At 41.8% G+C, this 72,089-nt stretch overlaps 2 protein-coding genes across 5 annotated transcripts; one reads left to right on the plus strand and one right to left on the minus strand.

Annotated features, from left to right (window-relative positions):
* The first annotated feature begins 12,625 nt into the window (after positions 1–12,625).
* Positions 12,626–19,486, plus strand: LOC147971440 (uncharacterized). Its single transcript, XM_087523972.1, has 8 exons — positions 12,626–12,762; positions 12,862–13,176; positions 13,253–13,390; positions 13,522–13,565; positions 18,820–18,877; positions 19,001–19,029; positions 19,149–19,190; positions 19,407–19,486. Exons 1-8 carry the CDS (start codon positions 12,626–12,628, stop codon positions 19,484–19,486), a joined length of 843 nt encoding a protein of 280 aa, XP_087380098.1.
* A 20,215-nt stretch (positions 19,487–39,701) lies between these two features.
* On the minus strand, positions 39,702–48,848 carry LOC125509120 (histone-lysine N-methyltransferase ASHH3). Of its 4 annotated transcripts, none has more exons than XM_048674006.2 (12): positions 48,486–48,846; positions 47,408–47,531; positions 46,835–46,937; positions 46,571–46,670; positions 42,417–42,495; positions 42,109–42,280; positions 41,951–42,031; positions 41,608–41,817; positions 41,445–41,496; positions 41,308–41,373; positions 40,936–40,971; positions 39,702–39,996 (listed from the first exon to the last, which is right to left on the minus strand). In XM_048674006.2, the coding sequence occupies exons 1-11, from the start codon at positions 48,558–48,560 to the stop codon at positions 40,945–40,947; spliced, it is 1,089 nt and encodes a 362-aa protein (XP_048529963.1). In that variant the 5' UTR covers positions 48,561–48,846; the 3' UTR covers positions 39,702–39,996; positions 40,936–40,944. The 4 variants fall into 4 exon arrangements, with proteins under 4 accessions (XP_048529963.1, XP_048529964.1, XP_087382219.1 ...); XM_048674007.2 differs by having other exon boundaries at positions 40,897–40,971; XM_087526093.1 differs by having other exon boundaries at positions 41,445–41,817; positions 48,486–48,848.
* Positions 48,849–72,089: the final 23,241 nt, after the last annotated feature.

Genomic DNA, 72,089 nt, shown 5'->3' on the forward strand with positions numbered 1-72,089 from the left:
ACCTTAGAAGACCAAACCCCTGTTATATACCTACGTTAGATGCGACGTTTGTGAGCTGTCATTTGTTTGATGTTTTTCCCGACGGCCACAAATAAAATCTGTCTTTTCAAAACTTTTGTTTGTATTGTGTGTATCCCTCTCTCTTGATCTCTCTTATCTCACCCCAAACCCATGGACCCAATAGATGATGAATGGAGATGAGCTTGTATTTTCTGGACCGACGAGTCAATTGGAGACAGACCGATGGATTCAGAACATGGAGGATCATATGGAGAACAACCCTATAGTCGGAAAGGATATGGCCCAACATGCTCTTCAATGCTTTGAAAGAGGTGCTGCTACTTGGTGGAGGATGTATCAAACCATCAATGGATGGCAAGGAGTAACCATTTGGAAAGAATTTAAGTTGACCTTGCTAAAGTCTCAGTTTGTGTCCCAGAAATTGAAGCCTTATGGAAAGGACATGAAGAAACCTTGTGCATGCAAGATTTGTGGAGAAATTGGACACAACCATAAAGAACACAAGGATGAATGCCCTAATTGTGAAGGAAGTCACCCAGCTGAAGAATGCCCAACTAGGCAGATCACTTGTTTCTTGTGTGAAGGGACTACCCACTACCCTGCACAGTGTCACATTTACACCATGGTACAAGGAACCATCCAGCAGAAGAAAGAAGTAATGAAAGGAGCCCTCATAAATTTTTTAGAAGAACCTGCGATGAAGGACGAGGTGGAGGACACACCCAAAGAGGAACCAATTAAAACCTACACCAAGTCTTGCTATTCATGTGGAGAAGAAGGACACATCTCCCAAAATTGTATGAATGGGGATCTAGTAGAATTCCCGACCGAGGAAGTAGAGTATGACCCACAGGAAATAGAAGCCCTGATTGGAATAGAAAAGTCCAGAAAGAGAAGTAGATTGGATTCCAGGAAGGATCTGAGTCATGTCACCTGTTATGGGTGCAAGGAGTCAGGGCACTACCTCAACAAATGCCCAAAAAGGAAATCTCGATACTTGTCAGAAGTAATATGTTTTAGTTGTAATGAAGCAGGGCACTTTGCCAGAGATTGTCCGAAGGAGAAGGAGACTTGTGATAAATAGTTGAGTTTGCAACAAAAGAAATGGAGTAGTAGAAGTGAGAACATTTTCTTTTATATTGAGGTGTTGAGTTGAGACATGTAATGGAGAAGCGAGAGATTGAAATCATTTGAGAATGAATAAAGTAGCATCGTTGGTACTGATATGGATTTTATGAGTTGTTACTCTATGAAGAAGGATTTTGACCATTTTTGAGGATAAGAGAAATATGGTCTATAGAAGATTTGTGCATTTTAAGGGTGGTAGTACCCTGTAATGGATTTCGGACAAAATGAATACGAGTTTTGTCTCGATATGTGTGATGCCCCAAGAGTATGTGGGATGAAGTTGGAGACCAACAGTTGTTTGTACCAAAGGAGTCAGAAGAGAATGTTAAGTTTATTCGAGATAGACTGAAGGTAGCTCAGTCCAGGCAGAAGAGTTATGTAGACTTAAAAACTCAAGGAGGTAGTCTATGAAATTGGAGACAGAGCATGTCTTCGTGTGACCCCTCTGCGAGGAGTTAAACGAATTGGAGTTAAGGTAAAGTTAGCCCCGAGGTTTATAGGACCATACCGAGTTTTGGAGCGTATGAGAGAAGTGGCCTACAAGTTGGAATTACCCGAAGGACTGTCAGGAGTTCAAGATGTGTTTCACAGTTCCCAGCTGAAGAAGTGCCATGCAGAGATGGCCAATATTCCCGTGTAAGGACGCTTGACCGCGGAAAGGATAATGATGTTCCACGAAGTGGAATATGAACTTCATAAGTATAAGTTTTTTATCTCGGTATGTGGAATAACCCACGAGGATGGGGAGATAAATTACTATTGGATATAAAGGAGGTATGATGTCGGAAATATGGATCAATGGAAACTCCATAATGAGTCTGAGTAATCATGTCCTAGATTGGTGCCAATATAAGGAAGGAAGACAATACAATTGGATGGATTTAAGTATACTGGGAAAGCTGGAAGTTGGATGTTGGATTAGAGATGCCTGCCCCGATGAAGAGTTCAAGGTTTGCAAGTGATGAGATGTGCCATAACCCACAGGCCCCAAGACCTTCCAAGAAGCAAGCACATTCTTGCTGAAGGAAAAACCCTGGAAGTGGGTATGCCCTTATCGATAGGCGATCTTATAGGAGTAACGCAAAACCTGAGAGTTGTGAAGGAACGATAGATGTTGTCTGGCTTGCAGAATCAATGGATTTTTCCGAACTTGGTTCGTCGACGAGAGAAATTCTGCAATGCTTGTAAGGATGATCGAGTGTTAGAATGCGAGATTCGCTAAACCATATACAAGGTAATGATTTGGGTGCGGGATGGATTGATCACCATACCGACTTACTCTTATTATTCGCCTTGCTATATGGGATGGTAAATCTGAGTGACTTACCTATAGTAGAGAGACGGCGATATTAAACCCTGTTTAAACTTAGAATGGTATAGGTATTTTTACCTTGTACAAGGCAGCTTTGCCAACCGTAGGTATTACGGTGAGGATCAACCAAGACCCATTTCCTGCAGGAGAAACCATAAATTGTTGACCACCATGAGATATCGATAGTTGTTTAGTTTTGACGCCAGACCCGTCAGCTAAGAAGACCCAATCTCGAAATAACCTTACCAAGAGGAAAGGACAGAAGAATTGAGGAAAAGGTTATGCCACTACCGGAAGAGCCAGAGAAGGAATTTTCCGAGGATTTGAGAAGACCGACACTGTTAACAATATGGATGAAGTATATGAGTTTCGATGGAGCTGTAACCATGCTTCTAAGGGTGGTAGCACCCCAGACCCCGGAGACGATTGATGGATTTTTTGAGGAGACCCCCAAACCCTAACCTTGTCTTGCTAGCCTCTCCGAATCTCGAGGACGAGATTCATTTAAGGGTGGTAGGTTTGTAACATCCCAAAATTCTAAATTTTGGAATGTTATAACAAATAGATAGATTTGATTGATTGTTTGATTGATTGACTGAAAGTGAGTGAATTCGAAACTTTTGAAAGTTAAATGAGAGGGAATAAAAGGACTTTCCCAAACTTTCATATTTGTTTTCCAATCTCCATGAATTCAAATTCTTTTCAAACACTAAACCCCGGAGAGAAGATGACATGACTTCTTCCATTTATTTAAATGACAAGAGGTGTTGAAAATATTTGAATTTCATTTGGAAATATTCTAATTCTAAAACTTTATGCGACTCAATGATTTTCACGAGAGAAGATAAAATGACTTCTTCAAATTATATGAAATATGAGTTGGGAGTTTCAAAGAATTAAATTCAAAATTCTTTTGAATTTATTTTCAATTTGGAATATTAGTTCATCATGCATATCATATTTTCTTGCATTTTGGTCGATCCTAGAAATTTCACGCAACTCAAGGACCTTCGGAGAGAGTTGGAGATTTCGTTATTTTCATATTTGAGAGTTTTCTCGAATTTTAAAAAGAGGATCATTTGATTTTTTGTTTTATCTTCAATTATTTTCCTATAAAAAATATGAGAGAGGGAATAATATGACTTCCCCAAAATATAGGAAAAATGAAGATTTCATAAATAGATCAAAATTTTGTTTTCCGGTGTTTGTTTGCGTTTTATTTGGATAGGGAAAAATGCGCGTTTTTGAAAATTTTATTTTAGGTCCGGAGAAAAGTTCATTTTGTTCGACTTATTTTTAGGAGTCGGGAAAAATTTACTTTTAGAATTTTAGAGTCCTTTTAGTTTAGTTTTTTTTCTACGCGCGAAATCTGTTAAAAAAAACTGGAGCAAGCCGGCCAGGCCAAGGCCCAGCCGGGCCAAAGGCCACCGCCCCAGCCGCCGTGCGCCAGGCGCAAGGCAGGCGCCAACGCCGCCGCCTCTTGCCTCGCCTCTTAGTCTGGTTTGGACTAAGGGTTAGCCCTTCCCCTTTTCTTATTTCGTTTTCTTTAGTCTTACTTCATTTATTTTTTCCTATTCCTATTTTATTTCTTTTTCCCTACCTCAAGTCTCCTCACCCCTCCCCAATATAAATACCCCCACACCCCTCCTCTCCCCACACAAAATCCCAAGCCCCTCTCTCCTCTCCAAGCCGCGCCCCACCCCGCGCCTCTCACCCGCGCCGCGCCTTACCCGCCGCCGCCCTAAGCCGCCGCCCTAAGCCCTGCGTCACCGCCGCCGCCGCACCTTGCCGCGCCGCCGCCGCCGCCTTGTGCACCGCCGCCGCCGCCCAACGCCACCGTCGCCGCCGTTCGCCGGAGGTACCGCGCCGCGTCTCTTCTTTTCCTCGGTTCGGTTTTTCTTATAAACCGTTCCGATTCTTTTCTTCTCTACCGATTCGTTTTCTCTCCGATTCTTTGCCAAACCGTTCCGGTTTTCTAGATCGGTTTTCGTTCTTCTTTCGGACCGTTCGTTTCAACGAACGTGATCACCAATTCTTCTAGGTTAACGAACGTCCGTTCGTTTAACCATTTTTCGTTTTCTTTCTCGTTGGATTTATTTCGCGATCGCGATCTCAGATTCGATCTTCGTTCTAGTTTATCTTCTCGCCCGTTTATCGGAATCAGGTGATTCAAGCGCCTGGAGTTTCGTCTCGAAACCGCCATTCCGTCTAATCAACTTGAACAAGCTTTTGCTACAGTAAAATTTGACCTAGTTTCAACTTGCTAGAACTGAGTTGTTTTCTGCCGCCGTTTGTTTTCCGTTTCTTTGTTCGGTTCGTTCTTTCTTTGTAACCGGAGTTCTTAAGTTGAACTTTCTGGTTCGTTCTCTCGTTCGAGTTTTACCTGTGTATTAGATGAGTACTTATTGTGTGGTTACAGTTGCTTGATTACGATAGATTGACCGGAGTGTGACGAGTTGATTTATCAAGAGTTTTGAGTGCGCAATCATCTTCATCTACATTGCAGGCAAGTTCACACTTCGATCATACCTTTTCTACAACCCATGTTTTATTGCATTAGATCAATCCTCACACATTGCATGATTAGGATCTAATTAAACTGTGGGATGGGAAGTAGATGAGGTAGTACCTATTACCTGTATTATTATCAAACCCTTGGGAGTTACTTCTACGTTTGCTTATTATGCCATGCTATGCTAGTAGACGTGGATTGGGTGAGTGATATCCATGACAGATGTGAGTTGATAATTTTAATGGTTTATCTAAGGTGGCAACCTAACACACATCTGGGTGGATTGAGGCACCTGATGTCTATCAGGACTTGCCTGTTTTTTTTCGGACCGCCACCCAGGCTCAAAGGGATCATAAGATCTTTCATGCTAGAAACTTCCGTGTGCAGCCACAAGCCATTATGGGCTCTGGCATAGTTGACTAAGTCGTGCGAACTCTTATAGGGGTAGACTAGCAGATGTAGGGGTTGTAGGTGGTACGGTCTACTCCATCGTAAGGTGCTAGCGCTTCTGAAAGGCTATGTCTCGGTCATCCGTCTTCTCAAACAACATGCAGTGCGAGAAACCAAACGGAGGCGATCGAGCCTTGTGGGGAAAAGTGCGCAAACCTCTGCAGAGTGTATAAACTAATCATGATTAGCCGTGTCCCCGGTTATGGACACCTTGAGTCTCTAGTACTTGAATATCATGTGAATCTCAACATGTTACTTCTAATTAATGTTGATGGGTTTTAATTATTTTTAATTGGGATTGAGAATGCTGTCAACCATTCTCAATGTTTCACAACCACCATGATAGTTAAATAAACTTATTCCTTTGCAGTAGGGAAAAATTGGCTTTTCGCAAAAACCCTATAACCATAGAGCTTTTCCACCAGCCAAATATGCATATAGTGATAGCCATTGTTCATCTTTCTCTATGGTGTGAATTTGCCAGTACATTCAATGTACTGACCCGTTTCGGGCTGCAATGTCTTATGTTGCAGGTTTCTTACGACGAGTAAGTGATACGTTAGGGTTACGATTTCTACACTCAACTTTGCCGTTGGTGTTGATGGGAAACCACAACCTTGTTGCTTCCGTTATATGGATTGAGGTAATAGTATTTACGTTGCTTTATACATGTGATTTATCTCTGTTATAAATCCTTCGAATACTGTGTGTGTCAGCATACAAATCCAGAGATGACACGTAAGCACAGAGACTTGACCCATTCGGATCGGGTCGCTACAGTGAATGAGTGAAAAAATGGTTCACCATACATTATGAAAAGTTCACTATGCATTACGAAAATGTTTATTGTGTATTACAAATATGTTCATCGTACATTTAACAAAATATTCACCACATATTAAGAAAATGTTCATTGTATACTTAAAAATGTTCAGCGTATATAACACAAATGTGCAATGCCTAATTAGAAAATTTTCAGTATATATCACAAAAATGCACAACATGTATTTAAAAATTGTCCATCGTATATTAAAAAATGTTCAATGGTTGAAATTTTTTTATCTGTCGCTGCGCTTAGTTCTTAAACATTCTCGCACCCTTTTAAATAGAAGTAAAGGTCAGCTCAACTGGTAAAGAAGACTTATAGATTATGGTTAGTCGCACGTTAGACTCCTCGACCGCGCATCCGTTTTTGCTAATTTAATGGGCCGGACCAATTCGATGCACGCCCTGCGCGAAAGCTCCTCCTGTTGACACACGCGCATGAGAGCAAGCAATGGAGCAGCATCTGGCACATTCAAGTACCTTCTAAGCTCAGGATGTTTGTGTGGAAGTTAGCTAGGCAGCCCAAGCCGACTGGCGAGCTGCTGATGCACCGTCATATGTCGACCGGAAACGCTAGTTTTCAGATATATTTCAGAACCGGAAACGCTTGAAGCCTTGGCAATTCGAGAAGCTCTTGCCTTATCAGATGACTTATATCTCCGGAGGATCCATGTGGCTTCCGACTGCAAAGTGATGGTTGAGGACATTCGGAAGGAAAATGCCTCTCGGTACGGAGCAATCATACATGAAATAATAGATCACTCGTTGTCTTTTGATTCTTGTAAGTTTAGCCATGAATTTAGGAGCTCAAATTTGAGGCTTACAATTTAGCGAAGCATGCTCTTTCTCTAGGGGTTGGCTGTTATGTTTGGTTAGGCCATCCCGGAAATCTTTCTTTCGTCCGTGTAAACATTGTGACGATTGAATAAAAGCTTTGTGAGATTGTCTCAAAAAAAAAAAACTAGGAGCACTCCCTCAATTAACACACCTCTCAAATAAAAAAAACATGGCCTCGCCTCAAACGACGTGCTAGTAGGCCGGCCCAGTTGTCAAAAAAAAAGTAGGCCGGCCCAGTAGCGTGTTTCTTCTCTTGTTCTTTTCTTCATTCGTTTGATTTTTCTTTCATTTTCTATTAGTTTTTGAGGTTTTATTTCCCGTTTTTACTTTTATTTATATGTTGGAATATTATCCATACATACATCTGAAAAAAAAATCTGCCTAGATTTTTTAAAATTTCATCATGCATTTAAAATACTCTTAATGCACTGTAAAAACTTTGTTCGCGCAAATTTGAAAATATGTTTGTATCATTCAGAAAAGTGTTTTTGACATTTAAAATATGTTCACCATTTAAAAAATTGCTCATGATATTTTTAGCAGTTTCAAAAAATATAAAAGGTTCTTTGAATAATTTGTAATAATTTTTGTACCATTCAAACAAATATGACATGAAAAAATATTCCCACTTAAAAAAAATGTTCGGTGACATTTAAAAACTGGCGACAACCATGCCCGACCATGTAGCAACCCACCCCGCTTCATGTCGTCCATTCGATCGACGCGATCTAGCGGCATGTTGCGCGGGCGACAGAACCGTTCGATCAGTTGGTCGATATGAAGCCTATTCCCAATTTATTGTTTCGCAAACAAACATGGCACGATTTTCATCCAAAAGAGTAGCGATTATATATCTAAGTTGTCCGAGTGTTTCTTTAGTGTAAGTTGCTTTTTTCTTCACCGTGCACTACTAGTTTTTCTCTCTATATAAGCAAGAGACTTGCACACTTTTTTCTATGTCAAGTCTAACACGTATTTATCTTTTCCACAAGAGCTAATTAAGTAAGGATATGATGTTTAATATACATTAGTGTTAGTTACCCTACGTGCGCATGCACTTGGCTAAAAAACTGCATCCGTGAAAAAGCTAAGGCCTCCTTTGGTTTGTAGGAATTTTATAGAAATTCTATAGGATAGGATTTTCAAAGGAAAAATTTCTTTGAAGCCCTTTGGTTTCTAGGAATGGATTTCTATTCCTATATAGGATAGGATTCAATCCTTCACATTTTGGAGGAAAAAAACATTAGCTAAGTCTCAATGGAAAAATTCCTATCCTATGCACCAAATGACATCTCTTACTGTATAGGAATTGAGATGCATGTCATCTCACTTCCTATGATTTTCCTATTCTTATAAAATTTCTATCCTATGAATCAAAGGAGGCCTAACTTCAATTTTTAAGAACCGAGAGAAGGGTAAATCCAAACTATACATTGCATGATACTCCTAATATTATAAGTTGACCAGCTTACAAGTGTTACAATCATATTTTTTTTCCTTTTATTAGTACCATACACGGATACATAAACTAAAGAAAACAAAAAACATAAAGATAGGCGGAAAAAATTCTTCTAAGGTAAAGTGAATTAAGGCATTGGTATTACCCGAAGAAGAAAGAAAATGAAGGAAAACTTACACACATATTGTATAGAACTTTGCACTCTGCGACAACATGTAAGAACAATCGTTTCTGACAATAACATGATTTGCACATAGATTGCATGTGTACATACATATTATACCAAATATTCAAACAATAAAGCAGTAACCTTGTAGATTAATCATCTCTAAAAAAAAGAATATAAGTTACATCTCGTGTCGATTGTTTCGTTTTTCCATTTGTAACATGCACACGCATACACATATATACATGTGCGAAGTACTACCCCAATGGGAACCTGTTGGATACAGTTTTTACTGGAAATCCTTCAACTGTATGGAAGGGTATTGAACATGGTCTAGAGCTGGTTAAAAAAGGGATCATTTGATGGGTTGGAGATGGTTCTTTGATACGGACACGAAGGGACCCTTGGATTCCCCGTGGCCATAATTTCCGGCCTGTTACATCTAAAAGGAATTGTCGATTTAATCGGGTGTCTGATTTTGTTGATGAGAACGGTGCATGGATGGTGCAACGATTGAACGACCACTTCTGGCCGATGGACGTACGTGAAATCCTCAAAATTCATACCTCACCGAGACAATGTCAAGATTTCTTTGCCTGGCATCCGGAGAAGAATGGCCAGTTCTCAGTGAGAAGTGCTACCACTCGGCGACGACAGTGCATGATGACCAGTTCGCCGAAGGGGCGTCCAGCGCTAACCCTAACGGGAACCGACCCATCTGGAACCTGATATGGCAATCTTCGGTGCCTGTACCATGCTTTGATTGCGTGCAGCCATGCACGTGCAATCTAGGAGGCCATGAGGAAGGTCTGGTTGCTCCCCCAGGACCAGCTACTTATTAATAGTGGCAAAGGATGGTTACTGAACGTGCTGCGTAATTGTACCAATACACAGCGTGACTGTATAATTATGCTTATTTGGCGTATTTGACAATTATATAATGATCTTACTCATGATAAAGAGGTTCCTCAGGTGGCAACTACGGTTGATTTTTTGGACAGTTATATGAAGTCTATTCGAGATGCTAAAAGGTTCAGTACAAAGGAAATAATTAAAGGTAAAATGCCGGTTGCTGATTGGGCTTTGCCTGAAGTGAGACCTGCCCCTAGTCCTAAACCTTGGCCTCCTCCGTCTACTGAGTATGTTGCTCTATCAGTTGATGGTTCTTTCTCAGTGAAATCCGGCGCGGCGGCGGCAGGAATGATTCTTAGACGACATAACGGTTCACTTATTTTTACAGCATATCGGTTTATTTTTAATTGTAACAATTCTTTGGAAGCTGAGATTCATGTAGTCATGCAAGGGATGGCGCTAGCTATACAACATTCCACTCTTCTAGTCATCGTCCAATCTGACTCAAGTGAGGCGTTGTTATGCCTATCGGACTTCTTCGTTCTGCCTATGGTCATCTTGTGGCTGAAATTAAGGAGTTGATGAGACATAGGGAGTTTATTCCTCAGAAGTTGAATAGGGATCAAAACAGAGTTACTGATTGTTTGGTAAATTATAGTCATATAGAGAGTATCACGGCTGTGTGGATGCATATAGGACCATCATATATTGAGGATCTTTTACCTCTCGACTATAACTCTCTCAATATAGAATAAAAATCCCCCACGGAAAATACACATGCATGAACCCACACACACCTGCAACCACACACGCGTGTGCATACACGCACATATACACATGCATGGACCCACACACACCTGCGACCACAAGCGCGTGCACACGCACATATGAGTCCAATTCACATACATCAGCATACATAGACGCACAGGAAAAAAATGACCAGAGAAAAACAGACTAAAGGTAATTAAAAAACCATTTACATGAAAAGAACTTTCAGGCGATTTACAAATAGGCCAAACGAAAGAAAGAGTTGTAACTGCTGCTTGAGGCTTAAGGCAGAGCTTAGAGCATTTATAGTCGGATTTGACAAATTCGGCTTCTTATACGTCCGTGGACGCGTTCGAGCATGCCCGCGATTGCATCCGGATGGCCCTTCATATTTCGTACCCGCATCCACATATCTCAAATCCAGACTCCAAATCCATGCACGTTCATCATACAAGTCAATATCACACGTAAATAACAAATGTTGGTATCGAAAATGCATAGTTCTTACATAAAATTTATTTGAAGCGCACAACTCAAATATTAGCTCTTTGCTTTTTATTGTGGGTCCATATATGCTCGACAAGATTATTGAGTAGTTGCACATGCACCTGATCTCGAAGATTCTGATGCATCTGTAGAAAGTTCATAAGCTGAGTTGCATCTTGATCTTTTGGGATATGAACTTGTTCTCCATACTCTTCACAATCATTGGTTTGGGCAACATCATCACCCTCATCCTCGACAATCATATTGTGCAAAATAACGTAACATGTCATGAGCTGCCACAAAATTTCTGATTCCCACATCATTGCAGCAACACGAACAATTCCCCAATGAGTTTGAAGCACTCTGAATGCCCTCTCCACATCCTTCCTAGTTGCTTCTTGCATTGTTGCAAAGTGGCTTTGTTTGTTTCCCCGTGGTTCGAATATGGTCTTCACAAACGCTGCTCAGTGAGGATAGATGTCATCGGCAAGATAGTATCCCATATTGTAGTCACGGCCGTTGACGGTGTAGTTGCACGTCATCGATTCCCCGTTACAAAGCCTCCTAAACACCGGAGATCGTTGAAGCACGTTGATGTTGTTGTGAGAACACAACATTCCAAAGAAAGCATGTCAAATCCATAAGTCATGTGATGCCACTGCTTCTAGTATGATGGTGGCTTCTTTGGTGTAACCTTGATACATTTCTCGCAAATCTTTGGGACAGTTCTTCCATTGCCAATGCATGCAATCAACTGATCTGAGCATTCCTGGACACCCTATCCCAATTGATCACTTTTCTCCCTCTGATTGAGCCCTTGAAGTTGAGAATATGCTCCAACAGCCGGTCCATTTCCTTTTGCATGCTCATGAGCATGATCATGTCCACTTCTTCGTTCGAATCCGATGAATCGAAGAACTCATCTTGAATGATTTGATCAAGCTCCGTCGGTCCATACTCCTCGTCCGATGAAGTATCCTTAAAAAATTCACAAAAAACCAGGCCGGACAACGTGTCGAACACAAAGAGCGCAAGGGGCGGCCCGAGAGTTGCTGGCCGTGCCGCGGTGGTGTCCGGGCCGACGATGACGTCCCCACGGCGAGGACAGGAAAGAGAAGTGTTATGGCGGTGCTGGCCGCGTAGAGGCTCGGAATGGCTGGGGACCGCGCGCGGCAGCGTAGCTGCAAGATGGACGACGTGAAGGAGAAAGTAGAGAGGAGAGAGCAAATTGATCCGGTAGGCCGAGTGGGGTGGATTTGGTGTAATTTGAGGTGACGTAGGGCTATCGGGTCCGACATGACGGACGCGCCTAGATGCCCTATATCTGTTTTGTATTTGGGCTAGATATGAGGGATGCCGCTCAGGCCGGATGATTGAGGCTCCTTTGTGTGTCTGTGTTGTTTTTCTAATCGATTAGTTTTTGATGGATTGGTGACCGGGCCGTTCGTTCGAGGCGGGTTTGGTGCGTTTCGGTGTGCATAGAAAAATAAATTTTCTCAGGAAACGGAAGAAAAAGGAAACGCCGTGGCTTAATCCAGGTCAGGTGGTGACGTGACGTTAACGGAAGATCTGCACGCGGCGGTGTTTGGACGGAAGAAGAGCGAGAAAGAGAGGGAAACGAAGAAAAGAAGCAGGCGAAGCAAAGGAAACGAAACGAAGGAAATGAAAGAAAAGAAGCAAAGGAAAAGAAACGAAGGAAAAAGCTTGGGAGAAGATCCGGGTATATATACATACAGTAGCGTCGTCCTCCCTCCCCGAATCCAAAACAGACCAAATCCAACCACAGAGCGAGCGATTCTATCTGGCGCGATGAAGGCAACCATAGTGGAGTTCGGCGCCGGCAGCAAGGTCTCCGCCCCCGGCGAGTATCCCCGCGTTCGACGGGCCCGTCGCCGGCGGCTCCTCACCTACCTCTGGCTCCAGGGCCTCCAGCCCACCTTCCAGGCGTACGCTTCGTCAATGGCTCGTCCATCTGTCTACCTGCCTCCTGCTAGCGTGTTTGCTGCTTATTTATGGGATACGTACGGCTCAACGCATGCATGCAGGATGACCCAGGAGACGGACGCGCATCTCTGCGGGCTGCATCTGCGGCAGCTCGTCGCCCGGGGCCGGTGGAGCGACGCCCTCAGCTACCTCCGCCGCTTCTTCAACCCCGACGCGTGCACGGACGGCTACGCTCTGGACCTCGTCTGGTTCCTCAACGCGTGCCGGGTCTTGGACAGCATGGGCGGCGCCGCCGCCAAGCATGGCGCGGTGATGACCGCCGTCTACTACCACGACGTCAGCCTATCTACTTACCTCAACCGCAACGCCAAGCTCAGCTCCATCATCAACGCCATGGCCAACTCTCACCAATTCAGGTGCTCAATCAAATCCGTCCTGGTATCTATTAGTAATTGTTTTGATCGATCGTGCTAATTAATCGTGCGTACCTAGGCTCTCCCTGGACTGGGAGCTTGTGAGGAGAAAGGCGTCGTTGGTTGTCTACGAATTGCTTCTCACGTCTCCAGAGTTGAGACGCCTGCTGATACTGCCGCGGGAGACACTGAACCCGCAACAACTGCTTCCAATCGGGTGCGTCCCTGTATTCGTTAATTCCTCCAATCAATCTCGATTACTTTCTGATGAATTCCTGGTAGTCGATCGTTCAGTACATATGTTAATAATGCTGATTGATTGACCGTGCCGTGGTGGTATTTTACCAGCCCTCGTCGTCCAAGACGTCACGTGAGGAAACAAGCCCGGCGGCATGTTAGATAATAACGAGAATAAACGAGACAGAGAGACACGGTTTTTTACGTGAAAACCCTTTGCGGGAGAAAACCATGGACGCACGAAGGCGCAATCACTATGAGGAAAAATATTACAAGCACGAGACGACAGACCGTCTGAGGTACGACTACATGGAGTATATATGAGGGGCAACACATAGGAGTCCTTGTAGGACAAGTAAACGAGTTGTACTCGTACGCGTCGGTACCAACGCAAAAGGCCCACACCGTATGTATTACGTCTAGTCCAATACGGTACTAGAATTTGGATCACAATTTAACAATCTTCACCTTGAGCCAAATTCCCTCCAGTAGTCGAAGAGAGTGAATAACTCCATCCAAATCAGCTTAAACACCTTGTGCGTCAAAGTTCATAGGACTAGTGAGAAATACCAACTAAGCCTGAGCAAAGCTCAAACTTATTGGTCGGAACTGGCTTTGTCATCATATCAGCAGGATTATCATGAGTACTTATCTTGCATACCTTCAAATCACCTTCAGCAACAACATCTCGAATATAGTGATATCTGACATCAATGTGCTTTGTTCTCTCATGATACATTGGATTCTTTGTAAGATATATAGCACTTTGACTGTCACTAAATATAGTAGGGCAAGATGAGTCTCCACAAAGCTCAGTGTACAAACCTCTTAACCAGATAGCTTCTTTGCATGCTTCAGAAATAGCCATATACTCGGCATCAGTAGTGGAACAAGTCACAATAGACTGCAAAGTTGCTCTCCAACTCACAGCACAACCATCAATGGTGAAAACATAACCTATGAGTGATCTTCTCTTATCCAAATCACCAGCAAAATCAGAATCAACAAAACCAACAAGTCCATCTCTAGTTTTCCCAAACTGTAAATAAGCATTAGAAGTACCACGCAGGTATCTGAAAATCCACTGAACTGCTCTCCAATGCTCTTTTCCAGGATTAGCCATGTATCTACTGACAACACTCAATGCATATGATAAATCCGGACAAGAACAAACCATGGCATACATAAGTGAACCAACTGCACTCGAATAGGGAACTCTAGACATGTACTCAATATCTGCATCTGACTTAGGACATAAAGCTGATGATAATTTGAAGTGTGCAGCTAACGGAGTACTTACTGGCTTGGCATTATGCATATTAAAACGACGAAAACTTTATCAATATATACCTTCTGACTTAGATATACTTTTCCAGACGGTCTATCTCTGGATATTTCCATGCCAAGTATTTTCTTTGCTGCACCCAAATCTTTCATCTCAAATTCATTACTCAGTTGCTTCTTTAGTTCATTAATCTGTGACATACTCTTTGCAGCAATTAACATATCATCAACATAAAGAAGCAAATAAATAGTTGAACCTTCGACAGTTTTCAAATAAACACAACTATCATAATTAGACCTTTTGAAACCTTGAGAGAGCATAAAGGTGTCAAATCTCTTGTACCACTGTCTAGGGGATTGCTTCAATCCATAAAGAGATTTCTTTAACTTACAGACAAGCTTTTCTTTTCCAGGAATAACAAAACCTTCAGGTTGTTCCATATAAATATCCTCTTCTAATTCTTCATGTAAGAATGCAGTTTTAACATCCAATTGTTCAAGCTCAAGATCATGCATGGCAACAATACTGAGTAAAGTGCGAATATAGCTATGCTTCACAACAGGAGAAAAGACTTCGTTATAGTCAATACCTGGAATCTGACTGTAACCTTTAGCAACTAACCTTGTTTTATATCTTGTCTCATCATTAGGAGAAACACCTTCTTTCCTCTTGAAAACCCACTTGCAACGAATAGGTTTCTTCTCTCTAGGTAATCTTACTAAATCCCAAGTGCCATTCTTTTCAAGTGATTCCATCTCATCATGCATAGCGGTCATCCACTTATTACTATCACTAGAAATAATAGCCTCGGAATATGAAGAAGGCTCAGCATTACCTTCAATTTCTTCTGCAATAGATCAAACAAAAGAAACAATATTGCACTCTTCAATTAACCTGTCAGGTTTGTTAGTACCCCGCCTAACTCTGTCACGTGCAAGATTCCAACTGGGTGGAACAATAGGCTGATTTGGAGTGGGAGTGACATTATCATCATTAACGACGGGTTCATCATGTGCATCAACAATTTCATTACCAGATGTATCACCTGAATCAATAACATGCTCCACCTGAACAGTAGGCTCCTGAACAATAGGCTGCTGTTCACTCTCAACGGGAACATTAGTAGATGAAACATCATGTAACATAGCAGATTCATTAAAGATAACATTTCTGCTAATAACAACCTTCTGGGTTTCAGGATTCCATAATTTAAAACCTTTAACACCAGACTTATAACCAAGAAAGATGCACTTAACAGCCCTAGGCTCCAATTTTCCATTATCAACACGAGCATAAGCAGTGCAACCAAAAACTCTCAACTGTGAATAATCAGCAGGTGAACCAGACCATACCTCAATTGGAGTTTTCTTATTAAGAGCAATAGATGGTGAACGGTTAATGAGATAACAAGCAGTGGAAGCGGCCTCAGCCCAAAAACGCCTATGCAAACCTGCATTGGACAACATGCAACTGGCTCTGGAAATAATGGTCCTGTTCATACGCTCAGCAACACTGTTTTGTTGAGGAGTATAAGGAACGGTGTAATGTCTGACAATGCCTTCAGACTTGCAATAATTCTTAAATTGCTTAGAACAAAATTCCATACCATTATCAGTGCGAAGTATCTTTACCTTCTTTTCAGTTTGTCTTTCAATCATAATCTTCCACTCCTTAAAAACTGAGAATGCTTCATATTTATGCTTCAAGAAATAATGCCAAACTTTTCTCGAATAATCATTAATAATAGTCAGCATGTAACTAGCACCACCTAGTGACTTCTTGCGAGATGGTCCCCATAAATCATAATGCACATAATCAAGAATACCTTCGGTTGTATGAGTCGAAGTGTTAAACTTCACCCTCTTATGCTTGCCGAAGATACAATGCTCACAAAATTTTAATTTACCAGGTTCATATACATCAAGAAGACCTCTCTTATTTAACTCTGCTAAACCAAGTTCACTCATATGTCCAAGACACATATGCCAAAGGTTAGCAGCATCACAATCAGAATTCTTTGAAACAGTTGGAGTAGCGTTACCTGAAACGGTAGAACCTCGAAGGTAATAAAGACCATTGGTCGAACTTAAGTCACCTTTCATCACAACAAGGGAGCCTTTGGTGACCTTCAAAACACTATCTCCACCTGAATATTTGTACCCCTTTGCATCAAGGGCACTCATAGAAATAAGATTTTTCTTCATCTTCGGAATATACCGAACATCTGTCAAAGTTCTGATTATGCCATCAAACATCTTGATTCGAATAGAACCTATGCCTTCAATCTTGCATGGTGAATTATCAAAACCCAAAACGGAACCGGCAGAAGTAGTGGAATCAAAAGTATTAAACCAATCTCTATGTGGACACATATGAAAAGTGCATGCAGTGTCAAGTACCCACTCATCATTGGTCTTAGCACATCCAGCAATAACGACAAGAGCATCATCGGAACTATCATCACGAGCAACGTTAGTAGAATTTTCACCTTGTTTGTTACCTTTCCTATTTTCCTTATTCTGCAACTTGAAACACTCAGAGATGTCATGCCTGTCTCTTTTGCAATACCTGCAATACTTCTTGTCTCTGGATTGCGACCGGCCCCGGTAGCCGTTCTTACTTTTTCCTCTGTTTCCATTATTGGAGTTCTTCTCCTTTGTCCTGCCACGAACAGATAATCCCTCTGCTTGGGATGAACTTGAACCATCATGAGGCACCATTAATTTCATCTTCTCCTTAGAGTTCAAAGCTTCATAAACTTCATTAAGTGTGAGAGTATCACGACTGTATAATATGGTGTCTCTAAAATTGGTATAAGAACTTGACAGTGAACAAAGTAACATTAAAGCAGTATCTTCCTCTACATACTTAACCTCCATTGCAACTAGATCAGATATGATATCTTTAAATTCCGAAATATGATTCAAAACATTACCTCCCTCGGGTAACCTGTGCAGGAATAATTTTTGCTTCAGATGCATCTTGCTGGTGAGATCTTTAGTCATGCAAATCCCTTCCGGCTTTAACCATAGAGCGGCGGCAGTTTTCTCGCTCAAAACTTCCTGCAAAATATTATTATGCAAATGGAGTTGAATTTGTGACAAAGCCTTACAATCAATTCTTTTCTCCTCAGCAGTCCAGTCCTCAATTCGGTTCTTCCCAAAACTATCCAGTGCTACATCATAGTCGGCCTGTGCCAACAACGCCCGCATCTTGACTTGCCATAGGGTAAACCTTGTGTCACGGTCCAGCAGCGGAAGATCGTACTTCATGGATGCCATGAGTCGATAAACTATGCACAAAGTAGTACAAGCCGGTAGAAAAATTCTTGACAGAATTTAATATGCGGAGCAAACAAAAAAGTAAAACAGATAGCACCTGATACGCTGGGTGCACATAGCACACCGAAGACCAAAAAATCTTGAACTGTAGCTTGACGTGACGAATAGTACTAGTAGCTAGCTGATCTGACCTTGTACTATTTCTTGATCCTTCACGTGAAGGGGGAGGCAGCTAATCTGAAGTCTCGGGACTTGATCCTTGTACACCGCAGCGAAGGAACCCAACGCCTTTACAATTTGATGCGACAACGCGGCGGAAGTTTGTGTCAGCCTCGGACAACTGCTTGCGTATGAAATCCTGTCGGTCTCGGATTCTGCGTAGGGCGACGCAGGGGAAATCGATCCGGTGGATCGCCAGCTCGGGTGCAGCGGCGCACATGACGAAACCCTAACTCTCTCGTCTCAAATCTCGTATAGAAACCTCAGCTCTGTATACCACTTGTTAGATAATAACGAGAATAAACGAGACAGAGAGACACGGATTTTTACGTGGAAACCCTTGCGAGAGAAAACCACGGATGCACGAAGGCGCAATCACTATGAGAAGGAGTATTACAAGCACGAGACGACAGACCGTCTGAGGTGCGACTACATGGGGTATATATGAGGGGCAACACATAGGAGTCCTTGTAGGACAAGTAAACGAGTTATACTCGTACACGTTGGTACCAACGCAAAAGGCCCACACCGTATGTACTACGTCTAGTCCAATACGGTACTAGAATTTGTATCACAATTTAACACGGCCAACATCAAAGTGAAGTACCTACAAGTAGGAGGTACCTACAAGTAGGAGTGTATCACAATTTAACGCCAGGCTCTATCTCAACACAAAGAGGAGGTACCTACAAGTACAACACGATAATTATCATGGATCGAATCCTTAGATACTGCGGTCTCTGAAAGTGAAGTCTGAATTTTATACATGACATTCACAAATTTCCATTTTCCTGCCTTTTTGCAGCCTGTTCAGTTCAGAAAGCCCACATCCTGGTACAACATCCTTCTCTTTACAACATATCCTTCTTTTTTACAAACATCCTGGTGGTGGCATTGATTAAAGCAATGCGTCTCGACATGTATCCGATAGTTAACTGTCCTTATGATTTCAGCACTGTTAGCAGAGTCTTTGAAGAGGGTGGCAGATCTTATCGGTAACTAAAACTAGCCTTTCCTCACATTCCAATTTGTACATGAATATTTAACCTGTTCGTAGCATTTGGTGTTCCATGACACGTATAAACTGTCTGATATTTTTCATATCTTTGTTGGGGAAATAACTTGCACTATGCTATACATCCTAGCTATCTTTTTTCTCTCCGAGCAATATGAGTTCCTATCTACTGATAAACTCGTGATTTTTGTTACAGATCAATGTTTAAAAAGTGGTAAACGCCCGGAGCTCCATCAAGGGCAAATACTTCAGTCAATTTGTAAGGAAGGTAATTAAATCACACTCGTTTTATCCTTTATAGCCACTTGTCATTGTGAAAGATGCTAGGATTAGGAATGATTGCCCATGGTAATCACCCACCGGCCCATCTTCTATTTATATGCAGCTATGCTTGTACAACAAGTATTATAAGCAATCAGTATAAATCACATTAATTACTGATTGATATGCCAGCTCGTGTGATCTCCTATACACAACAACTACTAATCACGGATCGTGTGGGATATGCATAACATGGTAGTCTTAACACTCCCCCTCGATCTCATCCTGCAAGATTGAGATCGTTGCAGAGCCGCCTGAGTTGTTGTGCATTGATCGCTTTCGTCAGTCCATCTGCTAACTGATCATGAGTTGACACGAACCGGATCTGAAGGTCCTTCCGAGCCACTCGTTCTTGAACAAAGTGAAAATCAACTTCGATGTGTTTTGTTCGAGCGTGAAACACTGGGTTGGCTGACAAGTACATAGCACCCAGGTTATCACACCATAGGACTGGTGTTTGTCGCTGAGTAATGCCTAGCTCACGAAGCAACGATTGAAGCCAGATAATCTCTGCCGTGGCATTGGCTAGTGACTTGTACTCTGCTTCCGTGGAAGACCGGGAGACAATCGCTTGCTTTCTTGCACTCCAGGACACTAGATTTCCTCCATAGAACACCACAAAACCAGTGGTGCTACGCCAATCATCTACCGAGCCTGCCTAGTCGGCGTCCAAAAACGCACTCAACAAGGAAGAGGAGGACCTGCTGATCTTCAAGCCCAGTTGCATGGTTCCTCTGATATATCGAAGAATCCTTTTGGCTGCTCCCCAATGTTGTTCTGTAGGTGAGTGCATGTACTGACACACTTTGTTCACAGCGAAGCTGATGTCGGGTCTAGTTAATGTCAAATATTGAAGTGCCCCAACGACGCTTCTGTATCTGGTCGTCTCCTTTTCTGAAAGTTTTGCTCCCTCATCTCGGCTCAACATCTCCGAAGTGCACATTGGAGTTGGAACCGGCTTGCAGCTCATCATGCCCTCCTTCTTCAAGAGATCGCTAGCATACTTGGTCTGCTTAAGCACCATCATGTCTTGAGAGCGCACTACCTCGATCCCAAGAAAATAGTGGAGATCTCCGAGGTCCTTGACCGCAGAATCTCTTCGAAGCGCAGCAATAAGATCTTGAGCAGCACTCGCCGAAGAACTGGACATGATGATATCATCGACGTAGATGAGCATGTACATAGTTACTCCCGCTTGCTCATAGATGAAGAGAGAGGTATCTGCCCGAGACGAAGAAAACCAACGGCCAATAGTTTGGAGCTGAGACGAGAAAACCATGCTCGAGGGGATTGCTTGAGACCGTAGAGGGATTTATCCAACTTGCAGACATGGCGAGGGAGTGCTGGATCAACATAGCCCGGCGGTTGGCGCATATAGACGTCCTCTTCGAGGACACTGTGAAGAAAAGCATTTTGTACGTCAAGCTGCTGAAGACACCAGCCTTTGGTGATTGCCAGGGAAAGAACCAGGCGAATTGTCGCATGCTTGATGACAGGACTGAATGTCTCCGCATAATCAACATCAAATTGTTGTTTAAATCCTTTGGCAATGAGACGCGTCTTGTACCGTTCAACACTGCCATCAGCCCATTGTTTGAGCTTGAAGACCCACTTGCAGTCGATGAGATTGCAATTTCTTGGTGGTTGGACGAGGTGCCAAGTCTTGTTGGACATGAGGGCCTGGTATTCCTCGTCCATGGCGTCGCGCCAGCGTGGATCAGTGGCAGCTTCAACATGATTGCGAGGCTCGGCAACTGCCAATGACGCATGACGTTGTCGACGTGTGACGCCGTAAGGAACAGTTCCGTCCGTAACAACCTTGGCCCGCCATGTGTTGTCGTGGAGGCGGTGGTGTAGCGCGGCGGCGCCGCCGGCGGAGGCGAAGCCGCGTCCGGTGATGAAGCAACGGCATGAGACGTAGCCGCGTCGTTGTCTTGATGGCCAGGAGAAGTCGCCGCGTAGACGAAGCCGCGTCTGGCTGCCCCTGAAGCGCTACAGCAGAAGCCGGCCCATCAGGTGAGGTTGCAGCTCGAGTGGATGACGAAGCTTGCCCGCGCGGGGAGAGCGGCGTGCTCGGGGCCGCCACGTTGTCTGCATGGCCCATGCAGGAGGGGCGGCTGACGAGATCACAAGGGGCATCATAGCTTGGCTTGCTCGTAACCTGCACAGAAGGAACAAAAGTACCACACGTAACAAGATCAGATGAATTTTGATCTCTATCATTGTTTTCTCCATCATTAGCTGCACAATCAGGAGCATATGAGGAGTATGGATATGACGTTGGGGACATGAGGAGTTGATTATGTAGGGATGCTGGTGTAGAAGGTGGCATTATATCTGAATAGGGAAAGACTGCCTCATCAAACACGACGTCACATGAGATATAGATTCGTCTGGAAGAGATATGAAGGCACTTGTAACCTTTATGCAGTGCACTATACCCAAGGAAAACATATCTTTTAGATCGAAACTAAAGCTTTCGATTATTGTAAGGCCGAAGACAAGGCCAACATGCACTACCGAACACCCTTAGAAAAGCATAGTCAGGTTTTTCATTGAAAAGCCCCTCAAGAGGTGTGGCCATGTTGATGGTTTTGCTAGGCATGCGATTTATAAGGAAACACGCAGTTTTGAAAGCCTCGTCCCAAAATCTAATTGGCATGGAGGATTGGGCTAAAAGTGTGAGGCCGGTTTCGACTATGTGACGATGTTTTCGTTCTGCTGATCCGTTTTGTTGGTGTGTGTGTGAACATGAGACGTGGTGTGCAATACCTATTTTCTGGAAGAAAGGATGAACCTTTTGGTATTCACCACCCCAGTCGGATTGGACATGCAGAATTTTACGATTCAATAATCGTTCAACATGAGCTTGCCACTGAAGAAAAACTTGTTCAACATCTTTTTTATTCCAAAGACAAAACAGCCAAGTAAACTTACTAAAGTCGTCGACAAAACTAACATAATATTTGAAACCTCCTGATGAGAGGCACGCAGGCCCCCAAACATCAGAGAAAACGAGTTCTAAAGGGACCGAAGATACTCTATTTGAACGAGGAAAGGGTAGCTGATGGCTTTTCCCTTGTTGGCATGCATCACAAACTGGCGTTTTATTTTTCTTATCTCCATAAGGGAGACCAAAGCGGTTGACGACGTGATCGACGACAACGGACGACGGATGGCCCAAGCGACAGTGCCATCGAGAGTAACTTGGCTTGACGGAGATAGACAAGGCCGCCCTATGTTGACTTGGACGCCTGCCATAGATTGGATAGAGACCTTCTTCACTGCCCCCCCCCCCCCCCCCCCCCGCGAACTAGTACCTTCCTCGAAGCCAGATCCTTAACAACAAAAGCATTGGGAAAAAGTTCAACGGAGACATTATTATCATTGGTAAGACGATGAGCGGAGAGGAGATTTTTTTTGTGTTTGTGGAACAAGAAGAACATCATTTAAGGCTAAAGATCGATTGTGCAGCATATGAATATGAGAATTACCAATGTGAGAGATTTTCATACCAGATCCATTGGCCGTGTGGACTTGATCCTTTCCATTGTAGGTTTCCCGGATGCTGAGCTTCTCTAGGTCTGTAGTGATGTGGTCCGTGGCCCCTGAGTCCACGTACCAAGCAGGGTCAAAGGCCTGGTGACCGGTGTTGACATGGTTGGCTTGGCGTGGTTCTTCTCCTTGGTAGCTTGCATCAAATCTGTTGTAACATTTGTATGCTGAGTGACCGACCTTGCCGCAAATTTGACATGTTGGCCTGTTGGTTGGTGCGTTCCTGCGTGCACCATGGCCTCCGTTTCCACCATTAGGAGGGCCACCTCGCCCCCTTGATTAGAGTAGCCACCGCGGCTGCCGTTATCACGGCCTCGACCACGGTTTGCTCCGCCGTTGCCACGACTAGCAGCGTTGGCGGTGATCTGGTAGCTGGTGTTGGCCGCCTCCCGAAGCGCCTCGTAGTCGAGCATGTGGGAGTAGAGCTCGTCCAGCGGCATGTTGCCGCCTTCCAGGTTGATGGAGGTGGTGAATGACTCGTACGATTGGTCGAGCCCGGTCATCAGGTAGGTGGTCATCTCGTCATCACTGAGGGGCCTGCCGATGGCTGCTAGCTGATCATGCTCATGTCCTTCTTCTGATCTCCAAGGGCTTTCACATGGCCATAGTAATCGGCCATGCTCATGTCCTTCTTCTGGATCAACGCCAATTGACGTCGGATGTGTGTGACCTTGGTCAACGAGAGCGACGAGAACATCCTCTCGATCGCGGACCACACCGCGGCGGAGGAGGCTAGCCCGAGCGTCCATGCCAGAACCTCAGGCGAGAGGGTCGACAGTAGCGCAGAGAGGATCAGCTGATCCTGAGCATACCACGTGGTGTACGCCACGTTGTCAATCATCGGGGCACTGTCCGCGTCTGATTGACGGACAGTTTTTAGCGGCGCCGGATTCGATCCATCGACATAGCCCAACACTTGATGGCCGCGAAGGATGGGGACGACCTGCGCCTTCCATAGCAGGTGGTTGTCGCGGTTGAGCTTCATGGTGACGATCTGTCCCATTGCAGAGATGGAGACGAGTCCCGACGAGCTGGAGCCCGCGAACACAGAGCCGCCGGTGTTGGGGATCGTAGCAGAAATTAAAAAATTTCTACGCATCACCAAGATCAATCTATGGAGTATTCTAGCAACGAGGGGAATAGGAGTGCATCTACATACCCTTGTAGATCGCGAGCGGAAGCGTTCAAGTGAACGGGGATGATGGAGTCGTACTCGCCGTGATCCAAATCACCGATGACCAAGTGCCGAACGGACAGCACCTCCGCGTTCAACACACGTACGGTTGGGAAGACGTCTCCTCCTTCTTGATCCAGCAAGGGGGAAGGAGAGGTTGATGAAGATTCAGCAGCACGACGGCGTGGTGGTGGATGCAGCAGGATCCCGGCAGGGCTTCGCCAAGCACAAGCGGGGAGGAGAGGTGTTACGGAGGGAGAGGGAGGCGCCAAGAGCAAGGTGCGGCTGACCTCCCTCCTTCCACTATATATAGGGGCTAGGGGGGCGCATGCCCCCTTGGAGATCCCATCTAAAAGGGGGGGCGGCGGCCCCTGGGGGCAACGGCCCCCTTAGGGTTTCCAACAAGGGGGGCGCATGCCCCCTCGGGGGGCAACGACCCCCTAGGGTTTCCAACCCTAGGCGCCTTGGGCCCTTGGGTGGGGCGCACCAGCCCATCAGGGGCTGGTTCCCACGCCACTTCAGCCCATGGGGCCCTCCGGGATAGGTGGCCCCATCCGGTGGACCCCCGGGACCCTTCCGGTGGTCCCAGTACAATACCGGTAACCCCCGAAACCTTCCCGCTGGCCGAAACTGGACTTCCTATATATAAATCTTTACCTCCGGACCATTCCGGAACTCCTCGTGACGTTTGGGATCTCATCCGGGACTCCGAACAAATTTCGGGTTACTGCATACTAATATCTCTACAACCCTAGCGTCACCGAACCTTAAGTGTGTAGACCCTACGGGTTCGGGAGACACACAGACATGACCGAGACGCCTCTCCGGTCAATAACCAACAGCGGGATATGGATACCCATGTTGGCTCCCACATGATCCTCGATGATCTCATCGGATGAACCATGATGTCGAGGACTTAATCAATCCCGTATTCAATTCCCTTTGTCAATCGGTACGTTACTTGCCCGAGACTCGATCGTCGGTATCCCAATACCTTGTTCAATCTCGTTACCGGCAAGTCACTTTACTCGTACCATAATTCATGATCTCGTGACCAACCCCTTGGTCACATTGAGCTCATTATGATGATGCATTACCGAGTGGGCCCAGAGATACCTCTCCGTCATACGGAGTGACAAATCCCAGTCTCGATTCGTGCCAACCCAACAGACACTTTCGGAGATACCCGTAGTGCACCTTTATAGCCACCCAGTTACGTTGTGACGTTTGATACACCCAAAGCACTCCTACGATATCCGGGAGTTGCACAATCTCATGGTCTAAGGAAATGATACTTGACATTAGAAAAGCTCTTACAAAACGAACTTACACGATCTTTGTGCTATGCTTAGGTTTGGGTCTTGTCCATCACATCATTCTCCTAATGATGTGATCCCGTTATCAATGACATCCCCATGTCCATAGCCAGGAAACCATGACTATCTGTTGATCAATGAGCTAGTCAACTAGAGGCTCACTAGGGACACATTGTGGTCTATGTATTCACACATGTATTACGATTTCCGGATAATACAATTATAGCATGAATAATAGACAATTATCATGAACAAGGAAATATAATAATCATGTTATTATTGCCTCTAGGGCATATTTCCAATAGTCTCCCACTTGCACTAGAGTCAATCATCTAGTTACATTGTGATGAATCGAACACCCATGGAATTCTGGTGTTGATCATGTTTTGCTCTAGGGAGAGGTTTAGTCAACGGATCTACTACATTCAGGTCCGTATGTAAGCGACGCTTGATATGCCTGGTCTTCCTGTGAAACCTGGGCTCCTTGGCAAGGGAAATAGCTCCAGTGTTGTCACAGAAGAGAGTCATCGGCCCCGACGCATTGGGTATGACTCCTAGGTCGGTGATGAACTCCTTCACCCAGATTGCTTCTTGTGCTGCCTCCGAGGCTGCCATGTATTCTGCTTCACATGTAGATCCCGCCACGACGCTTTGCTTGCAACTGCACCAGCTTACTGCCCCACCATTCAAAATATACACGTATCCGGTTTGTGACTTAGAGTCATCCAGATCTGTGTCGAAGCTAGCGTCGACGTAACCCTTTACGACGAGCTCTTCACCACCTCCATAAACGAGAAACATATCCTTGGTCCTTTTCAGGTACTTCAGGATGTTTTTGACCGCTGTCCAGTGTTCCTTGCTGGGATTACTTTGGTACCTACCTACCAAACTTACGGCAAGGTTTACATCAGGTCTGGTACACAGCATGGCATACATAATAGACCCTATGGCTGAGGCATAGGGGATGACACTCATCTCTTCTATATCTTCTGCCGTGGTCGGGCATTGAGCCGTGCTCAATCGCACACCTTGCAATACAGGAAAGAACCCCTTCTTGGACTGATCCATATTGAACTTCTTCAATATCTTGTCAAGGTACGTACTTTGTGAAAGACCGATGAGGCGTCTCGATCTATCTCTATAGATCTTGATGCCTAATATATAAGCAGCTTCTCCAAGGTTCTTCATTGAAAAACACTTGTTGAAATAGGCCTTTATGCTTTCCAAGAATTATATATCATTTCCCATCAACAGTATGTCATCCACATATAATATGAGAAATGCTACAGAGCTCCCACTCACTTTCTTGTAAACGCAGACTTCTCCATAAGTCTGCATAAACCCAAACGCTTTGATCATCTCATCAAAGCGAATGTTCCAACTCCGAGATGCTTGCACTAGCCCATAGATTGAGCGTTGGAGCTTGCACACCTTGTTAGCATTCTTAGGATCGACAAAACCTTCCGGCTGCATCATATACAATTCTTCCTTAAGAAAGCCGTTAAGGAATGCCGTTTTGACGTCCATTTGCCATATCTCATAATTATAGAATGCGGCAATTGCTAACATGATTCGGACGGACTTCAGCTTCGCTACGGGTGAGAAAGTCTCATCGTAGTCAACCCCTTGAACTTGTCGATAACCCTTAGCGACAAGTTGAGCCTTATAGATGGTCACATTACCATCCGCGTCTGTCTTCTTCTTAAAGATCCATTTATTTTCTATGGCTCGCCGATCTTCGGGCAAGTCAGTCAAAGTCCATACTTTGTTTTCATACATGGATTCTATCTCGGATTTCATGGCTTCTAGCCATTTGTCAGAATCCGGGCCCGCCATCGCTTCTTCATAGTTCGAAGGTTCACCATTGTCTAACAACATGATTTCCAAGATAGGGTTTCCGTACCACTCTGGTGCGGAACGTGTCCTTGTGGACCTACGAAGTTCAGTAGCAACTTGATCTGAAGTTTCATGATCATCATCATCAACTTCCTCTCTAGTCGGTGCAGGCACCTCAGGAACATTTTCTTGAGCTGCGCCACTTACCGGTTCAAGAGGTAATACTTCATCAAGTTCTACCTTCCTCCCACTTATTTCTTTCGAGAGAAACTCTTTCTCTAGAAAGGACCCATTCTTGGCAACAAAGATCTTGCCTTCGGATCTGAGGTAGAAGGTATACCCAACAGTTTCTTTAGGGTATCCTATGTAGACGCATTTTTCCGACTTGGGTTCGAGCTTTTCAGGTTGAAGTTTCTTGACATAAGCATCGCATCCCCAAACTTTTAGAAACGACAGCTTAGGTTTCTTCCCAAACCATAATTCATACGGTGTCGTCTCAACGGATTTCGACGGAGCCCTATTTAAAGTGAATGCGGCAGTCTCTAAAGCATAGCCCCAAAATGATAGCGGTAAATCGGTAAGAGACATCATAGATCGCACCATATCTAATAGAGTGCGATTACGATGTTCGGACACACCATTACGCTGAGGTGTTCCAGGCGGCGTGAGTTGTGAAACTATTCCACATTTTCTTAAGTGTGTGCCAAATTCGTGACTCAAGTATTCTCCCCCACGATCTGATCGCAAGAACTTGATTTTCCTGTCATGTTGATTCTCAACCTCACTCTGAAATTCCTTGAACTTTTCAAAGGTCTCAGACTTGTGTTTCATTAAGTAGACATACCCATATCTACTCAAGTCATTAGTGAGGGTGAGAACATAACGATAGCCACCACGAGCCTCAACACTCATTGGACCGCACACATCAGTATGTATGATTTTCAATAAGTTGGTTGCTCGCTCCATTGTTCCTGAGAACGGAGTCTTGGTCATTTTATCTATGAGGCATGGTTCGCACGTGTCAAATGATTCGTAATCAAGAGACTCTAAAAGTCCATCTGCATGGAGCTTCTTCATGCGTTTGACACCTATGTGACCAAGGCGGCAGTGCCACAAGTATGTGAGACTATCATTATCAACCTTACATCTTTTGGTATTCACACTATGAATATGTGTAGCATTACGCTCGAGATTCATTAAGAATAAACCATTCACCATCGGAGCATGACCATAAAACATATCTCTCATATAAATAGAACAACCATTATTCTTGGATTTAAATGAGTAGCCATCTCGAATTAAACGAGATCCTGATACAATGTTCATGCTCAAAGCTGGCACTAAATAACAATTATTGAGGTTTAAAACTAATCCCGTAGGTAAATGTAGAGGTAGCGTGCCGACGGCGATCACATCGACCTTGGAACCATTCCCGACGCGCATCGTCACCTCGTCCTTCGCCAGTCCCCGCTTATTCCGCAGCTCCTGCTTTGAGTTACAAATGTGAGCAACCGCACCGGTATCAAATACCCAGGAGCTACTACGAGTACTGGTAAGGTACACATCAATTACATGTATATCACATATACCTTTCGTGATGCCGGCCTTCTTGTCCGCTAAGTATTTGAGGCAGTTCCGCTTCCAGTGACCACTTCCCTTGCAATAAAAACACTCAGTCTCAGGCTTGGGTCCATTCTTTGACTTCTTCCCGGCAGCTTGCTTACCGGGCGCGGCAACTCCCTTGCCGTCCTTCTTGAAGTTCTTCTTACCCTTGCCTTTCTTGAACTTAGTGATTTTATTCACCATCAACACTTGATGTTCCTTTTTGACTTCTACCTTTGCTGATTTCAGCATTGCAAATACTTCGGGAATGGTCTTTTCCATCCCCTGCATATTGAAGTTCATCACAAAGCTCTTGTAGCTCGGTGGAAGCGACTGAAGGATTCTGTCAATGACCGCGTCATCCGGAAGATTAACTCCCAGCTGAGTCAAGCGGTTATGCAACCCAGACATTTTGAGTATGTGCTCACTGACAGAACTATTTTCCTCCATCTTACAGCTGAAGAACTTGTCAAAGACTTCATATCTCTCGACCCGGGCATGAGCTTGAAAAACCATTTTCAGCTCTTCGAACATCTCATATGCTCCGTGTCTCTCAAAACGCTTTTGGAGCCCCGGTTCTAAGCTGTAAAGCATGCCGCACTGAACGAGGGAGTAATCATCAGCACGTGTCTGCCAAGCGTTCATAACGTCTTGGTTCTGTGGGACGGGTGCGTCACCTAGCGGTGCTTCTAGGACATAATCTTCTTGGCAGCTATGAGGATGATCCTCAGGTTCCGGACCCAGTCCGTATAGTTGCTGCCATCGTCTTTCAGCTTGGTTTTCTCTAGGAACGCGTTGAAGTTGAGGACAACGTGGGCCATTTGATCTACAAGACATATTGTAAAGATTTTAGACTAAGTTCATGATAATTAAGTTCATCTAATCAAATTATTCAATGAACTCCCACTCAGATAGACACCCCTTCAGTCATCTAAGTATAACATGATCCGAGTTAACTAGGCCGTGCCCGATCATCACATGAGACGGACTAGTCAACATCGGTGAACATCTTCATGTTGATCGTATCTTCTATACGACTCATGCTCGACCTTTCGGTCTTCTGTGTTCCGAGGCCATGTCTGTACATGCTAGGCTCGTCAAGTCAACGTAAGTGTATTGCGTGTGTAAATCTGGCTTACACCCGTTGTATTCGAACGTTAGAATCTATCACACCCGATCATCACGTCATGCTTCGAAACAACGAACCTTCGCAACAGTGCACGGTTAGGGGGAACACTTTCTTGAAATTATTACAAGGGATCATCTTATTTAAGCTACCGTCGTTCTAAGCAAATAAGATGTAAAACATGATAAACATCACATGCAATCAAATAGTGACATGATATGGCCAATATCATTTGCTCCTTTGATCTCCATCTTTGGGGCTCCATGATCATCGTTGTCACCGGCATGACACCATGATCTCCATCATCATGATCTCCATCATCGTGTCTTCTTGAAGTTGTCATGTCAACTATTACTTCTACTACTATGGTTAACGGTTTAGCAATAAAGTAAAGTAATTACATGACGTTTATGTTGACACGCAGGTCATAAATAAATTAAGACAACTCCTATGGCTCCTGCCGGTTGTCATACTCATCGACATGCAAGTCGTGATTCCTATTACAAGAACATGATCAATCTCATACATCACATATATCATTCATCATTCATCACAACCTTTGGCCATATCATATCACAAAACACTTGCTGCAAAAACAAGTTAGACGTCCTATAATTGTTGTTGCAAGTTTTTACGTGGCTGCTATAGGTTTCTAGCAAGAACGTTTCTTACCTACGCCAAAATCACAACGTGAATTGCCAATTTATATTTACCCTTCATAAGGACCCTATTCATCGAATCTGATCCGACTAAAGTGGGAGAGACAGACACCCGCCAGCCACCTTATGCAACTAGTGCATGTCAGTCGGTGGAACCGGTCTCACGTAAGCGTACGTGTAAGGTTGGTCCGGGCCGCTTCATCCCACGATGCCGCCGAATCAAGATAAGACTAATAACGGCAAGCAAATTGACAATATCGACGCCCACAACTACTTTGTGTTCTACTCGTGCATAGTAACTACGCATAGACCTAGCTCATGATGCCACTGTTGGGGATCGTAGCAGAAATTAAAAAATTTCTACGCATCACCAAGATCAATCTATGGAGTATTCTAGCAACGAGGGGAATAGGAGTGCATCTACATACCCTTGTAGATCGCGAGCAGAAGCGTTCAAGTGAACGGGGATGATGGAGTCGTACTCGCCGTGATCCAAATGACCGATGACCAAGTGCCGAACGGACATCACCTCCGCGTTCAACACACGTACAGTTGGGAAGACGTCTCCTCCTTCTTGATCCAGCAAGGGGGAAGGATAGGTTGGTGAAGATCCAGCAGCACGACGGCGTGGTGGTGGATGCAGCAGGATCCCGGCAGGGCTTCGCCAAGCACAAGCGGGGAGGAGAGGTGTTACGGAGGGAAAGGGAGGCGCCAAGAGCAAGGTGCGGCTCACCTCCCTCCCTTCCACTATATATAGGGGCTAGGGGGGCGCATGCCCCCTTGGAGATCCCATCTAAAAGGGGGGGGGCGGCGGCCCCTGGGGGCAACGGCCCCCTTAGGGTTTCCAACCAGGGGGGCGCATGCCCCCTCGGGGGGCAACGGCCCCCTAGGGTTTCCAACCCTAGGCGCCTTGGGCCCTTGGGTGGGGCGCACCATCCCATCAGGGGCTGGTTCCCACGCCACTTCAGCCCATGGGGCCCTCCGGGATAGGTGGCCCCATCCGGTGGACCCCCGGGACCCTTCCGGTGGTCCCAGTACAATACCGGTAACCCCCGAAACCTTCCCGCTGGCCGAAACTGGACTTCCTATATATAAATCTTTACCTCCGGACCATTCCGGAACTCCTCGTGACGTCCGGGATCTCATCCGGGACTCCGAACAAATTTCGGGTTACTGCATACTAATATCTCTACAACCCTAGCGTCACCGAACCTTAAGTGTGTAGACCCTACGGGTTCGGGAGACACGCAGACATGACCGAGACGCCTCTCCGGTCAATAACCAACAGCGGGATCTGGATACCCATGTTGGCTCCCACATGCTCCTCGATGATCTCATCGGATGAACCACGATGTCAAGGACTTAATCAATCCCGTATTCAATTCCCTTTGTCAATCGGTACGTTACTTGCCCGAGACTCGATCGTCGGTATCCCAATACCTTGTTCAATATCGTTACCGGCAAGTCACTTTACTCGTACCGTAATGCATGATCCCGTGACCAACCCCTTGGTCACATTGAGCTCATTATGATGATGCATTACCGAGTGGGCCCAGAGATACCTCTCCGTCATACGGAGTGACAAATCCCAGTCTCGATTCGTGCCAACCCAACAGACACTTTCGGAGATACCCGTAGTGCACCTTTATAGCCACCCAGTTACGTTGTGACGTTTGATACACCCAAAGCACTCCTATGATATCCGGGAGTTGCACAATCTCATGGTCTAAGGAAATGATACTTGACATTAGAAAAGCTCTCACAAAACAAACTTACACGATCTTTGTGCTATGCTTAGGTTTGGGTCTTGTCCATCACATCATTCTCCTAATGATGTGATCCCGTTATCAATGACATCCCCATGTCCATAGCCAGGAAACCATGACTATCTGTTGATCAACGAGCTAGTCAACTAGAGGCTCACTAGGGACACATTGTGGTCTATGTATTCACACATGTATTACGATTTCCGGATAATACAATTATAGCATGAATAATAGACAATTATCATGAACAAGGAAATATAATAATCATTTTATTATTGCCTCTAGGGCATATTTCCAACAGCCGGTACCTAGCATGCCGGCATTGAGCTGGGTGAGGGCAAGGGACGTGGTGGATGGTGAGGTTGCAGCGGTAGTCATGGCGTGGTGGATCGACTAGGCTCTGATACCATGTGAAAGATGCTAGGATTAGGAATGATTGCCCATGGTAATCACCCACCGGCCCATCTTCTATTTATATGCAGCTATGCTTGTACAACAAGTATTACAATCAATCAGTATAAATCACATTAATTACTGATTGATATGCCAGCTCGTGTGATCTCCTATACACAACAACTACTAATCACGGATCGTGTGGGATATGCATAACATGGTAGTCTTAACAGTCATTCTCTGTGCGTGTTTACTCTCTGAGCTTTGTAGCTGCTCATTATGTCATCTGCACTTTATCAATGCCTAGCTGCCTCTTGTTATTTCTAGCTTGTTTCTGAACACGCACTACTTCGTTAGGGGGCTATATGCATCATTGCTAATAAATATTTCGTTCACCATTTTCCTTTGTCATTCTTGTGTTGGGTTCATCGTTCATGATCATTCATGAACGGAAAGGCTAAAAATCTGATGTCAGACTTTTAGGCATGGAAAATCTGATGTTTTCCTTGGCAATTTATATTGACACGGTGATGCAAATTTAGTTTGCAAGCACGACAATTTTCTAGTCAGCCATGCTCGCCAACTAAACTTGCCATCCTCGGTGATCATAATTTGTCATGAAAAACGTTTGATTTGACATGGTCGAAAATCTGACGTCAGATTTGTAGTGAAGTCCTTCATAAATGAACTCCTTATGTTGTGCGTTCCATTTTATAAGTGCCTGGCTAACTAATGTACTTCAAACTACCGTACTGGTTTAAGGTGCTCCTGGAGCTACACTCTTGCAAACCACGTATGGTACCTTGACAAATCCTGATAACACCATTGGGACCTCATTGGTGACGAATGCATGTAAATGTAATTTTAATACATTATAACTGTGCATCTTAGGAGCTCTCTCAGGCCATTAGCATTCACAGCCACCAGATCTCCAAGTTTAATGCTTTCGGCCGTTCGATAAAACTCTCGCGCAGCACTTCCCGCAAACTGAGCTGGGCAGCTGCTCCCGTGGCAAAATTGGAGCCGCGTGGTTGATTGGGCCCTCGCCAGCACGAAGGCCTTCGTGGGCCGGATGTCTTGCATCTCCAGAAGGAGCCGAGGAAGCGAAGCGATGAAGGCCGCCCCCTCCCCTCCCCAACATCGCGTCTCTCTCCCTGTCTCCCATGATCTGTCCCGTCGTGCGCCGCCGAATTTCCAGTTGCGGGAAGGGAGAAGGAGTGTATGCGCTTTTCGTGGCGCATCTGGTTATCCCTGTCCCCTTAGGTTCTCGCGGAGACGACAGGCGTGAGGCGCATGCGACCTGGGCGCTCTCCTCCTTGACGAGACCACCTGCACGATCTCTCCTTCATCTCTATCAAACGGCGAACATGTGGTGCGCCGGCGCCGTCGTGATGCTTAAGCCGGAGAGATCTGTGTCTTTCCTGCCCTTCGTGGTGCCGATTCCCTGTGCCGCCACGACGCCGACCACCTCCAGGTCTTCATGCCGCACACAAGATGGGCGGTGCTCCTCGAAGCATCCTTGGTGGCTTAAGATCAGATTGGATTTTATGTATAAGTTTGGAAGCTCATGTACCGACGTGTATGCTTTCATCCTAGAGGTCCATCGAGTGCCTCAAGTTGCTCATTCTGTTAGTTAGAAATATTGTCACACTTAATATGGCACTTGGATTGTTAGATTTTGCTTTTTAAGAGTTAGTCAATGCATCAAAGAGACTTTGTAATCTGTTGTATACCATGAAGGAAATTTCGTAATGTGTACTAACTGCAAGAAGGGTTGAAATTCTCTTAATGTGTCCTGGCTGCAGAATGGCCTTTTGATGCTCTAATTGGAAGTTATACCCTTTTAAGATGAAAAGGATACTGGGAAGGCTGATGCATTGTGCTCTAGAGAACAATGCCGTACAAGGTGAAATCATCACTCCTACTTTCTTTATTTAAAAGAGGTCATCTTCGTTGCTGTATTGTATCTTTATCATCAATGATCCACATGCTCATTCTCATTTATAGCAGTCATTCATTCATGTAAATGCCTTTGATACGCCAAAAATTACCTATCTAAAGATCACACTTTACTTGTTTGCTTTTCTGCAGATGAAAGGCAAAATCAAGGACCTTTCCATGAGTTCCATAGATCGGGTGAGCTTCATTTTGTCAACTAATTTTGACGGTCACTACTGTGTAACATTGACACTGATCAGACGTCATTCATTCTGACTTTCAGGTAAGGAAGCCAAAAAAATATCAATGCCAAGAGGTGCAACATGGATCATGGCGAGAAGAACGTGGAGTGGATAGAGGATGGGGAGCATGAGAATGTAGTGAACCTTTTGCATAAGGAACAGGTAATATTCTAAGCATATGGGATACTACTTTTTAGTATCCTGACTTCACCTTCGATTTTTGACTGGATTTGAGAGCTTTTCACAGGTGCTGCTGATGCGATAGAAGAATAAAGCTTTGTAGCTGACGAGCGAGAAAACGGGGGCGACATTGTGTCTCTGGCTCTCTGCTTTGCCCAAGTGCCGGTGTATCTACTCCAGTGCACCTGTGTTGGATAACTTCAATAAGTTTGTTAGCTTTTGTTAGATCCTTAGCTAAATATTTTTCTCATGGATTTAGTAGTGTATTTATACAAATTGGTTTCATAAGTAGTACTGGTAGATTTTTTGGTCTCTTATGTTGTTGACATGTCATGTTTGTTCATACATTTTAAATGCTTTGTTATGCAGATTAGAGCTTAAATAATATGGTTGGAAGTGCTTATTATGTTACCACTTTATTATGTTGCTCCTGAAGTTCGGCATAGATGCTAGCACGGAAGCTGACGCCTTGAGTATATATGTCAATGTACATATCCTCCTTTGTGGCAGCATTGCTTTTCGTGCACATGCGGAATCTGGCACCCTATTCTTTTCTCAAAGCCTGCCCTGGTTATAAGGAATAACATTGTCCTTCTCTGACAGAAGCAGTGGATTTTGTTAAGTGCTTTCTATGCAAAGATTCACATAGAAGGATGCCTGCAGCACACGCTTGAAATGAGTTTCAATCTGCCCATATGGATGCAGCTTAAACTTTTGTCGTTATTAGTCACCCACGGATAAGAAATGCAATGACTTTAAAATGCCATTGGTTATATTATGTCTTACTAAAGCTTAAACTTGTTCGTCAACGTTATGTAAAGATGCTTTGATGGTCTGCATTGATGAAATTTGTTCTAATTTTTTGTATGATGTTCCACAGAGAAGATATATGACATTGCATCTTCAAGTTTGAACTTGCATTCTTCTATCTGAAAATATTTGTTTCTACTGAAGAATGGTTGTGCCATAACCTCCCTGTTTTCATAAATCGCTAATGTTTCATTTCCACGTGTCTCATAGAACATTTTGATCTTGATTACTGCGTATGCTCACAATTTTCATAGGTATTTATGCCGGAGCCTACTTTTTTGTACCTTTGATATTAAGTACCAAAACAGAATGCTTAGACAGCTCTCAAAATCTAATCTATCTTGGATCAATTTATTTGCACTTAAAAGTGGCGCCCTCAAATATTTCTGTTTACACGTGTGATTGATCATTTCTTGATAGGCTTTGTTGATCTAGACAGTTGATGAACCTTTATCTGAAAATGCAACACTATTCATTGGAACGTGATAGAAATGGATGTATATTTGCTAGATTGAGACCGTGTGGCTTTTGATGTACTCCCTCCGTTCCGAATTACTTGTCGCAAATATGGATGTATCTAGATGTATTTTAGTTCTACATACATCCATTTCTGCGACGAGTAATTTGGAACAGAGGGAGTATGATATTTCTTGTTAGGCTTTGTTGACCTAGACTGTTTATGAGCCTTTTTATCTGAAAATGCAGTTTTCTTCATTGGAACTTGATAGAAATGGATGTATATTTGCTGCATTGAGATCGTGTGGCCATAGGTCAACAAGGCATCTGCCTAAACTGCCCCATGGAGCCGACCTTTTGACAAAGCATGACACACATAATGTGTTTTGTTTTCCATTTTTTCTCTGTTATTTCCACATCTTTGTTCTTTCCATTTTTCTTGTTATTCACCGTATAGGTCATTGCTTAGGCCTTTTGAGTTTTGGTTACTCACATCTTTCCATACGCGGCGATCAGAGTGAAATTTCTAATTAGCATATTTCTATAGCATTGTACACAATCATGTTCAGATATTGTCTTATGGAAATTCATATTTCTTTATTTTCATCAATGCCTTGGTTACTGCCTTGAGAGACTTTCCTTGATATCCCTCAAAGTAGGTTATTAATTCGTTGCCTATATACGTTCCTTGTATTCATTCTTGTCACTATTAAACTTTTGACATGGTAGTTTCTTGCCTTGATCTATGCTCAAGGACAAGGTTTATGCCAAGGGTTCTGTAGCTATTGACAATATTAGTGGTGCAGATTTTTTTTCTTGCTTTTGTATCTGTGCATAAACAAGCTTGTTAGTTCTAACTTTTACACAGTTGAACTGAAATTTTTGTTTTAGATTAGTTCCAAATTGATTAAAATAGTACTCCCTCCTTCCCATTTTATTAGGTGTATTTGTTTCCCCAGTAAATCCCAGAATATTAGGCGCTGAAGCTCTGAGCCCGTGCTATTCTCTCGTACGGTTAGCATTCAAAGGCGGTTGTGCATGCCTTTGCTCTATCCTCCCGTACCGTTAGCAATTTAAAGGAGATTGGACATGCCATTTTTGTTTCCGAAATCATGGATGTCTCCCTCGTGCGATGGCTCAACTAACAAACGACTTGTGCGTTCATTTTCGTGCTCAAAACTAATACGCCTTACAAAGTGGGAAGGAGGGAGTGCTGAATAAAATTTGGTAGTTCATCAAAATATGCCAATTCAAAATGAACTCTTCCAAGCTAACAGTTTGTGCAAATTTAACATATATATTTCATGTCTCCAGATGTCAATTATCAAATAGACGGGCGCAGCAACGCACGCCTTCAATGATCTAGTTAGTTGAACACTCGGAGCTTGTCTACCTGCTGTCATTGCTAACTGCAAAACTCGTTTCAGGTGCTGCTACCTTCACGGGACAGGCTACTAAACAATTTTGTTTCTCTTCAGCTGCAAATTCAGGTTTATATTATTCACAACAACAAAAAAATTCAGGTTTATATTTTGAACTGAGTGAATTCCATTTGTTTACCCTCAAAATTGACACTTGTGACAAATACTACCCGATTTAGCAAAAAATCTCAATTTAGCCAAACTTGTGCCACATTTTACCCCTTTTTTCTTTTTTTCTCAATTTTGATGCCGAGCACGTGCAGTCAGCATCAAAATTGAGGGGGGGGGGGGGGGGCGGTAAAATGGGATAAAAACAGAAGTTACTCATCTTTTCATAGTCTTTTTTGGGCTCAGTAAAGCACCGTAGTTTTTTTCTGCTGGATTCACACATTTCATAACTAGTAAATAGCTTGTCTTTTGGACACTTCTAACTGGTGAAATCAATGCTTACTGGAGTGCAGGCTGAAGCTGGATTTGCACGGTGAACTTGACGGCCTAATTATGTGGGGGCAGTGCCCTTACTTCTGGTGCTCCGGTCTACGTAAAGATGACAGATCAATGTTTACACTATTAGGTTGTTTTGCTGCTATTTGCGCTATGTTGAATTATTGACTCGAGGCTTGCTAGTCCCATAGCTAGAACATCTATTCTATGTAAGCACCAACTATTTTCGTATGGAGTCCCTTGGATGTCATTTGGCCACCAAATTTTGCAAGAAGCTACAACATTAGGTCATAATCGAAGCCACAAAGTTTCGGATTCTTTCTTTGCTATTTGTTTTGTTTTACCGTTCATCGAGGTTGCAATGCACCTGTGTGTAGCCACAAACTTTCCCTTTTGCCTTTCACTTGGTCAGCCTCAGGGTGCAACTAGGTGGCAATCTCGGTAGAAACTAGAAACCACTTCGAGGATTCCACACCTGGTGGTCGCTTGTGGGGGACGATTTCATTCCTCACGTGCCAACAGCGCCACAGAGTCATGAGGAGTCCAAGCCTCTCCGAGAGAAACCATTCCGGTCCTGTAGGCAACATCTTGAGGATGTCTGGTAGTTTCCAGTGAACCGCCATTTCTTGCTAAAGCATCACCACACATGTAAACCCATGAAACGTCTCCTCTCACTCAGTCACGAAGGACATAAGTCAGAAATTTAAGATGCTAACCCTTTTTGTAGGCAAGGGATCGGTTACAAGGCGCCACACAAATATATGAACCTTAGCAAGAGGTAGGCACCTCCATAAGAAAGCCCAGACGATTGTCCCGTGCCGGGCTCACCGCAACAGGAGATGATCAAAGACGTGGTCAAGCCCTAGGGGATACGCGCTCCAGACCAAGAGTACACCGTTGCGCTCCGGCTCCCAAGCCAGCCATCATCTCCAAGACATGGACTCACTGATTGTGATGATTTCTTCGACATCGGCTTGCAGGAAATATTTACATAGATATATTTCTCCACATTGCGAGAATTCGATAGAACCTGCATCAAACGTATCTGGGCGGCTAGGTAAAAAGAAACTTCTGGTGCAAATAACAGTATTTGCTTCAGATGGATAATGTTCTCTCACATAAGGTAAAACTGCCAATTCTAGGAAGACGGTGTTTTCAGGGACAGGTGCTTCTTCGACAATTACTGATATCACATCTGCTGTAAAGTTCACTCCCAAAGCAACAAGCCAATAATGACACATGCAGGACAACAGAACAAAACTGTGACCCAGTAGAATAAGTCTCATTTGAGAGGGGTTGATAATGCAGGGAAAAATAATCTGTTTTGAGAGTGGAACCGGAGAGTGCAGGAAAGAAAAAACAATCTAATTTGAGGACGGAAATCTAATTTACAAGGTGGGAGCACACTGAAAAAAATTCTGGTTTGAGGGTGGATGGTTACACCAAGCACTTGCCCAGTGATGATTTGTCTACAATGGTAGTGACAGGTTCAGCTGAGATGGGAATCAGCTGGATGTATCCTGTCAGTACACAGAAACATAAGGATCCTGCACACGATAGAGAAACATCCGTCAGACAAGGCATCCAACTAAGAAAAAATAGAAGGTCTGATAGTGGTATTTTTGTTTCAAATCCTAAGGAGTCCAAAAATAAATCCATATAAAATCACCCCTATCCAAACATAGCCTACTTTGGGAAATCAAGTGATCTTTCACTAAGAATCCTATATACTTAAGAGATTCATCCGCATTAACTTATTTATCTCAACATGCAAGCATGCCACATCACCGTACAATTATGAATGGGATAAGAACCACCTCAACATGCAACCATCCATGGGAAAATACCAACCACTACATGCAACCATGCATGGGAAAAGACCAACCACTACATGCAACCATGTATGGGAAAATATTTTTCATTCTATTATTCTACTTATATCCAATAAATATTTTACAACTAAGTCATATACATTTTTATTTTGGTCACGTGTTACTAATCCAAATATTTATATTCCACGCAATCAAATATCATCGAAATATATTGCAACTGATTCCCGCAGCAACTAGTTGGTTCAAATCTCAACTATGGGTATTTTAAGACAGTTCGAAATTTGCATGCCCATGCCACTTTGCCTACTCCAGTTCACTTTTTTTACCAGCGTGGGCCAGAAGGCAACGAAAACCTTGGTCAATATTTTGGCTAGCCAAGTTTTTAGTGGGCTTGACTTTGGCTCAAACCAAACACACACTACATCTTAATAGTTCCAAACAGCACATGCACCCCTACAGAAGTAAAACAATATCCTATTGCACCGTATGAATACATATTCTCAGTGCACTTATACAACATGTAAAAATAACTGAAATAGAAAAGAAAATTAACAGGATGAACAATAAAAATGCAAATTTTAACAACAGCCAGTAGTACAAAAGAAGGGTCCAAACATGAAATAGCACTATGTTATAAGTAGTCATCAGTGTAACCTTCAATATTCAGTCTTCTTCTGGATCTTCTGGGCGCTGTAAAAAAATAAGATCAAATGAGCAGGCGCCTTGTCTGGAGGAAATGAGACAAGCCCATCCAAAACAGGTATGGTAACAATGCTATATGCAATGAAGTGAGGATTGAAAATGCTCGGTATCGACCTTCAATGCAGTTCTACGATTGAAAGGTGCTATGCCTACGTAAATATGAGTAATCCGACTGTTATTTAAACATCAAAGAAAAAATCCAATCATGTTTTACTGACTTTGGTAGCAAATGTGAAGCAGAAGCTTGCAAGTAAGGTATGACAGAACCCAAAAGCTTCAAAAGACAAACCAAATCCACCAGTTTAGTGACTAAGAATGTCGTACCGGTAGGAAGTCCCAGTCTTCCTCTCTCATATCAAAATTTTCAGTAGTTTCTTCATCAAGCAGTAACTGAACCAAAACAAATAATATATAAATTGCTCATTAGATATCATGTAAAAATCATCTGTTAAAATACTCACGGTATGCATTCCAGTGTACTCATCATAGTCATGTACAACTGCTGGGACATACCTGAAAGGCAGAATATTGAAAGACAAGGGGTTAAACCAGACCGGGAACTGAAAACGACAGATAAAAGGATATCTAACACCATCAACCAGATTTGAAGCTGTGAAGGCATACATTTTGTCCCGTCGATCCCATAAACGGATGATCTCCCCAATACAATTATCTGAGGTTGTCTTTCTTTTCTTCATGTCGTGCTGATCTTGTGAGCTTGCTGAGTTGCCATTGTGGAGAACAAACGAGTTGACCGACTTAGACGTGCCAACCATTTTTCTGCAGTTTGAAGATCCACAATGACAATCTTGATCTGCTCCAAACTGGACAAATCTGTAAAAAAGGACAGAGATTAGAAACAGCAACAGTTTTGTGTACACGATGCGATAAAGCAAGGTGGGTGAAACAAAAAAAATTATAATGAAAAAAAAACTTATAAAGTAACCAGGAACCTGAATGAACATACTTATAGTCATAGGTCAGCTCCTCCCCTTTCTCTATGTCACGAAGAGCAAAAATTCCAACTCTGGTCTCTCCATCTACAGTCCTGAAATAACATGATACCAGTAGCAAATATCAGGGTCATCCGCATGGATATAGAATAAGCAGCACAATATAACTAACCATTTCTGCATCTCTGTGTTTGGTTCACAGCTATGATTGATGAACCTGGACTTGTTCCCCTTGTTTGTTGCATCAATGACCATATTACTACTGACCTCACAAAGATAGAAGTTAGTGTAACGTTGTCTCTTCATTTTCCATAGTCTTTCCTCACAAGTTCTGTCATCAATGACTACAAAATCGATGCAAGATATATGGATATTAGTTTGATCGCCCAGTGTACAATGTGAGTAACCATCATAATATATAATACTGCATTTGTCTGCATTTCATTTACTTGCTCAAAATAGATTTCAACAAACCCTTACCTTCTCCTACATATTCTATAACAAATTCTCCTTTCTTTATTTCGTCCTCGGCTATCAATCCAAAGCCACATTTCTCTGTCTAGAATATAACAGTCTTTAGGGAACTGTTAGGAAGTGAAAAATATGTATACACACCAATTAAACATTTTATGAAACAATTAAATTTATGCACCACTTACAACGAAACCTAGAAAATGGTCATCAAATAATAATGATTGGCTACACTTCAAAAAATATGAAACATGAAACAACTTGCTTAGATTCTCTGTAGACTTATTAACACATAAGAGCATACTTTCCTCCTCGCATTTAATTTTGCAAATTGTAAAGTATTCAATGTTGAAGTATTGCTTGAGTTACTGCATGAAGAAGAATATACTGCCTCACAAGATAAAGAAAGTTTCATAAAGAGATTTGCCATGGTTTAAGGTGCAGGGCCAGTTGTGCACAAAATGCGACTATATGTTGGATATTTTGCTAACATACATATAATCTCTATGAAACATGCATATATAAGGGCCAGATCAGATATGGAGTACAGGGATAATTAATGGGGTTCCTAAGAGATCTCTGAATTATATATAAGTTCCAGATAGAAATACAAAATAGGGAAAAACATTGTATGTAACGTAACATCATAAGGAAAAACAATACCAGACAACACAGTATCATAAATTGACCTAGGGACAACGATGCAATACTGACTATAGAAACAAATGTCTAGAACGGTAAAATCACCAGAGTACATATAACCAAGAAAATGACACAAATCTAGTTAAGAAGGTCCTGGTGAACAAGGCAAATGTAGCAGAAGTTGTCTGCACACAGATTCGACATGTATGTATAGGATATAGCCAAATATGGTAAGTCAAGCATATTTTCCTCTGTTTGTATCCCCTAAGGTAACAACGAAACAAAAATTAGGTCGCATACGGACAAGTAACTGGTTAGCTGCACAGACTAACATTACAACTCACCAGAATCAAGAGCGTGCAGTGGAAAGAATTGGAAGTCAGAGGAGGGCATGGCCACTGTTGGAGGCGCCGACAGCAGCAGGTTTTGGGAGAGGAGAATAGAAGGGGCCAGCAGGCACCTGTGGGGTGAATAGGCCTTGCAGTGGTGGATTTGAGCTGCTAGCATCACTTCAGCAGAGTCACATAGGACAAAAAGGGCGGCCAGGCAAGTCAAGGACGCACAAACTTGATGTCAAGGAAACTGAGGCGGCTTGGCATTGGGAGTTCAGACCATTGGCTGCAAGTATTTAATTGTTTTGAACCACAGGGACCTGGAAAGCCAGATAGGGACAGGGAGAGGAACATCCCTGCCCCTGCTTCACAGGGTTCATCCCCCAATACACAGTTACCCCTACTGTGGTTGAAATAGAAGATCCCTATCCCTATGAAAAAAAATCCGTGGGAAGAATTCCAGCCAACCAATAAAGCCTACTAGAGGAATTTTCTACCGGGAGCAGGAGAGCCCCATTGGTGTACCTAACATGCAAAAGTCTTGACATATAGTTGTGGTTAGACAGAATTGCACCATGTATGGCAGATCAGGTCACAAACAACTGCCTCAAGAAAGCGGCTTGACTCATTCAAGTTGTACTGTCAAAATTACTAACTTCAAACATTTGGCGATTTTCTTTAAGCTACAATTTTTTATGTTTCATTTTATGTTGCTACCAACCACTTCGTTTATTTACTAGTATCCTCAAGAAAGAAATAAGAGAAGTCATTGTACCTGAGCAGATTGCAGTTTGAGAGTTCAAATATGCTTTATTTCAGTAACGAAAGAGAGAAATAGAAGTTATAGATTGGTCCATGTAAGCAGAACAGCTGGTATACTTACACATAAATACAACGATGTATTTAACTTATATTCTTTTACATGGGGTCATCGTTGCTGCTATTGACTTGCTCATTGGTCGTGGACTTACAAGCAAGCAAATTAAAGTTCTAAGTTCATGCAACTTTTCTGTATTTGTTTCTCAATTATTCGTTCAATCAACCTAACACCTGGATGTAGGTATCAGCTGTCACAGGCTCACAGCACCTCCCGCCTCCCGTGCTACAAAATCTCAGCAACAGGTTCCCTGGGTACGATTAGATAAGCCATGCCATATGTGTATAGCAGGTTCCCGTTGTTTACTCCGTTTTTGGTCTTCAGGCTCCATGTTTACGCAGGGATGATCGATTTTGAAGTAGATGAGAGAGGGTGCTGTCTTAAACTTCTCGCTGTCCAATGCTTATGCTGTAAAACGTGCCTCCTGTGCTACAAAATCTCGGCAACAAGTTCCCTGGGTACGATTAGATAAGCCACGCCATATGTGTATAGCAGGTACCCGTTGTTTATTCCGTTTTTGGTCTTCAGGCTCCATGTTTACACAGGGATGATCGATTGTGAAGTAGATGAGAGAGGGTGCTGTCTTAAACTCCTCGCTGTCCAATGCTTATGCTGTAAAACGTGTACATAATGTTTCCATCCTTCAATATAATGCATCTGGCCTGTAGGTCGGGCGACCGATCAAACGGCGCAGTGACTAATGTCGTTGATTTGTACCCACAGGTACATAGTTCCAGTTTTGGCAGATGCTGGTGATAGAAGCTTCGCTACATAATCGGACTATTCAGTTTTGGTGAAGACTCTGTTTAGTGAGGATCGTATATGCTGTTTTTTTTTAGGATTGTCATACTGTATTGGAGTACTTGAGTGTTAAGATTGTACTGCCTTATTCCATCCTTTCTCAGTAATATACTTTTGATTCTTAGTATTTTGTAATTATTATCCATTTTTATGCATGTAATATACATGACTAACTGTCACGACTCCCCGAAAAAACAGCTTATTCTTTAAGAGGCAACATCTGTTTTTTACTTTTCGTGTGTGTATGTGATGATTTTTGTTCCCAAAGCATATTTCAGATTCGTGAGTGCTTATCAGTCAACAAAAAAAGGAATGACCGACTGTGGCCATTTCAATCAGACCAATAATGCATGAAGCAATGCCGAAGCAAGATTAACAGATCATGAATGGCTGTCTGGAGGTAGTGTGGCCACCGGTATTTAGCTCATTAAATGGGCGGAATAATTTAATTGAATAGCTCCAAGAGCAGATGGTACTGTTACAATATGGAAGATTGCTCGCTACGGCATGTACAATGGGGTGTTCTTCGTCATGATATTTAATTATCTACCGAAGCAAGAGAGGAGAAAGAAAGAAATTGTTTCACTCCAGGGAAAGCTAAGAGAAGGCTAATTGTTCTAAAGAATACGATCTCTAACACCGTATTAATGTTTTATAGCCATCCTAACAAGTCTTATTGGAAGGTTAAAAGTTTGCAACCAGACAGCAGTGTACCAGGAATAACATGGCAAGTTCGGTTAGCCCGTCTGTTAGAATCACATTATGTACAAACAGTATTATTTGTCACAAACTGTGTGACCTAGCACCATCCCCTGTTGGCCGTGGCAAGACACCATTCTGAGGTAATTGATGGGCATTGACGAAATAGGCTCTTGATACAGTATAGTTGTTCTACTCAGCCGCTACTCTGCTACTAAAAAAACTCTACAAGATCTCCACCCTGGTCACTGAAACTAAATAAGTCTACAAAATGTACGAAATTTTAGCTACTATTGTCAATCCACGGCCAGTCACTCAAATTACTACAGACCTACCCATGTTTTCCTCGATATTTGCTGTTAGGATTTTATATTGCTCCAATGCAAACCTTATTTTGTTCATTTTTACCCATGCAGGATTTAGTTGTTGGCAGACCCAAAGCTGTTTATTTCTATAAAGTTGGTGGTAGAGGTCCTTGCTGGGCTTTTGACAGTGAGACGAAGTTTGTAGGTTGGTTTCAGTGCTATATACTTTGCATTATTGAAGATTAGAGAACCCGGAAGAATATTCTTAATGAATATGGCTCCTCTAATCCTATTATAAAATAAGGAACCTACAGTCCCCTTACGATACAACATAGAAACTAGAACACATTCTATTCAAGGCGCGTGCAGTAAAAATGGATTATATTCAGATATTGCATTATAGGGCCATATATAGCAATCACAGTGTTCCTTCTCAGTCCTCAATTTTCCCCTTAAATGGCCAATTCTTCCAGACTCACTAATTATGAAAATTTGAATAGGTCATACCTTAATCAATTTTGTTTTGAACAAAGGTCGGAGCTGGAATGATTTATTGGCACAATTGTTCTCACATTTACAGTTTGATGAACAACAAGAGAACAGCATCCTGCACCAATAAAATAGCGGTTCAGAATTGTTCTTTTCTCGACAATACTGAATTTTACAAGTGCATTAATCAAATAGCCAAGAATGTATTTTTCTTACAGAGTACGAAGCAATTATATTATGCGCACTTGTGTTTGCGTGCCTGAGAGAGAGAGAGAGAGGTACCCGCATTGGCAATCTTTTCCACAAGCAACTGGTGATCCAGAAGAAAGGGAGCAAGAACAAAAAATGCCATCATCTTCAACCCGCTTCTTAGTAAGATAAACATCTTTGCAGAATTAAGGACATCAATAATGTAAAAAATATGATTATCATGTGCAGATTAGAAGTTCACATCATGAGAGTGTAAATGGGCAATGAAAACTTTATATACCTAATCATAGGGTGGGGGGGGGGGCAAATGAGAGAACCAACAATACATTAAGCCATTTTGCGATGCATCCTTGTAAGCACATTATTGCAAAACATAAAAACACTCCCATACCATGTTGCTTTCTACTTCAAAGACTATGTTATCAGATTTCCTTGCATGTCACATTACAGTTATAGGTGTATCACAAATCCAGATTGCCAGGTGAAATACATTGAAAGATATGATGAATCGTACTTCACAACATAACAGAATATGGAAACTTCAACCCGACACTTTACTAAACTGAATCATGCAATGGTGCACATGATTGCTGCTCTGAAAACTCGAGAAGTAGATAGGTTTCAAGAAATGATTGGCAAGGATACTCCGCTTAATTGGTATATAGTAGCCTAGCTTCCATTCTTTCAACGCAGATGGCAGATCAAAATCAACAAAATCTGCAGGATCTTTCAGCGCCTTAGTCAATTCATCAAACACACGCTCAGGGCCCTGCACAACAAATATTGATGATAATATCACTAGAAATTCTCTCTTTGAATTTCTTCAACCTGAATTTTAATGGCTTGTAAAAATTTCAAATCTGACAGATTGTGACGACTGTTTAAGCCTCACAGTAGCCATGACCAGCTGACCCCTAACACCCCCCTCCCTACACACCCCATGCATATATACTGGCTCGACCCCTGTCTATACTGTACAAAAGGATAAATACAGTTTTGTAGCAACATGGTGACAGTGTGACGGAGAATAGTTCTGTGAAGCACCGTTCAAGGGCAGGCACAAATCACCTATTTTGCACACGGAGTCACGGATACACATGCATGAACACGGGGTTCACTGTTAGTGAGCACATAACCAAGTGGCACGGTCAACCCCTCGCGTGATTGGCCATGGTCAGTGTTATTGTAAGCAGTTTTTGGCCAAGGCACACCGCTTTAGCAAGTTTAGGGGGTCCAAATATGTGAATTTAGAGTACCAGGACTAAAGTGAGTGCACCGCACAACTTAAGGAACTGAAGGGACATTTTACTTACCTATGTTTATGTTAGACTCAACATAAGCTAGAATCAAGAAAAAAAACTACAATAAAGGAAATTCTACTTTAAATATGATCGGCACAGTAAGCTGTGTGGAAACGCTAATGCAGGTACGACCAGTGGGATTTGGAGCAAACCACGGGCCAAAAGCTAAGCGCTTATAACTACCTCAAAAAAATGCCTCACTGAAAGCAGAAAAAAGATATGGCTGGATTGCACAATGAATATATCTTCATCTTCTATTTCTATAACAAGAAATGAAATTGATAACAAAATGCATCAATTTATTTAGAAATCTGACATTGCCAGCACCGGAATTTTTTTAGAGAACCAGTACCAGAATTAGGACTAAACATACTGACATAAGCATCTTCTATTTAGTTCAGTGCATCAAATTTAGAAATTACCCAGGAGCCACGAGTAGGCGAGCTGCGAGAGCAGGCCGCGGTTGCGCCTGCGTCGCTGCGTGACTCGGCGAGCATCAATCTCGACCCAGCGTTACACGAGGTCGGCGGCGGCAGGAGTCCGCCGGTCGAAGCGGAGGCGGGAACTGGCCGGAGGGGGAGAACACTGCCTAGGCCGAGGCGGAACGACGCGGTCACGTGGAGGCGGAGCAACCAGTAGGTGGGGAGAGGGGAACAGGGGAGGGCGGCGGCGGGGCAGGCGTGCCGCGTGCAGCAGAGGCGGCGGCCGGCGGGCGATGCAGCCGCACGGGGTGAGCAAGGTTGAAGTAAACCGTGGTTTCGAGTTTTTCTTTTTTGATTTTGATGTGTTCTTTCAGTTTTCTTTAACATACTAAACACACTGGGAACTAAGAATGTGTGGATGGATGGTTAGGTGGACAATGGTATCGAGTCACCCAACCCGTCAGGGTTTATAGTGTTTACATGCTGACTTAGTCCCTTGAAGGTGTTCATAAAGGTAAAATATATGTGCGTTCATAAAAAATGAATGTATGCACGTATATGTATGAGCGCTTGTATTTGTAACATAGTAAATATTCTAGCTACGCTAATTTAATTAAAAAAGATTAGAACGGGGCTCATCCAGAAAATCAGGGGATGGTGGAGAGTTTAGAAGGATTATCATGTAAAAGGCCTGTAACGGTAAATACATACACAATATTGGTCCATAGAAACATGCACTTGCCCCTATTTCTATGAACACACCCATACATTTTATGTCTATGAGTATTTTCAAAAGATTGAAACGGCACACTATTTTAAGATTGACAAAATCGTCACATATGCATTTGTGATCGACGGAAACGTCATTTCTTCACTAAAAGCACATCATCAAAACGTCTGAAATAAATCTAGAAAAGTGCCAGCACTTGTAACAAAACTAGGACTTAAACTCCTAATTTAGTTCGCACGTGTTCTTTCAATTAAAACCCGTGCAGGTCACAAACCTTGAGCGTATGTTGTGTGCAGGTGCAAACTCTCTGAGGGGTGACGAAATGTGACAGACTAATGACTAGTCATAGCGTGTTGTTTTGTAGCCATGTCGGTCATGTTTGCCGAGCTGGCGAGGCTCTAAACATGATTGAATGTCGTTGATAGGCCTCGCGGTTTATGTGCTTGAATCCACAGTCCTTAAACTAAAAAAAAGTAAAAATAAAACCCCTTACAGATTATGTAGTGATGTACCAAAAAATTAAAAATAAAAATGTTATATGTGTATATGGGCTAGAACCTGTGACATGCCTTTTTTGCAAGTCGTGACCCAAAACTAAAACTAAATATGAAATAACACATAATCTATTTCCTCCACTAAAAATGAATCAACTCGCTCGACCTCCCATGAATAAAGAGAATGCAAAGAGACCATATCGGATGTTGTTTTGTTCACACCACCTCAAGTTCTTAGTTTGAGTTGATCAATATCATTCCATAATTTTTTGTGTATGTAAGAAGTGCATTTCAGGGCCTTAATCGAGTATGTACACTAAACAGTGCATGCTCCAAGATGTGTGTGTACTATAAATTTCTTCTCTCTGACTATCAAGATTTCTTCTCATGACTCTACAATCTGAAGATGGGCAGGTGCATCAACGTGTGCCTTCAAGTTCTAGTTAGTTTTACATGGTTCCTTTGATAGCATTAAAGTGTTCAACCTTGGTGTGCTTAACTTTAGTATCAGGTGAGAGTCCTAGTGCACAATGTGTTTCTTTCGCACTCTTCCATGTATGCAATCAAAAATAGTACTTGTACTCTTGTTGACCTATACCCCGATGAGTCTTAATACAATTAGGGGCTGTTTAGATTGTGCCTGCATTGGCCTTGCCAAATCGTGGGCGTGTCAATTTATTAGCGAGGGATTCTACCCCCACGGGAATCGCCAGCCGCGGGCGGAAAATATGACTGCGCAACCAAAATTTTGGTTGAGATCCGAAACATCGGGAGCAAACCAAACGCACGTCCAGCCGCGGGCGGAAAATATGTGGCACACTTTTTTTATATTTCGCCCTTTTCTTTTATTTTGGCTTGGTGTAAGGACTTTGTTGGTTTTGTGCATCTTAGTTATGCAGAGATTGGGTGTAATGCTTAAACCCTTTAAGTAATAAAAGCGCCCTTTTTAAAAAAAAGACAACATGCCTTACATTGCCTTCCTTTCATGATAATAACCCCCCTGCTAGAGTTACGTAAAAAATATTAATTAATTCAACATAATAACATCACATAAGGATAACACAAGCGCGGTGACAATTCCTAATTCCAAATGGGAGAAAAGCATGTCATTATAATAACTGTTTTCTAACTTTATTATGAGTTGTTCGGCACTTCGGCTACAAGTATTTGTTCCAACCTTTTGAAATTTTCCTCATAGTAACATTTGTTTTTGTAAATCATTTATAGCCTACCATATTTGACTTATTCAGAAAACTCTATGAAGTTCCAGAGCTCATATTCTTCATCTTATATGGTGACAAACCACTAATATATGTTGGAAATATGCCCTAAAGGCAATAATATTTGTATTATTATATTTTCGTATTCATAATTATAGAGTTTATATTCTATGCTATAAATTCTATGATTGTGAAATATGCGATTTAGTGGAAAAATTATATGCACGTGTGGAATGATAAACGGTTAAATAAAAGGTTTCTAGTCGTGCCTCTAGGACTAGCTCAAGTGTTGTTGGTGATCATGTTTCCGGATCTTAGATATCTTTAAGTGTAACGATAGTCCTAAAACAATATTGAGATTATGACGTTGGAAGAACGATCATATTGAAATGATCCAAACTTGTTTCTTGTGAATTGGATTAGTATCGTCTGTATTCAATTGTAATAACACGGAGTGTTAACGTGTGATATTGCTCCTTAGACCATGAGAGTATCGCGGTTACTTCTTATCGTGTGAACATGAACACAAATGAAATCGTATTGACATTACATAAAAAAGAAAAGGGAGGCTATGGGGTTGCTCAAATGTCACCTGTAACACGGTGATCATAACGATAACTTACAGGTTCAACGGAAAGTTTGACAAGTGACCGGATAGCTCGAGAGGGGATTTGCTCCTCCAATGATGGAGAGATATTTTTAGGGCCCTCTCGATGTGAAGGCATTGATCATCGTCTGGCCAGACCCAGGTGGCTTTGTCATGGGATGCCGGAACAAAATAACATGAAAGAAGAACAAAACCGGTAACGAGGATTTTGGTATAGTGAGCATGGTGATGACTCAGGAGGATACCGATGCATCCCGAGTTTTGTGAAGTATCACGAAGGAAAGGGAACATCATATGATAACCAAAGGTTCACTCGAATATCATTCGTGTGCTCATAGGGATCAATACGGATGTCCATGGTCTCGCAGTCGGTCTTTGAACGAACAGTTTCGTTCATGTCTATGAGTTACTGAACCTATAGGGTCACAGGCTTAAGGCAATCACGTTCTGCCGAGTGTTAGTAGGACGGGAGTCATGAGAGTATATTTGTGGAATTTTTTCATGAATATTCAGAATAGTTTCGAGAGGACTCGAAAGCCTTTCAGGGTCACGGGAAGGGTTTCGGTGAATATCAGGTAATACTGGGTATTACCGCTAAATATATATAGGTGAAAAATGTTTCCAGGATCTTAAATTATATATTTAATGGCCTGAAAATATTTAGAATATTTATATATTTAATTTAATATCAACAGAGCTTAAAAGGCCAAGTGGTGAAAGGCAACTTGTGCCAAAAAGGTTCAAGTGGGAAAGTGCCCCCTTCCTCAAGGAAGGAGGCCGAATTAGTGTGGGGGAGGAGTCCAACTCCTCCTCCCCTGGCCGGCGCCCGAAGGAAGGCCTTTCCCTCCTTGGTGGCAGCCCCTCCCTCCCCTTGGAACCTATATATAGTTATATACTAGAGGATTTTGTCCTTGGAGATACACAAGTTTTGGAGCCTTCTCTAGTTCATCCACTACTAGTTCTAGTTGGTCCTAATCGACTAATTAGGGCTAGCCCTAGACTCCTCTTATCCTCATAATTAGAAGCCCCATGTGGTTCTAATCTCTTTCCTCTAATTCTCTGGCGACGATTAGCTCTGAACGGCGAAGAATGAAGACTGTACACTTGCAACCAAGTAGAGATGCCATGCTTTCGGTCTTCTGTTCGAGGGTGATTCGTGGGATCATCATCGACGTTCGGGGGACTCCAAGTATGATCCACACCAACTCATCTTCTTCCGCTGCACTCCGGAGTCGGTAACGATCGTTGATCTCAACTTGTTATGCATCTTCATATTGTTCCTGGGTGATTGTAGGTGCGGGTTTTTTGTTTTCTACTACATTTCCCAACAATATAAACATCCACACACATTATTTATCACACCGAAAGATCGAGGTTCAACACTTGGTGTTGCATTAGAATTTGCATAGTCCTTAATCCACCGATTCATAGGAACAAAAGATGTCAACGATAGCTAGTACTCAAGACCACTTCTCCTAAACAAAATTGTCCCTATGCTCCGAGATCATGTGATTACTTTATTCTTCTGAACATATATCATGCTCTATAGTATAATGCTTTAACAAGCATACATTTCGGTTCTAATCTGCTACACCGCGGGGCATAAGACAGACAAGAACTTAATGAAGTGTGCCACACAATTACAAACAATGTTGGGTAGAAATACAATCATAGGCCATATGACACATTAGTGTCACAATCCACATAGATAGGCAAACTTGCCACTTTAGCGTTAATGTGTGCTTCTATTGTTCACAAGAGGGTAAATACACATAAACATGATAATAAATAGTTAGAACATTAGTGAGATTTCCATTCACACTTTAAAATAAGACTAGTTGCATATGAATCATAGAAATGCCATTAGTGTGACTTCGTTCATTCTTCTAAATAAGATTTGTTGCATCTTAATTAGGAACTGTCACACTTATTTTGTCTATGATATGCTATCAATAAGAGAGGTGCGTGTGACATCTCATTTAGAATGAGACGCCCACCCTGAAAGATCGAGGATCAACACTTGGTGAACACTTATTTAGAAGAATATGAACGTCCACACACATTATTTATCACACCAAAAGATCGAGGTTCAACACTTGTTGTTGCATTAGAATTTTCATAGTCCTTAATCCACATAGGAACAAAAGATGTCAACGATAGCTAGTACTCAAGATCACTTCTCCTAAAAATATGTGTTCATAGGCTCCGAGATCCCGTGATTACTTTATTCTTGTGAACATATATCGTGCTCTATGGTACAATGCTTTAACAAGCATACATTTTGGTTCTAATCTGCTACACCATAGGGCAGAAGACACATAAGAACTTAATGAAGTGTGCCACATAATTAGAAACAATGTTGGGTAGAAATATAATCATAGGCCACATGACACATTAGTGTCACAGTCCACATAGATAAGCAAACTTGCCACTTTAGCATTAATATGTGCTTCTATTGTTCACAAGAGGGTAACTACACATAAACATGATAATAAATAGTTAGAACATTAGTGAGATTTCCATTCACACTTTTAAATAAGACTGGTTGCATCTGAATCATAGAAATGCCATTAGTGTGATTTTCGTTCATTATTCTCAATAATATTTGTTGCATCTTAATTAGGAACTGTCACACTTTTTATTGACGAGATCATGATTTTGTTGAGGTCTCATTATTTCACTTCCCTTACGTCTTAATTGTACCATAACACAACTTTTTTATAAAGAAAACATAAGTTGTCACGCCTCTTCACACAGCTGGGGTTAACTTAATAGTACATTTAAAATACACATATCAATGTCATCTATTATAGAGACAAAAAAAGTTTCTCCAAAAACTAGGATTATAAACAATCAACATGAATAAGATGTATAATTATGAATATCCATTTCTGAGCTCAGGCTGATGTGCAACAGCGCTGAAGAAAAAATCAAAACAAATACTAGAAAAATTCCAAAAAATTCAAAAAATTGCATGGTAGATAATTTTATGCCTCTCCAATTTTCAGATCATTTGGACATCTGAGCAGCTCTCGGCAAAAACGGGGGTCTGTAAAAAAATTTACTACTCATGTACTGTTATGGCTGATTTGTCTTTTTTGCTGAGAGCTACTAAGATGTCCAAATAATCTAAAAATTGGAGCGGACCTCATAAAATAAATTATCTACCAAGAAAAAAACGATTTTTTTTGTTTTAAATTTTTTGTGAATTATTTTCTGACCGGGTGCAGATGAGTCTGGGCACCGAATCACTACACTCGTATAATTAAGCCATCTCCAAGTACTAGTGGAATAAGTTCAATAGATTTGACTTTAGACTCCTCTTCATAAGTAACGTGCATGGTGTCGTAAGCTACTTATGAGACCACTCCTGCTGCCACGACGACATCGTCTGCCCCATGCAACTCTCCACAAAGGAGGAGATGGCGGCACGACGTGCATTACGTATGAAGGAAATATGCCCTATAGGCAATAATAAATTTATTATTTATTTCCTTATATCATGATAAATGTTTATTATTCATGCTAGTATTGTATTAACCGGAAACATGATACATGTGTGAATACATAGACAAACAGAGTGTCACTAGTATGCCTCTACTTGACTAGCTCGTTGATCAAAGATGGTTATGTTTCCTAGCCATAGACATGAGTTGTCATTTGATTAACGGGATCACATCATTAGGAGAATGATGTGATTGACTTGACCCATTCCGTTAGCTTAGCACTTGATCGTTTAGTATGTTGATATTGCTTTCTTCATGACTTATACATGTTCCTATGACTATGAGATTATGCAACTCCCGTTTACCGGAGGAACACTTTGTGTGCTACCAAACATCACAACGTAACCGGGTGATTATAAAGGTGCTCTACAGGTGTCTCCGAAGGTACTTGTTGAGTTGACGTATTTCAAGATTAGGATTTGTCACTTTGATTGTTGGAGAGGTATCTCTGGGCCCACTCAGTAATGCACATCACAATAAGCCTTGCAAGCATTGTAACTAATGAGTTAGTTACGGGATGATGTATTATGGAACGAGTAAAGAGACTTGCCGGTAACGAGATTGAACTAGGTATTAAGATACCGACGATCGAACCTCGGGCAAGTAACATACCGATGACAAAGGGAACAACGTATGTTGTTATGCGGTTTGACCGATAAAGATCTTCGTAGAATATGTGGGAGCCAATATGAGCATCCAGGTCCCGCTATTGGTTATTGGCCAGAGGTGTGTCTCAGTCATGCCTACATAGTTCTCGAACCAGTAGGGTCCGCACGCTTAAAGTTCGGTGACAATCGGTATTATGAGTTTTTGTGTTTTGATGTACCGAAGGTAGTTCGGAGTCCCGGATATGATCACGGACATGAAGAGGAGTCTCGAAATGGTTGAGACGTAAAGTTCGATATATTGGACGACTATGTTCGGACACCAGAAAGGTTTCGGAAGGTTTCAGACATATACCGGAGTACCGGGGGGTTACCGGAACCCCCCGGGGGGCTTAATGGGCCTACATGAGCCTTAGTGGAAATAGAGGGCAGCAAGGGGAGTGTGGGGCGTGATACGTCTCCAATGTATCTATAATTTTTGATTGCTCCATGCTATATTATCTTTTGTTTTGGATGTTTATGGGCTTTATTATACACTTTTATATTATTTTTGGGACTAACCTATTAACCCAGAGCCCAATGCCAGTTTATGTTTTTTCCTTGTTTTAGAGTATCGCAGAAAGGAAAATCAAACGGAGTCCAATTGACCTGAAACTTCACGAAACTTATTTTTGGAAGGAAAGCAACCCGGGAGACTTGGAGTCCACGTCAAGGAAGCTTCGAGGAAGCCACGAGGTAGGGGGCGCGCCCACCCCCCTGGGCGCGCCCTCCACCCTCGTGGGCCCCTCGTGGCCCCCCTGACGTACTTCTTCCGCCTATATATCTTCATATACCCTAAAACGATCGGGGAGCACAATAGATCGGGAGTTCTGCCGCCAGAAGCCTCCGTAGCCACCGAAAACCAATCTAGACCCGTTCCGGCACCCTGCCGGAGGGGGCAATCCCTCTCGGTGGACATCTTCATCATCCCGGTGCTCTCCATGACGAGTAGGGAGTAGTTCTCCCTCGGGGCTGAGGGTATGTACCAGTAGCTATGTGTTTGATATCTCTCTCTCTCTCTCGTGTTCTTGATGTGATACGATCTTGATGTATCGCGAGCTTTGCTATTATATTTGGATCGTATGATGTTTCTCCTCCCCCTCTACTCTCTTGTAATGGATTGAGTTTCCCCTTTGAAGTTATCTTATCGGATTGAGTCTTTAAAGATTTGAGAACACTTGATGTATGTCTTGTCGTGCGTATCTGTGCTGACAATGGGATATCACGTGATTCACTTGATGTATGTTTTGGTGACCAACTTGCGGGTTCCGCCCATGAACCTATGCATAGGGGTTGGCACACGTTTTCGTCATGATTATCCGGTAGAAACTTTGGGGCACTCTTTGAGGTTCTATGTGTTGGTTGAATAGATGAATCTGATATTGTGTGATGCATATCGTATAATCATACCCACGGATACTTGAGGTGACATTGGAGTATCTAGGTGACATTAGGGTTTTGGTTGATTTGTGTCTTAAGGTGTTATTCTAGTACGAACTCTAGGGCTGTTTGTGACACTTATAGGAATAGCCCAACGAATTGATTGGAAAGAAAAACTTTGAGGTGGTTTCGTACCCTACCATAATCTCTTCGTTTGTTCTCCACAATTAGTGACTTTGGAGTGACTCTTTGTTGCATGTTGAGGGATAGTTATGTGATCCAATTATGTTATTATTGTTGAGAGGACTTGCACTAGTGAAAGTATGAACCCTAGGCCTTGTTTCAACACATTGCAATACCGTTTACGCTCTCTTTTATCATTCATTACCTTGCTGTTTTTATATTTTCAGATTACAAAAACTATTATCTACTATCCATATACCATTTGTATCATCATCTCTTCACCGAACTAGTGCACCTATACAATTTTACCATTGTATTGGGTGTGTTGGGGACACAAGAGACTCTTTATTATTTGGTTGCATGGTTGCTTGAGAGAGACCATCTTCATCCTACGCCTCCTACGGATTGATAAAGCTTAGGTCATCCACTTGAGGGAAATTTGCTACTGTCCTACAAACCTCTGCACTTGGAGGCCCAACAACGTCTATAAGAAGAAGGTTGTGTAGTAGACATCAAGCTCTTTTCTGGCGCCGTTGCTGGGGAGGTGAGTGCTTGAAGGTATATCTTTAGATCTTGCAATCGAGTCTTTTAGTTTCTTATTTTACCACTAGTTTAGTTTATAAAAGAAAATTACAAAAAATGGAATTAAGTTTGCCTCATACGCTTCATCTTTTTAATATCTTTCGTAAGTATGATGGAAAGGAAAATTGTGCCAAAGTGTTAGAAGAAGAATGCATTAAAATGTTTGGCACTAAATCTTTGAATGATGAGCATGACTGCAATGTTGTTAGTATGAACTCCTTGAATATCCATAGTGCTAATGATGATTGCACTAGTTATAATGAAAATATCTCTTATAAGCATGTCGATTTTTGTGGGGTATATTGGGTTTGCAAGTACACACCAGATAGAGAAGATAGATATTGCAAGAGGCATAAGTACTTGGAAACTAAATGGTTGCAAGAAAGGCTAGATGCTTGTGCTAAAATTTTAAACTTTCTTGGCCATACTTGTGAACTTTGCAATGAACGTGATCATTTTAGTACCCAATGCAAATTGTTTCATGATCGTATCGTGTCCAAAAACTGTAATGATTTGATTTCCCTTGCACATCATAATGAACTTAGTTTGCTCTTGGGTTATGAAGAAATGAAACGTATACCTAAGGATATTCCGAAATTTTCCCTTGATAGAGTTCTTCATTTTGATCTAGAGGAAATTTATATGTATTGTGCGGTGAATTGTATTGAAAATCCTTATATTGCCAACTACATAAAGAAAAGAAAAGAAATAGAAGATGAAGAGAATACTAATGAAAGGAAAGAGACTTCCCAATACCCTCCTATTATTTCTTATGATGAATCAGGTAACGAGGAGGAGCCTCCTATTCAACCAATCTCATTAATAAGGAACTCCAAAAAGAGGATTGAACCCACACATGATATGGTGAATAAGAAGAAAAGAAGAAGGAAGAGAGGTAAAAAGATATCTCCCCCAAATAATGCTGCTCCTCTTACTATTGTGCCTCATGAAAATATAATTATGAAATATAATGATACTTCTTATGATCTTGAAAATCTTTTTGGCACTTGCTTGGAAGAATATGATAATTGCTATACTATTGGTGCTATCCATACTATTAATGATGAGAGTGATTATGCTTATGATATGAGAAGGCCCAAGCTTGGGGATGTTATGTTTGACGAAGATGATGTTTTTGAGAATATATTTGCTGCAATTAATGTTTGTCCCAAGCTTGGGGATGCTACGTTTAATGAAGATGATATTTTTAGTCTCCGAAGTTTTGATATGCAAATTTATAATGATGATAGCATGCCTCCTACTTATGATGATTATTGTGATGATACTTATGCTATAAAAATTAGTGATTATATTTATAAAACTTGTCATGATTATGATTACCCCTTTTCTGAACATTACTCTTTTAATGTGGAAACAATTTATAGTATTCGAGTCTCTTATGATACTCCCACTATTCCAAATGAGAAGAATTTTGCTTATGTGGAGAGTAATAAAATTTCTATGCTTGTAGATCATGAAAAGAATGCTTTAGGTGCTGTTTATATTATTTAATTCATTCATGATGGTACTGAAAATTATTATGAGGGATAAATATATGCTTGTAGGAATTGCAATAATACCAAGTTTCCTCTTTATGTGCTTAAAGTTTTGAAGTTATGCTTGTTTTACCTTCCTATGCAAGTTGATTCTTGTTCCCACAAGTTGTTTGCTCACAAAATCCCTATGCATAGGAAGTGGGTTAGACTTAAATGTGCTAGTAATATTCTTCATGATTCTCTCTTTATTGTTACAATTCTTATCTTTTATGTGAGCATCATTGAAATCATCATGCCTAGCTAGGGGCGTTAAACGATAGCACTTGTTGGGAGGCAACCCAATTTTATTTTTGTTCCTTGCTTTTTGCTCCTGTTTAGTAATAAATAATTCATCTATCCTATGTTTATATGTGGTTTTATGCTTTTAATTAGTGTTTGTGCCAAGTAGAACCTTTGGGAAGGCTTGGGGAAAGTCTTTGTGATCATGCTATAAAAAACAGAAACTTTAGCGCTCACGAGAATTGCTGCCATTTTTATTTGGAGAGTGCTATTTAGTTAATTTTTTTGCAGATGATCAATAGATAAATTCCTCAGGTCCAGAAATTTATTTTAGAATTTTTGGGGTTCCAGAAGTATACGTTTGATTCAGATTACTACAGACTGTTCTGTTTTTGACAGATTCTGTTTTCTATGTGTTGTTTGCTTATTTTGATGAACCTATGAGTAGTATCGGAGGGTATGAACCATAGATAAGTTGGAATAAATTAGATATTACACCAATATGAATTTAGAATGAGTTCACAACAGTACCTAAGTGGTGATTTATTTTCTTATACTAACGGAGCTTACGAGTTTTCTGTTAAGTTTTGTGTTGTGAAGTTTTCAAGTTTTGGGTAAAGATTCGATGGACTATAAAATAAGGAGTGGCAAGAGCCTAAGCTTGGGGATGCCCAAGGCACCCCAAGGTAATATTCAAGGACAACCAAAAGCCTAAGCTTGGGGATGCCCCGGAAGGCATCCCCTCTTTCGACTTCGTTCATCGGTAACTTTACTTGGAGCTATATTTTTATTCGCCACATGATATGTGTTTTGCTTGGAGCGTCATTTTATTTTCTTTTGTTTTGATTGCTGTTTGAATAAAATACCAAGATCTGAAATTATTAAATGTTAGAGAGTCTTCACATAGTTTCATAATTATTCAACTATTCATTGATCTTCCCTTATATCTTTTGGAGTAGTTTGTCATTTGCTCTAGTGCTTCACTTATATCCTTTTAGAGCATGATGGTGGTTTTATTTTATAGAAATAGATGAACTCTCATGCTTCACTTATATTATTTTGAGAGTCCTAAACAGCATGGTAATTTTCTTTGGTTATGAAACTAGTCCTAATATGATGGGCATCCAAGAGGAATATAATAAAAACTTTCATATAAGTGCATTGAATACTAAGAGAAGTTTGATACTTGATAATTGTTTTGAGATATGGAGATAGTGATATCAAAGTTGTGCTAGTTGAGTAGTTGTGAATTTGAGGAATACTTATGTTGAAGTTTGCAAGTCCCGTAGCATGCACGCGTTGTGTAATAAATTTGAAACATGAGGTGTTATTTGATTGTCTTCCTTATGAGTGGCGGTCGGGGACGAGCGATGGTCTTTTCCTACCAATCTATCCCCCTAGGAGCATGCGCGTAATACTTGGTTTTTGATGACTTGTAGATTTTTGCAATAAGTATGTGAGTTCTTTATGACTAATGTTGAGTCCATGGATTATACACACTCTTACCCTTCCATCATTGCTAGCCTCTTCGGTACCGTGCATTGCCCTTTCTCACATTGAGAGTTGGTGCAAACTTCGCCGGTGCATCCAAACCCCGTGATATGATACACTCTTTCACACATAAACCTCCTCATATCTTCCTTAAAACAGCCACCATACCTACCTATTATGGCATTTTCATAGCCATTCCGAGATATATTGCCATGCAACTTTCCACCGTTCCATTTATTATGACATGCATCATCATTGTCATATTGCTTTGCATGATCATGTAGTTGACATCGTTTTTGTGCCAAAGCCATCGTTCATAATTTTTCATACATGTCACTCTTGAGTCATTGCACATCCCGGTACACCGTCGGAGGCATTCATATAGAGTCATACTTTGTTCTAGTATCGAGTTGTATTCTTCAGTTGTAAATAAATAGAAGTGTGATGATCATCATTAATAGAGCATTGTCCCAAAAAAAGGGAGGCCAAAAAAAAGAGAAAGGCCAAAAAAATAAAGGCCAAATAAAAAAAGGGACAATGCTACTATCCTTTGCCACACTTGTGCTTCAAAGTAGCACCATAATCCTCATGATAGAGTCTCTTGTTTTGTCACTTTCATATACTAGTGGGAATTTTTAATTATAGAACTTGGCTTGTATATTCCAACAATGGGCCTCCTCAAGTGCCCTAGGTCTTCGTGAGCAAGCAAGTTGGATGCACACCCACTTAGTTTCTTTTGTTGAGCTTTCATACATTTATAGCTCTAGTGCATCCGTTGCATGGCAATCCCTACTCCTTGCATTAACATCAATCGGTGGGCATCTCCATAGCCCATCGATTAGCCTCGTTGATGTGAGACTTTCTCCTTTTTTTTGTATTCTCCACATAACCCCCTCATCATATTCTATTCCACACATAGTGCTATATCCATGGCTCGCGCTCATATATTGTGTGAAAGTTTATAGGTTTGAGATTACTAAAGTATGAAACAATTGCTTGACTTGTCATCAGGGTTGTGCATGATGAGAGCATTCTTGTGTGACGAAAATGGAGCATGACTAAACTATATGATTTTGTAGGGGTGAACTTTCTTTGGCCATGTTATTTTGAGAAGACATAATTGCATAGTTAGTATGCTTGAAGTATTATTATTTTTATGTCAATATGAACTTTTATCTTGAATCTTTCGGATCTGAATATTCATGCCACAATTAAGAAGAATTGCATTGAAATTATGCCAAGTAGCACTCCGCATCAAAAATTCTGTTTTTATCATTTACCTACTCGAGGACGAGCAGGAATTAAGCTTGGGGATGCTGATACGTCTCCAATGTATCTATAATTTTTGATTGCTCCATGCTATATTATCTTCTGTTTTGGATGTTTATGGGCTTTATTATACACTTTTATATTATTTTTGGGACTAACCTATTAACCCAGAGCCCAGTACCAGTGCCAGTTTCTGTTTTTTCCTTGTTTTAGAGTATCATAGAAAAGGAAAATCAAACGGAGTCCAATTGACCTGAAACTTCACGGAACTTATTTCTGGAAGGAAAGCAACCTCGGAGACTTGGAGTCCAAGTCAAGGAAGCATCGAGGAAGCCACGAGGTAGGGGGCGCGCCCTCCACCCTTGTGGGCCCCTCGTGCCCCCCCCCCCGACGTACTTCTTCCGCCTATATATCTCCATATACCCTAAAATGATCGGGAAGCACAATAGATCGGGAGTTCTGCCGCCAGAAGCCTCCGTAGCCATCGAAAACCAATCTAGACCCGTTCCGGCACCCTGCCGGAGGGGGAAATCCCTCTCCGGTGGACATCTTCATCATCCCGGTGCTCTCCATGACGAGGAGGGAGTAGTTCTCCCTCGGGGCTGAGGGTATGTACCAGTAGCTATGTGTTTGATCTCTCTCTCTCGTGTTCTTGATGTGATACGATCTTGATGTATCGCGAGCTTTGCTATTATATTTGGATCCTGCTACCTCTTGAGCACTGCATTGGTTTTCCCCGAAGAGGAAGGGATGATGCAGCAAAGTAGCGTAAGTATTTCCCTCAGTTTTTGAAAACCAAGGTATCAATCCAGTAAGAGGCTACGCGCGAGTCCCTCGTACCTGCACAAAACAAATAAATCCTCACAACCAATGCGAATAGGGGTTGTCATCTACATGGCCACTTACGAAAGTGAGATCTGATAGATATGATAAGCTAATATTTTTGGTATTTTTGTGATAAAGATGCAAAGTAAAATAAAGGCAAAGTAAAAAAGCAAAGGAAATAACTAAGTAGTAGGAGATTAATATGATAAAGATAGACCCGGGGGCCATAGGTTTCACTAGTGGCTTCTCTCGAGAGCATAAGTATTCTACAGTGGGTGAACAAATTACTGTTGAGCAATTGATAGAATTGAGCATAGTTACGAGAATATCTAGGTATGATCATGTATATAGGCATCACGTCCGAGACAAGTAGACCGACTCCTGCCTGCATCTACTACTATTACTCCACTCATCGACCGCTATCCAGCATGCATCTAGAGTATTAAGTTAAAAACAGAGTAACGCCTTAAGCAAGATGACATAATGTAGAGGGATAGACTCATGCAATATGATGAAAATCCCATCTTGTTATCCTCGATGGCAACAATACAATACATGCCTTGCTGCCCCTACTGTCACTGGGAAAGGACACCGCAAGATTGAACCCAAAGCTAAGCACTTCTCCTGTTGCAAGAAAGATCAATCTTGTAGGCCAAACCAAACTGATAATTCGAAGAGACTTGCAAAGATAACCAATCATACATAAAAGAATTCAGAGAAGATTCAAATATTATTCATAGATAGACTTGATCATAAACCCACAATTCATCGGTCTCAACAAACACACCGCAAAAAGAAGATTACATTGAATAGTTCTCCACAAGAGAGGGGGAGAACATTGTATTGAGATCCAAAAAGAGAGAAGAAGCCATCTAGCTACTAACTATGGACCCGAAGGTATGAGGTAAACTACTCACACTTCATCGGAGAGGCTATGGTGTTGATCTAGAAGCCCTCCGTGATCGATGCCCCCTCCGGCGGAGCTCCGGAACAGGCCCCAAGATGGGATCTCGTGGATACAGAAAGTTGCAGCGGTGGAATTAGGTTTTTGGCTCTGTATCTGATCGTTTGGGGGTACGTAGGTATATATAGGAGGAAGGAGTACGTCGATGGAGCAACAGGGGGGCCATGAGGGTGGAGGGCACGCCTAGGGGGGTAGGCGCGCCCCCTACCTCCTGGCCTCCTCTTCTATACCTTGATGTAGGGTCCAAGTCTCCCGGGTCTTGTTTGTTGAGAAAATCACGTTCCCGAAGGTTTCATTCCGTTTGGACTCCGTTTGATATTCCTTTTCTTGAAACCCTAAAACAAGCAAAAAACAGCAATTCTGGGCTGGGCCTCCGGTTAATAGGTTAGTCCCAAAAATAATATGAAAGTGGATAATAAAACCCAATAATGTCCAAAATAGTAGATAATATAGCATGGAGCAATCAAAAATCATAGATACGTTGGAGACGTATCAATCATCCCCAAGCTTAATTCATGCTCGTCCTCGAGTAGGTAAATGATAAAAAAACAGAATTTTTGATGCGGAGTGCTACTTGGCATAATTTTAATATAATTCTTATTAATTGTGGTATTAATATTCAGATCTGAAAGATTCAAGACAAAAGTTCATATTGACATAAAAAATAATACTTCAAGCATACTAACAAAGCAATTATGTCTTCTCAAAATAACATGGCCAATGAAAGTTATCCCTACAAAATCATATAGTCTGGCTATGCTCCATCTTCGCCACACAAAATATTTAAATCATGCACAACCCCGATAACAAGCCAAGCAATTGTTTCATACTTTTGACATTCTCAAAACTTTTTCAATTTTCACGCAATACATGAGCGTGAGCCATGGATATAGCACTATAGGTGGAATAGAATGGTGGTTGTGGAGAAGACAAAAAGGGAGAAGATAGTCTCACATCAACTAGGCATATCAACGGGCTATGAAGATGCCCATCAATAGATATCAATGTGAGTGAGTAGGGATTGCCATGCAATGGATGCAGTAGAGCTATAAGTATATGAAAGCTCAAAAAGAAGGGATTTTTGTATTCGTGCCCCTAGTTGGGTCACGCTCGACTGATTTACCCCTATTTTTTCAACAATTGCAGTTTTGCCCAGCTCACTTCACTCGCCTTGTGTTTTTGCCCTTCCGGGGCGGTTCCGACCAGTGAGCAGTCGCCACGTGGTGAACCATGATTGGTCGGAACTGCCCCGGAAGGGCAAAAACACAAGGCGAGTGAAGTGAGCTGGGCAAAACCGCAATTGTTGAAAAAATAGGGGCAAATTAGTCGAGCGTGACCCAACTAGGGGCACGAATACAATTGTTCCCAAAAAGAAACTAAGTGGGTGCGCATCCAACTTGCTTGCTCATGAAGACCTAGGGCATTTTGAGGAAGCCCATCATTGGAATATACAAGCCAAGTTCTACAATGAAAAATTCCCACTAGTATATGAAAGTGATAACATGAGAGACTCTCTACTATGAATATCATGGTGCTACTTTGAAGCACAAGTGTGGTAAAAGGATAGTAACATTGTCCCTTCTCTCTTTTTCTCTCATTTTTTATTTGGGCCCTTTCTCCTTTTTTATGGCCTCTTTTCTTTCTCTTTTTTTATTATTCGTTCGGAGTCTCATCTCGACTTGTGGGGGAATCATAGTCTCCATCATCCTTTCCTCACTGGGACAATGCTCTAATAATGATGATCATCACACTTTTATTTTTCTTACAACTCAAGAATTACAACTCGATACTTAGAACAAAATATGACTCTATATGAATGCCTCTGGCGGTGTACCGGGATATGCAATGAATCAAGAGTGACACGTATGGAAGAATTATGAATGGTGGCTTTGCCACAAATACGATGTCAACTACATGATCATGCTAAGCAATATGACAATGATGGAGTGTGTCATGATTATGACAATGATGGAGTGTGTCATGATAAACGGAACGGTGGAAATTTGCATGGCAATATATCTCGGAATGGCTATGGAAATTCCATAATAGGTAGGTATGGTGGCTGTTTTGAGGAAGGTATATGGTGGGTGTATGATACTAGCGAAAGGTGCGCGGTATTAGAGAGGCTAGCAAAGGTGGAAGGGTGAGAGTAGTGCGTATAATCCATGGACTCAACATTAATCATAAAGAACTCATATACTTATTGCAAAAATCTACAAGTTATCAAATCAAAGTATTATGCGCATGCTCCTAGGGGATAGATTGGTAGGAAAAGACCATCGCTCATCCCCGACCGCCACTCATAAGGAAGACAATCAAAAAATAAATCATGCTCCGACTTCATCACATAACGGTTCACCATACGTGCATGCTACGGGAATCACAAACTTTAACACAAGTATTTCTCAAATTCACAACTACTCAACTAGCACAACTTTAATATCACCATTGGTATATCTCAAAACAATTATCAAGTATCAAACTTCTCATAGTATTCAACACACTCATAAGAAAGTTTTATTATTAATCTTGTATACCAAGCATATTAAGACTTTAAGCAAATTACCATGCTATTTAAGACTCTCAAAATAATCTAAGTGAAGCATGAGAGATCAATAGTTTCTATAAAACAAATCCACCACCGTGTTCTAAAAGATATAAGTGAAGTACTAGAGCAAAACTATATAACTCAAAAGATATAAGCGAAGCACATAGAGTATTCTAACAAATTCTAAATCATGCATGGATCTCTCAAAAGGTGTGTACAGCAAGGATGATTGTGGTAAACTAACAAATAAAGACTCAAATCATACAAGACGCTCCAAGCAAAACACATATCATGTGGTGAATAAAAATATAGCTCCAAGTAAAGTTACTGATAGAAGTAGACGAAAGAGGGGATGCCTTCCGGGGCATCCCCAAGCTTTGGATTTTAGGTGTCCTTAGATTATCTTGGGGGTTCCATGGGCATCCCCAAGCTTAGGATCTTGCCATTCCTTGTTCCATACTCCATCAAATCTTTACCCAAAACTTGAAAACTTCACAACACAAAACTTAAAGTAGAAAATCTCGTGAGCTCCGTTAGCGAAAGAAAATAAAAGACCACTTCAAGGTACTTTAATGAACTCATTCTTTATTTATATTCGTGTTATACCTACTGTATTCCAACTTCTCTATGGTTTAGAAACCATTTTACTAGCCATAGATTCATCAAAATAAGCAAACAACACACGAAAAACAGAATCTGTCAAAAACAGAACAGTCTGTAGTAATCTGTAGCTAGCGCAATATCCGGAACCCCAAAAATTCTAAAATAAATTACTGGACATGAGGAATTTATATATTAATCATATGCAAAAATAATTAACTAAATATCACTCTCCAAATAAAAATGGCAGTAGTTCTTGTGAGCGCTAAAGTTTCTGTTTTTTACAGCAAGTGTAACAAGACTTTCCCCAAGTCTTCCCAACGGTTCTACTTGGCACAAACACTAATTAAACACAAAATACACAACCAAAACAGAGGCAATATAAATTATTTATTACTAAACAGAATCAAAAAGCAAGGAATAAAAATAAAATTGGGTTGCCTCCCAACAAGCGCTATCGTTTAACGCCCCTAGCTAGGCATACCAAGCATGGATAGATCTAGGTATTGCCATCTTTGGTAGGCAATCCATAAGTGGCTCTCATAATAGATTCATAAGGTAATTTAATTTTATTTCTAGGAAAGTGTTCCATGCCTTTCCTTAATGGAAATTGGAATCTAATATTTCCTTCCTTCATATCAATAATTGCACCAATCGTTCTAAGGAAAGGTCTACCAAGAATAACAAGACATGAAGGATTGCAATCTATGTCAAGAACAATAAAATCTATGGGTAGATAATTCCTATTTGCAAAAATAAGAACATCATTAATTCTTACCATAGGTTTCTTAATAGTGGAATCCGCAAGGTGCAAGTTTAGAGAGCAATCATCAAAATCACGGAAACCTAACAAATCACACAAAGTCTTTGGAATCGTGGAAACACTAGCACCCAAATCACATAAAGCATAGCATTCATGATCTTTAATTTTAATTTTAATAGTTGGTTCCCACTCATCATAAAGTTCTCTAGGGATAGAAACTTCCAATTCAAGTTTTTCTTCATAAGATTGCATCAAGGCATCAACGATATGTTTAGTAAACGCTTTATTTTGACTATAAGCATGAGGAGAATTTAGCACGGATTGTAACAAGGAAATAAAATCAATAAAAGAGCAATTTTCATAGTTAAATTCCTTGAAATCCATAATAGTGGGTTTAGCAACATCTAGGGTTTTAATTTCTTCAATCCCACTTTTATCAATTTTAGCATCAAGATCAACAAATTCCGAATTCTTGGAACGCCTTCTAGGTAAAGGTGGATCATATTAAGTCCCATCATTATCAGGATTCATATTGCAAAACAAAGATTTAATTGGGGACATATCAATAACTTTTAGATCTTCATCATTATTTTCATAGGAACTAGAAGAACACGCTCTTATAAAGGCATCTTTCTTAGCACACATCCTAGCGGTTCTTTCTTTGCACTCATCAATGGAAATTCTCATGGCTTTGAGAGAATCATTGACATCATGCTTAGGTGGAGTAGATCTAAGTTTCAAAGAATCAACATCAAGAGCAATTATATCAATGTTCCTAGCCAAATCATCAATCTTAAGCAATTTTTCTTCAATCAAAGCATTAAAATTCTTTTGCGAAGTAATAAATTCTTTAATATTAGATTCAAAATCAGAGGGCATCTTATTATAATTTCCATAAGAATTGTTGTAGGAATTACCATAATTATTTGAGGGATTACTAGGATAAGGCCTAGGGTTGAAATTTCTTCTATATGCGTTGTTACCAAAATTGTTCCTACCAACAAAATTCACATCCATAGATTCATTATTATTCTCAATCAAAGTAGACAAGGGCATATCATTAGGATCAGAAGAAACACTCTTATTAGCAAATAATTTCATAAGTTCATCCATCTTTCCACTCAAAACATTAATTTCTTCTATCGCATGCACCTCTTTATTAGTAGATCTTTCAGTATGCCATTGAGAATAATTAACCATAATATTATCTAGGAGTTTAGTAGCTTCTTCTAAAGTGATTTCCATAAAAGTGCCTCGTCCCGCGGCCGAATCTAAAAGATTTCTAGAAGCAAAATTCAATCCGGCATAAATTTTTTGTATAATCATCCATAAATTTAAACCATGAGTAGGGCAATTACGTATCATTAGTTTCATTCTCTCCCAAGCTTGTGCAACATGTTCATGATCAAGTTGCTTAAAATTCATAATATCATTTCTAAGAGAGATGATCTTAGCGGGAGGAAAATACTTAGAGATAAAATCATCTTTGCACTTGTTCCATGAATCAATACTATTTTTAGGCAAAGACGAAAACCAAGCTTTAGCACGATCTCTAAGCGAAAAAGGAACTAGCTTCAATTTAAAAATATCATTATCCACATCTTTCTTCTTTTGCATATCACACAAATCAACGAAGCTATTTAGATGGGTAGCGGCATCTTCACTAGGAAGGCCGGAAAACGGATCTTTCATGACAAGATTCAACAAAGCAGTATTAATTTCACAAGATTCAGCATCGGTAAGAGGAGCAATCGAAGTGCTAATAAAATCATTGTTGTTGTTATTGGTAAAGTCACACAATTTAGTATTATCTTGAGCCATCGTGACAAGCAAGCAAACTAACACACAAGCAAACAAAAAGCAAGCGGGCAAAAAGAGGCAAATAGAGAAAGAGAGGGAGGATAGAGAGAGAGAGGGTGAATAAAACGGCAAGGGTGAAGTGGGGGAGAGGAAAACGAGAGGCAAATGGCAAATAATGTAATGCGGGAGATAAGGGTATGTGATGGGTACTTGGTATGTTGACTTTTGCGTAGACCTCCCCGGCAACGATGCCAGAAATCCTTCTTGCTACCTCTTGAGCACTGCGTTGATTTTCCCCAAAGAGGAAGGGATGATGCAGCAAAGTAGCGTAAGTATTTCCCTCAGTTTTTGAGAACCAAGGTATCAATCCAGTAGGAGACTACGTGCGAGTCCCTCGTACCCGCACAAAACAAATAAATTCTCTCAACTAACGCGAATAGGGGTTGTCAATTCCTACATGGCCACTTACGAGAGTGAGATCTGATAGATATGATAAGATAATATTTTTGGTATTTTTGTGATAAAGATGCAAAGTAAAAAAGCAAAGGAAATAACTAAGTAGTAGGAGATTAATATGATAAAGATAGACCCGGGGGCCATAGGTTTCACTAGTGGCTTCTCTCGAGAGCATAAGTATTCTACGATGGGTGAACAAATTACTATTGAGCAATTGACAGAATTGAGCATAGTTATGAGAATATCTAGGTATGATCATGTATATAGGCATCACGTCCGAGACAAGTAGACCGACTCCTGTCTGCATCTACTACTATTACTCCACTCATCGACCGCTATCCAGCATGCATCTAGAGTATTAAGTTAAAAACAGAGTAACGCCTTAAGCAAGATGATATGATGTAGAGGGATAGACTCATGCAATATGATGAAAACCCCATCTTGTTATCCTCGATGGCAACAATACAATACGTGCCTTGCCGCCCCTACTGTCACTGGGAAAGGACACCGCAAGATTGAACCCAAAGGTAAGCACTTCTCCCATTGCAATAAAGATCAATCTAGTAGGCCAAACCAAACTGATAATTCGAAGATACTTGCAAAGATAACCAATCATACATAAAAGAATTCAGAGAAGATTCAAATATTATTCATAGATAGACTTGATCATAAACCCACAATTCATCGGTCTCAACAAACACACCGCAAAAAGAAGATTACATTGAATAGTTCTCCACAAGAGAGGGGGAGAACATTGTATTGAGATCCAAAAAGAGAGAATAAGCCATCTAGCTACTAACTATGGACCCGAAGGTCTGAGGTAAACTACTCACACTTCATCGGAGAGGCTATGGTGTTGATGTAGAAGCCCTCCGTGATTGATGCCCCCTTCGGCGAAGCTCAGGAACAGGCCCCAAGATGGGATCTCGTGGATACAGAAAGTTGCGGCGGTGGAATTAGGTTTTTGGCTCCGTATCTGATCGTTTGGGGGTACATAGGTATATATAGGAGGAAGGAGTACGTTGGTGGAGCAACAGGGGGCCCACGAGGGTGGAGGGCGCGCCTGGGGGGGGGGGGGTAGGCGCGCCCTCTACCTTGTGGCCTCCTCTTTTGTGTCTTGACGTAGGGTCCAAGTCTCCCGGGTCTTGTTTGTTGAGAAAATCACGTTCCCGAAGGTTTCATTCTGTTTGGACTCCGTTTGATATTCCTTTTCTTCGAAACCCTAAAACAGGAAAAAAAAATAGCAATTCTGGGCTGGGCCTCCGGTTAATAGGTTAGTCCCAAAAATAATATAAAAGTGGATAATAAAGCCCAATAATGTGCAAAACAGTAGATAATATAGCATGGAGCAATCAAAAATTATAGATACGTTGGAGACCATATGGCTCCTGCCAGTTGCCGATAACTCGGTTACAAAACATGATCATCTCATACAATAAAATTTAGCATCATGTCTTGACCATATCACATCACAACATGCCCTGCAAAAACAAGTTAGACGCCCTCTACTTTGTTGTTGCATGTTTTACGTGGCTGCTACGGGCTTAAGCAAGAACCAATCTTACCTACGCATCAAAACCACAACGATAGTTTGTCAAGTTGGTGCTGTTTTAACCTTCGCAAGGACCGGGCGTAGCCACACTCGGTTCAACTAAAGTTAGAGAAACTGTCACCCGCAAGCCACCTATGTGCAAAGCACGTCGGGAGAACCGGTCTCGCGTAAGCGTACGCGTAATGTCGGTCCGGGCCGCTTCGTCCAACAATACC

The sequence above is a fragment of the Triticum urartu genome, chromosome 5A (assembly GCF_056163025.1).
Source record: "Triticum urartu cultivar PI428250 chromosome 5A, HENAU_Tu73, whole genome shotgun sequence".
Lineage (NCBI taxonomy): Eukaryota > Viridiplantae > Streptophyta > Magnoliopsida > Poales > Poaceae > Triticum > Triticum urartu.

Bases quoted from the DNA above. Each gene is read 5' to 3' on its own strand.
- LOC147971440 (XM_087523972.1), top strand. From the start codon at position 12,626: ATGAAGGCAACCATAGTGGAGTTCGGCGCCGGCAGCAAGGTCTCCGCC. The intron at 19,030-19,148 runs GTACAACATCCT...TTATGATTTCAG, and splicing joins TTCAGAAAGCCCACATCCTG to CACTGTTAGCAGAGTCTTTG. The intron at 19,191-19,406 runs GTAACTAAAACT...TTTTTGTTACAG, and splicing joins GAGGGTGGCAGATCTTATCG to ATCAATGTTTAAAAAGTGGT.
- LOC125509120 (XM_087526093.1), bottom strand. From the start codon at position 48,560: ATGCTCGCCGAGTCACGCAGCGACGCAGGCGCAACCGCGGCCTGCTCT. The intron at 46,938-47,407 runs GTATCCTTGCCA...AATTCTGCAAAG, and splicing joins CTATATACCAATTAAGCGGA to ATGTTTATCTTACTAAGAAG. The intron at 42,281-42,416 runs GTAAGGGTTTGT...TCGATTTTGTAG, and splicing joins TATAGAATATGTAGGAGAAG to TCATTGATGACAGAACTTGT.